At 38.5% G+C, this 72,089-nt stretch overlaps 2 protein-coding genes, 1 non-coding gene and 1 pseudogene across 3 annotated transcripts; 1 reads left to right on the top strand and 3 right to left on the bottom strand.

Annotated features, from left to right (window-relative positions):
- The first annotated feature begins 16,323 nt into the window (after positions 1-16,323).
- Positions 16,324-16,476, top strand: LOC116810009 (U2 spliceosomal RNA; annotated as a pseudogene).
- A 787-nt stretch (positions 16,477-17,263) lies between these two features.
- On the bottom strand, positions 17,264-17,368 carry LOC116809811 (U6 spliceosomal RNA). The gene has a single exon (XR_004369995.1). It is a non-coding gene; the product is annotated as a U6 spliceosomal RNA (small nuclear RNA).
- A 29,316-nt stretch (positions 17,369-46,684) lies between these two features.
- LOC116810272 (Bardet-Biedl syndrome 4 protein-like) lies at positions 46,685-47,581 on the bottom strand (the record flags this gene model as incomplete). The annotated part of the gene is made up of 1 exon (XM_032754450.1): positions 46,685-47,581. A coding segment is annotated over one exon (897 nt), but the record flags the coding sequence as incomplete, so codon positions are not given.
- On the bottom strand, positions 47,575-47,999 carry LOC116810812 (Bardet-Biedl syndrome 4 protein-like). The gene is made up of 2 exons (XM_032755738.2): positions 47,909-47,999; positions 47,575-47,862 (listed from the first exon to the last, which is right to left on the bottom strand). Exons 1-2 carry the CDS (start codon positions 47,982-47,984, stop codon positions 47,594-47,596), a joined length of 345 nt encoding a protein of 114 aa, XP_032611629.1. The 5' UTR covers positions 47,985-47,999; the 3' UTR covers positions 47,575-47,593.
- Between the last annotated feature and the right edge of the window lie 24,090 nt (positions 48,000-72,089).

Raw genomic sequence — 72,089 nt, 5'->3', positions numbered from 1 at the left:
TGAACATAATTGCTCAAGATTATTAGATGCTACACAATGGCTTATTAAGGACCAAAAAGAGATCATCATATTGATAGGGCAATGGTGACTTTGCTGGAGGAATTTCAGTGGAACAGTAAGAGATGAAATTTTGATTACTGTGGTATTCAAAGGATGAAACATAAACCTCTTGAGGACAGAGATTTTTTATCTGTTCACTGTTCTTAGGACTTCACTATATTCCTGCCACAGAGAGGTAATCAATAAATATTGTTGAAAGTTAAACAGATGAAGTGGTGGCAGTGACCATTAATAACAGCTTTTCTTTGTTGTTCTATTTTCAGGCTCCATACCTACCTAACATCTATCTTCCCAAGAACTCTGCCAGGGAAGGAGTAGTTTCTGTGTTTCATAAACAGACTGAGACTCAAAGAGGCTAAGTAAACTACTTGAAGCCATATAGCAACACACAATAACGGATGTGAGATTCAAACTTGGATTTGTCTGGCTCCAAAATTTCTAGGTTTTTTTTTTTTTTTTTCCACTACAACAAAACTAAGGAGAAGAGACAGAGGTGAATAGCTGTCTCTCAGTGGTTATTCTATTTTCCCTTATCTGCATGTTTTCCTCCTTTCACTCTCTCTTGGTTTGTTCTTATCCTTCAGAGGTAAAGAGGAGCCTTCAGAGAGCTATAAAGGTTGATCAAAGTACCAGATTATGAGATTATTCGGAGGCTAATATGTAATCCTTGGGGTTTCCTTTCTCATCTCACTCTTGCAGCTGCCTGCATTAACACTTTCTGATTAACATATGGTCTCCTTTTTATTCTAGAAAACACTAGATCTGAATAACAAAGGATGCAAACTAAGGCATATATAGTTATCACTAATGCTCAACCTGGAAAGATATTGGATTGCAGTCTGCTTTTTCTGTAAAGACAATAGTAGTATAAAACCAAAAGAGAGAACAGGGAATATTTCCCACTCAACTAAGCATATCTAAAAGCACATTTGAAGTTTGGAGACAATATTCTGTGTTATTTTAAGAAAAGATTCTATAGCATTATTACCTGGTGGTAAGAAAATAACATGTAAAAAAAAGGTAATAAGAATAAAAAAAATAAGTAAAAGTATGTGAACATACTAGACCTGGTTATACAACTCAACTGTTGAGAATACATTTTTGAAGTTGCCTGCATGGTTGCTGCAAGAGTTCTTCCGTATTTAGTATATGAAGACAGGCATATGCTCTGGCCATTTCCAGAAAATTCAAGGCTCTCCTGTATGTTCTAACCATCCGTTGTTAGGTGAAATGCATGAAAGGTACAGAGTAATGTTATGGAGAGTGAATGTTACATGCCTCTGAGATACAATAGAAAAGAAGCCCTTGATTTAATATTTTGGTTCTTAGTCTGACTGTGACTCATAGGGAGTGATACTGCCCTGGGCCTTTCTGTCTCCTTTGTATCAGGAAATGATTTGGTTTAGAGAAAAGCAGGCAAAGGTTTTAGTGGGACTCCCACCAGGATAATGGCCTTCTTTGTTCCTAGCTACTTCTTGAGGTGACTATGCCTATCCTTTAGGCCCCAAGCATGTGGACAGAGTCGAGAACAGGGTTAAGGAGAAGGCTTAAGCAAAATCTCTTTAGCCACTAAGCAAGAAGCACCTATAAGTTGCATTTTGTAAACTCAGAGGATTTGGTCTGTGGTGATCTAGCTACATAAGAACTGGAAATGCCTAGGTTTAAAATCGGGGTATAAAGCAACCCAGAGCTTGTTAGATATGCAAGATCTCTGGCCCTATCCCCAAACTACTGTTCCAGAATATGTATTTTAACAAGATTGCTAGTGACTCATATGCTCAATAATGTTTGAAAAGCCCTGCTCCAGACTCTTGAATAAGATTGGGCAGGAGGTGGGAAAAGGGATGGTAGCAGTGGTGCTTGCAATGTACATAGCCCCAGATATATAGAATCAGAATCTATAAGATTGGGGTCTTAGGAATCTATGTTTTAACAAGCTCCTCAGGGAATTTTTTATAAACACTGGAATTTGAAGATCACAGGTAAGAAATAAAAACAGTTCAGGGGAGAAGTGCAATATACACTATGAACACCAGCTGTCAGTACTCTACAATTTAAAAATGACCTTGATAGTTAATAGTGAAAAGAATTATTACAAGGACATTTTCTAAATTTGAAATGTAAAGATCTAGGGAACATGAGCTCTAAGTTAAACAGATTTGAATTATCCTGTGATTTTCTTAAAGATCTCTAGACGTATAAATAGTTTACAGAGAGTAGTGGTTGGAGATTTAGAGATTTTGGGTACGTGTGAGTAAGTCCATGTCAGAATAATGTCTTACTATACTTGGGGAAATAAAGTGAATGCTTTTGTGGTTTTAAAACCCAACTGGACTCTACAGTATGAAAGTATGTAAGGCAGGTCAATGACTCTTTCTGAGAATATCTTTTCATTTTCTTGGCATTATGTCATGATGTTACTGGGTTTTTCAGATACTTAATTTTCATGTGTAGCTTGTGCAGTATTCACAGGAACTTTTTTGGTATTCGTAGACACTGCACCATACTGGGAGACTTGGATTCGAATTCTGACTTTTCCTTATAGCTTCATGCAGATTACAATGACAATTCCTTAACATCTCTGAGTCTTTAAGTGTGCATAAAAATACCCACGTAAGGGTTGTCATGAGGAGGATCCAGATAATATAATAAGTATGAAATGCTCTACCAATTATGAAACATTAAATAAATGCAAAGTAGTACTTGAATGCTTGCGGCATTGGGCCTTCACTTTTATATTTGATGTTTGGAACTCCACTATAGCACCCATTTCCATAAAAATGACTCAGGTTTCACTAGGAGCCTAGTTACTTTTCCTAGTTAGGTCTTTTTTTTCCCCCATCCCGAATAGCGTTGCCTGAGAAAATACTGGACAGCTAGGTAAGTTTGATATAAAGTTTGATTTCATGTAAACAATGATTTCTTTTTAATTCTTCAGCTAAGACAGCGGAAGAGATGATTTGTTGTATGGTTGTTACGCTCAGCTGCAAGTAAACACAGAAATAGTCCAGAATATCACAGGTCCAGGGCAAAGGACCAAAATGGGCAGTTTTGGTTATGAGCAACTTGGGTCTTAGAGGTGACTGGCGATCAGAGGGTGATGAAGTTCTAGATCATGAGATAAGCTCTGGACAGTAGCACGCAGTCCTACAACTTGTACCAGCATCCCCAGCATCTAGCATTCCATGTTTCTGCTCCTGTGGCCTCCATGGTGCAAGAAGCTAGTGGTTTACTTGGACATCTGACTCATCTTTCTTCTTTTGCACTTCAACCTGCGCATTCGCTTCTTCCTCCACTTGGCTCTTATGGCACAGAGGTTTTCAAGAAAATGGTGCTAAGGCCGAGAGGACAATGAATAATTTTTTAGTATGACTATGTCCCATGTATTGCACAGCAAACTGGAAAATCTAACTCCAAGACCAAATGCTATCTACGTTCATGCATCTTCTACTCACCAATCTCATCTGATTGCTTACATCTTCTATTTTGCCTGTATGGAAAAAGTCTGACTCGAAGACAGTAATGTAGATCCAAAAATGGTCTTGAGAGAAATTATTGCTATCTGAAAGCTCACATCTTCAAAAATTTTTACACTTCCTTTCTAGAAACAGCTCCAGCTTATCTTTAAAGATTGCTTGGAATAAAATAGAGTCACTTAAATACTTACTCCTTGGGATTATTTTTTATTTTTTTATATTCTGTTATTCTATTGCCTTTTGATTATTCATTAACATCTCTTCCTCTGTCTCATGGTGTGGTTGTGGGAGTAGAAGGAGGGAAGAGGTGACTCTCCAAAATGAAATAATTCGAAAGCCACTTACATGTTGCTATTATGAACAATTCTGAGGCATTTTTGGTACAGCTTTCTCTTTTCAATTATATTTGGTGTAGCAAATAATGCTATTAAAATATATAATAGACTTTGTATAAAGAAAGACCACATCTTGATACTGAAGGAGAGGAGGAAGAAGGAAAGGTGGGAGTTTGCTGTGTGCTCAGTAGAAAGAAGGGTCGTCCTGGGGAACACTTTGCAGTTTCAAAGTACTTGAGAAGGGTAGGCCACAAAATGGGAGTTTAACTGTACTAAAGTAAATTCTTAATGACACTTTCACGTGGATGCCCTGAAGTAGAGTGAGGAATCACACCAGGAAACCTGATGTGGGAGAGAGCCATGTCCCACAGTTTGACCGAAGAAAAATGTTGCCTTTGGGCTCACCTAACTCTGGACACTAGGTGTCAGGATACAGCAATGTAACGATTTTAGGATGCGGGGTTGACGTGCTGAATTAGTGGGGGAAGAGTTGTGAGATGATGTTTCGTTTCCTGCTGTTAACACAGGTCCTCGATTTATGGTAGAAGGTTCTTTCAGCTGTGATCTTATGAATCATCAATAAAGACAGGAACTGTGTCAGAGTCACCTCTGGGGGTTTCCTTCATATTTTCTTTTTCTTTTCTCACCAGCTAGGACTGATTACTTCTTCACACCTCTGCAAAGTACTTAATTAGTCTCATCAGGCAGCCAAACTTGATACCTTCGTCCAATTTTAGATACAGAGATGATGAAGGTGTTTCATTGGCAGCTGGGGCCATTAGAGGGACCCCGCAGGGCAGAGCGACATTGCACTGAGGTGATCTGAGCTGAGCACAGGGGTAAGGATGTATTCCTGGACTGTGTGCTGCTGTCACTGGGAACATTTGCAAATCTGCTGACATATTACAGTGGGAATATCCCCTGGATGCATGGAAGGCCCAGTGCCCTGTCATTTGAGCAGTGCAGGCATGTCACCAGCCCATGGGGATGTCAGTATTCATGCTGCTCTTTGATATAAAGTTCGCATTTTCTATATGGTTTGATGATGTTTAGTGGGATCAGTGATGCCTGTTTGTTAATTGCTTACAGAAGATTTGGGCTTAAAAATAAGATCTTGGATCAGGTAACATTCTCTGTTTTAAATTTTATTGATATTTCTGAATTCCAATGAAATTATATACATATCAGATTATCTTTGAAACCTTATTTTTTTCTATTATTTTTAGTATTCTCTGCACTCTCTCTTATATTTCTGCCCTTTCTCCTGCATAAGTAAAACAGAATGATTTAGTTAGAATTTGAGGACGAAAATTATCAAGCCTGTATATTCTCAACAACAATCTGGGATTTGAGTTAATTTTAATGTCCAACTTTTGTCCCTCTTGCCCCCTTTACATGTGTGACTTTATTTTCAGCTATCTTTTAATATTATTCACTCTTAGTCACACCAACTATGCTTATCCCTGCCTTAGTCTTTCTCATCTTGTTATCACCAGCTGGTAAATTCTTCCTGCTTCCTTTACTTACATAAATGTGGCTGCTTTTTCAATATTCAGCTCCAAGCCATCTCCTCCATGAAGCTATCTGGGTAATTCACAGTAATCTGCTTTCCTGAATCATAGAGCATTGCTCAGTTTAGCTCATGATTATAACCTTGTCTCAGTTGCTTTTTAGTTTGCACACGTGTACATATACACACACATGCACACACACACACACGACCAACTAGGTTACAGGCTTTTCAAAAGTAGGGGCTGTACCCCAGTGACATCTAGTAATGTGGTGAGTATTATATATACATTTTCAATAGATAGCCATTTTTTGTTTATCTCTTTGATTGCGGAGGCTAAAACAAAATAGGTATTTAATAAATGTTGAGAGATCTGAGGAATTGATGACAACTACTCTGCTGAAGTACTAGATCTTTGATAATATTAGATTGTGACATTTGGTGTGACAAACCTGGTAGTCATTAGCATATACCTTTGCAAGAGCTAGCTCAAGTCTTATACCTTCCATGACAACTTCTCTAGGCTAATACAGTCCTCATTGCTCCTCCTGGTCCTGAATTTCTCCTTCTCCTGTTTCTGAACTCCTAAAGCATCTTATATCTACATTGGGCAAGTGCCTTAGGACTGTATCTGTAGAATGGGTTTAATAATAGTGCCTATCTAATTGGAACTATGATAATTAAATGACTTAATATATATAAATTATTTAGAACATTTCTGGCATATTATAAGTAATCAGTAGGTGTTTTAGTCATGGTTTTCCAGAGAGGCAGAACTGATGAGATATATGAATTAGCTCAGTTGATTATGGAGGCTGAGAAGTCCCATGATAGGCATCTGCAAGCTAGAGAACCAGGGCAACTGATAGCATGGCTCACTGCGAAGTGTGAAGGCTTCAGAACCAAGGAAGCCAATAGCATAACTCTCAGTCCAAGGCCAAAAACCTGGGAGCCTGGGGGTTGCTGGTGTGTTTCCCAGAGTCCAAAAGCTGAGAAGGGGAGTTGTAACATTCAAGAGCAGCAGGAGGGTATCCTAGCTTTAGAAGACACAGCAAGATTTTGCCCTTTCTCCACCCTTTTATTCCATCTGGGCCCCCAGCCAATTGGAAGGTGTCTGCCCACATTGAGGGTGGATCTTCCCCACTCAGTTCATAGACTCAAATTCTAATCTCTTCACAGAACATTCTCAGAGATATACCTATGGTGGCCTAATAATTTTAATCAAATGCCAAATCACCTGGAGTTTCCTTTCAGCGGAAGAGCGAAGGACTTTAATTTAATCACAGTCTAGCAGGTGAGATTGTGGAGAAAAGGGAAAACTTATACACTGCTGGGGGGAATGTAAATTAGTTCAGCCATTGTAGAAAGCAGTTTGGCAATTTCTCAAAGAACTTAAAACAGAATTAAGATTTTATCCAGCAATTCCATTATTGGGTATATACTAAAAGGAATATGAATCATTCTACCCTGAAGACACATGCACGCATAAGTTCATCGCAGCACTATTCACAATAGTAAAGAGATGGAATCAACTTAAATGCCCATCAATGGTAGACTAGATAAAGAAAATGTGGTACATATACACCACTGAATACTATGCAGCCATAAAAAAGTACGAGATCATGTCCTTTGCAGCAACATGAATGAAGCTGGAGGCCGTTACCCAAACAGAAAACCAAATACTGCATGTTCTCACTTATAAGTGGGAGCTAAATATTGGGTATGGGCACAAATAAGGGAACAACAGACACCAGGGTCTATTTGAGGGTGGAGGATGGGAGGAGGGTGAAGATCCAAAAACTACCTATCAGGCATTCTGCTTATTACCTGGATGATGAAATAATCTGTACACCAAACCCTGTGACATGCAATTTACCTAAGTAACAAACCTGCAAGTGTACCTAAAACCTAAAGTTTTTTAAAAAGTCACATATTGAGGTAAAAAAAATACAAATAATTTTCATTAGAAAAAACTTATCCCAATCTACTTTATACCTCTTCACATGTAGTATAAGAATCTCACAACAGGGTGCTTCCATCTCTTTATCCTGATGGCTGCTGTTCTCATGTATTTTACTTCCACGTTTGCTGTGGATCCCATACTACACTGCTCTCATTTTTGCTTTAAACAGTCGATTATATTTTGATGATATTTTGTAAAATGAGAAAATTGTTTTTTTACATTCCCCTACATACTTACCATTTCTGGCTTTCTTTAATCCATTGTGTAGATGTAATTTTCCACCTGGTGTTATTTTAGCTCTGCCTAAAGAACTTCCTTTAGCATTGTTGGAGTGCAATTCTTTTGGTGATGAATTCTCTTCATTTTGTTCTTCCAGAAATGTACATTCATTCTTCACATTGGAAATATGTCTTTCTTGATAAAGAAATGTAGGTAGACAATATTTCCCCTCTCAATACATCTGGCTTGCATAGTTTATGATGAAGTCTGCTATCATTCTTCTCTTTATTGCTTTGTTTGCAGTGTGTCACAATGTATCTTATTTTTATGGCTGATCTTAAGATTTTCTTTTTATCATTAGTTTTTGGCAATTTAATTATATAGTGCTTTGGAATCTAATACCATTCTCAAGCTTTTACTCAATACCTTATATATTTGGTTTTTGGTTTTTAAAATTTTGTTGTTGTTGTTATTGTTTCATCTTGGCTGGTGGGAACATGAACAATTCCTAGCCCTCTGTGAGCTGCAGGAATATTTCTGACTACTCCTTTCTTGTGGTTCTTTCCCAAGCTTGAGTCATTTCCTCTCATGCATGCACAGATCAGTACTTAGGCAAAGCCTCCTCCAGACCCCACTGTAGATCTCCAGAGTTCCTTTTTTGTGCATCTCCTTCGTCTGTGCTACCATGCCCCACGAACTCCACCTTTCGTAATATCCCTGAATTCTAATCTCTCTTTCTTCAGCTTAAAAAGACTGCCTAACTCTGTGCTGTTGCCTGGAAACTGCCTACAGGAAGTAAGATGGTGCAGGTTAACATCTCATCATCTGGTTTCTCTCAAGGATCACCGTCTTATAATGCCTCTTTTCAAATGCCTCTAAACCAGTGTTTCCTATGTTTTGTCTGATTTTTTCTGGTTGCTTACAGCGTGTGATGGGGTTCCTTTTAACTCTATTTTGACTTGAAACGTAAGTGTCCATGGAGATGGAGCCAGTTTCTTACTTCATGACATCCTATTCCTAAAGACTAATAGAATACTCCAGAGTTTGTGATACAAGAGAATAGCCATTAAATTAATAATACGATCAGTGCATATATGAATACTCCAGTAATTCCCAGGTAATAATAAATAAAACAATCACAAAGAGCTGCAGAATTAGAAAGCTATTTGAACTTTGAATCAACTATGCTGAAGCAACATCATGAAATACAGAGTCTTCTAGAGACTCTGTAAAGTCATAGAGTTTTAGAAAGTATTGTTCTCATTATTTCTGATGCAGTAGTTAAAGTTCAAAGAGGTAATTACATTGCTTTCTGGCAGACAGTTGACCAGAAAGGCCGAAGTAGAGCTCATAAGCCTTAATGGTTTGGGTAGTGGTATAGGTAAATGAAAAGGCAACTTTAATCTTCTGACTTCAAATTAAGAGATTATATATTTAATTTCCTAATAGATAAATACATTATTGTCTTTCAATTCATTTTTGTTTAAAAGCAGCTTCTTCTAGAATTCTGCTTTGGTGTATTGCTTTAGCGTGGGCACAAATTCCCAAAGATTCCATGAAGAATTTAGTATATAATTTCCCTTAGAAAAAGTACAGCACTTTTATGAGCAGAATAATAATATTCAGAAATGATATAAAGGTACACACAGGAATATGTGTGTAGCTTCAATCTCTATAAGGGATTATAATTTTAACATTTTATTGGTCTTTTAAGGTGTTTTGAGTTTTCAAATAAAATTACTCTCTATTATTGTGCACTTAGAGATACTTTTCTAGGCAATAATATGTAAATTCATTGCCTTTTCAGGCTGTGCTATGGTTTCCCATTGTGGCCTGGAATAATATATTGGGAAGATTTTTCTGTTTTATGGCAGTTTTAACTATCTTTTAAAAATGGTTAAAATTTCCAGTTGCAGTATCTTAGCATTAAATTATTTAAAAACTGTTATGAAGAAATATATCTCAGGATTAATAGAAAAAATTTCTTATTTTTGGCAATTGCAAATTTAACCACAATTCTTAATACGTTTCTCTTTGACATGAATTTATAAATACCAATTATAATGAGTATGGTTCTCTAAATCAAAGAACCTGTTAAAACCAAATGATCCAATTACATGTTTATATTAAAAATGAATGAATAAGGAAAGCTTTTTAGCTCTTTAAGTGCTATCATTCCTTTTACAGAATGTCAAGATTTACAGAATATCAGGAAAGTAATCAATCTTCCTTTGATTAGGCTTGTATCTTCTCTTTCTCTCAAATTTCTGCAGACTTTTCATTTGCTAAGGGGAAAAATGGAAAGCTATGAGACAGTGAAAGATAACAGTTAAGAATTTCCAAAGGATTCAAGGATGTAGAAACAGAAATGACTCAAATGGTCATCGCACTTCAAATTCCATCATAAAGGCTGAGACACTGTAGTCCTATCCTGAACTGGTCCTAATGATTTAGTGCTCGATTCTAGGCTTGCACATAGGTAAACGTGGCGACATTATAGTATGTCAAATTAAAACAAACGCTCACGAATGGAAAGAACAGTGAGATTTTCAATGGTTTTTGTACTGACTTGTTTCCCTCTATTTACTTTACTTGACTGCCCCCAAGAATAGTCAGATGACATAATTTGAGTCAATAGATACGTAACGGAGACAAACCAGATGGCCAATTCCTGTGGATTTATGGGACAATTCTGCATATCTTAAGCAAATAATTTGTTCTTTTCAATTATATTCAAAGCTTACATTCTCTTATGCTGTATATTTTATTAGAGAATAGTTTTTCTGTCAAGATAATACCATTAGCTGAGTTGCAAAAAATAATTCTAAATTTTAATATGTACTTTCAAACTATTTTTTTCATTCCAAAACTACTTCTGAGGAAACTCTTACATAAAATTAAGGTTAAATATTTTTATATTTTCTGACTTTCAATTTATTACCTATCTTCAAATCAACAATTAACTGATTGATTTACCATGTGTTATAGACAACAGAAGTAAAGGGAAAGTGTGAGCATTTATAAAGCCAATTGAAAGAGACATTTAACTGGAAAATATTTTGAGCATTGTGTTTTATCTTACTGCTCTGGAGGATGAGGATTTAACTCTTTTCAACTTCTTTCTTCTATCACATTTGGTCCACTTCAGGTCCCACCTACCTCCCAAGATAGCTATATGATAATTTGATTAGACTAGTAATCAGGGTTTATATTTCTATGACTATGTAATTGCTCATAAATGAGCTAGGTAGCATACCATGGTCTTTTTTTCTCTTGACAATATTTTGTTCTCCTTGAAGTTAATGAGGTCCTGGTTTTACTGTCATTTCTTCCTTTAGTTTTCTATAATCATATCATTTTCTTTGACCAAACTCTTTCTCAATTCTGGAAACATCTTCTCAAAACTTTTGGACACATTAGGTATTTTGTCACATTCACTGTCTTGAAGAAATCTCTCCTGAGACTTTTGACTTGCTCCAAACTTAGATTAGTTGTTTTCTGGGTCTGGTGTGCAGTTGTGGGATCTTTCTTCATGAGGTTTCTCTTTCCTATATCATATGCTTGTTTCCCAAATTTCATATCTTCCTTCTTCTTACTCTTGTGTTGGAGAAGCACACTCTCCACTAGCTTCTTGAGAAGGCTTGCATAAGAAGTAAAATTTTTGACATTTATGTACTTCTGAAAATGTCCATATTCTACCTTCACATATGATTTTAATTTTTACTGCATATAGAATTCTAGGTTGCAAATAATTTTCCATAAAAATTTTGAAAGCATATTTCTATTGTTCTCTGATTTCAGATTGGAATTAGAGAAATCTCTGCCATTGTGATTCTTGAAACTTTGTTTGAAATTCCTTCCCTTTAAACTTCTTTCTGGACTCTTAAATTTTATTATTTTAATTATCATTAATAATTTTTTTTAGAGATGGGGTCTCCCTTTGTTGCCCCAAACTGGTCTCAAACTGCTGGGCTCAAGCAGTCTTCCCATCTTGGCCTCCCAAAGTGCTGGGATTACAGGTGTGAGCCACCATGCCTGGCCTCTCTGGACTCTTACTGGATTGTCTAGTTCCTACTCACCCTCCCCCTGACCAAGTGTTTTACAATTTCGTGGTGATGGCATTTGGTGTAGGCCTAATTTCCTTCATTATGCTTAGTACTCACTGGATCCTTTCAATCTGGAAACTCATGTCTGTCAACTCTATAAAATTTTCATGGATTCTTTCTTTGATGATTTTCTTCTCTCCATTTGTATTTGTCTCTGAACTCCTATTATTCAAATAGGAGTTGTATTGTTATTCTAATGTTTTTCTTTCCTGTTTTCCATATTTTGACTTTTTGTCTTATTTTTGGAATATGTGCTCAATTTTTTATTACAGCCGTTCTATTAAGGTTTGCTTTGTTTTGTTTAGGTATGAAACGAATATCTATTTAGGCTAAGAAATTCCCACAAATTACAAATTTTAAAAAGGTGACAAATATTATAAACATCATTTTTTGCTATGCTTTTCAATAATTGTTGGTAATTTGAAATAACAAAGTAGATTTATAGGGATCATAAAGGCAAGTTAAGTATATTATTCTGCTATTGGCATTACTTGTGAAATCCAGCAGTCAATTGATTATCTCCTCTTACTCAGTTGTTCTGCAGCATTTGACAGTGGTGACCACTGCATACCTCTTTTGACACACTTTCTTCTTCAGCCTCAGTGACACCACAGTCTTCTGATTGTTTCTTCTACTTTACTGGTTGATCATGCTCAGTGTCTTTTGCTGGCTTATCTTCCTCTGCTGAACTTCTAGATAACAGGGAATTTAATAATGTGCCAAGAATTTAATCCTAGACCTCCTTCTCTTTTATTATTAACCCTGTAGGTGATTTTATTTTTTTAATAGAAACTTTATTGAGCTATAATTCACATACCATGAAATTCACCATTTTAAGTTGTATAATTCAATGTTTGTTGTACAATCATCATTACTATCTACTTCTATTTATTTATTTTTCTTCAAAAATATATTTTTATTTTTAAATATTATTTTTACTTGAAAAATCATAATTATATACATTTGTGGGCTATTATGTAATGTTTTGATATATGTATTCAATGTGAAATGACTAAATCAAGTTCATTGACCTAGCCATCACCTTACTTACCTATTGTTTTTTACAGTGAGATATTTGAAATTTACTGTTATTTTGAAATAAGCAATACATTTTTATTAACTGTAGTCACCTGCTGTGCAATAGATCTCAACATTTATTTCTCCTGTCTGTCTGAAACTTTGTACGCTTTGACCAGCAACTCCACATTCCCTTCTCTCAATCTCCCAATCTGTGGTAACCATCATTCTACTCTCTACTTCTATGAGTTCCACATTTTTAGGTTCCACATATCCACATGTCTGTCTATACCTGACTTATTTCACTTAGCATAATGTCCTCCAGGTTCATCTCTGTTGTCACAAATGATAGCATTTCCTTTTTTAAAAAAGGCTGAATAGTATTTCATTGTGTACCCATACCACATTTTCTTTACCTATTCATTACTAATGGATACTTAGGTCGATTTCATATCTTGGCTGTTGTGAGTAATGCTGGAATGAATGTGGGAGTGCAGAGATCCCTTCAACATGTTGATTTCAATTCCTTTGACTATATACCCAGGAAGTGAGGTTGCTGGAGTATATGGTAGTTCTAATTTTAGTTTTTTGAGGAACATCCATGCTGTTTTTTTGGTAATGTCTCTACTAATTCACATTCTCACCAGCAATGTAGAAGAGTTCTCTTTTTGCACATCCTTGCCAACACTTATCTTTCATCTTTTGAATAAAAGCTATTCTAACAGGTATGAGGTAATATCTCATTGTGGTCTTAATTTGCATTTCTCTAATGATTAGTGATACTAAGCATTTTTTCATGTACTTACTGGTCATTTGTATGACTCCTTTTGAAAAATATCTGTTCAGACCCTTTGCCCATATTAAAATCAGGTTATTTGTTTTATTGCTGTATTAGATCAATCTTGCATTGGTATAAAGAAATACCTGAGACTGGGTAATTTATAAAGAAAAAAGTTTAATTGGCTTATGGTTCTGCAGGCTGTATAGGAAGTGTGGTGCTGGCACTTGCTCAGCTTCTGGGGAGGCCTCAAGGAACTTTTACTCATGGTAGAAGGCAAAGTGGAAGCAGGCACGTCACATAGCAAAAGCAGGAGCAAGAGGGGTGGGGAGAGGTGTCACACACTTTTAAACGAACAGATCTCATGAGAACTCACTATTGTGAGGATAGCACCAAGCCTTGGGGATCCACTCCCATGATCCAGTCACCACTCACCAGGCCCCACCTCCATCATGGGGATTATATTTCAACATGAGATTTGGGTAGTGGTATGGTTTGGCTGTGTCCCCATCCAAATTTCAACTTGAATTGTATCTCTCAGAATTCCCACGTGTTGTGGGACGGATCCAGAGGGAGGTAATTGAATCATGGGGGCCGGTCTTTTCCATGCTATTCTTGTTATAGTTAATAAGTCTCATGAGATCTGATGGGTTTATCAGGAGTTTCAGCTTTTGCTCCTTCTCATTTTCTCTTGCCACTGCTATGTAAGAAGTGCCTTTCACCTCCTGCTATGTCTGAGGCCTCCCTAGCCATGTGGAACTGTAGGTTCAATTAAACTTCTTTTTCTTCCTAAAATTCTTTTTCTTCCCTCAGGTGTGTCTTTATCAGCAGCATGAAAACGGGCTAATACAGGCGGGGACAAATACTCAAACTATATCATCCTGCTCCTGGTCCCAAATTTTATGTCCTTCTCTAATTGCAAAATACAATTATACCTTCCCAATAGTTCTCCAGCATCTTAACTCATTCCAGGATTAACTCAAAAGTCCCAAGTCCAGGTTCAAAGTCTCATCTGAGACTCATTTGCTTCCACCTATGAACCTGAGCAATCAAAACAAGTTATTTACTTCCAAGATACAATGGGGGTACAGGCATTGGGTTATCATTCCTGTTCCAAAAGGGAGAAATCAGCCAGAAGAGAGGGGCTACAGGCCTCAAGCAACTCTGAAACCCAGGAGCACAGCCATTAAATTGTAAAGCTCCAAAATAATCTCTTTTGACACCATGTCCCATGTCCCATGTCCAGGGCACACTAACACAAGGGGTGGGAACTACAAAAGTGGAGCCCGTGGAGATAGAGAGTAGAATGGTGGTTATCAGAATCTGGGAGGAGAAGAGGAGGAGGATGAAGGGAAGTTTGTTAATGGCTACAAAAATACAGTTGGGTAGAAGGAATGAGTTATAAAAATCAATAGAGTAGTAGGGAAATTATAGCTATTAACAATTTACTGTCTATTTCAAAAGAAAAGCTAGAGGAGAAGAACTAAAATGTTCCAAACACAAGGAAAAGATAAATATTTGACATAATGGGTGTCCCAATTACCCTGATTTGATCATTACACATTGTATACATCTATCAAAATACCATATGTACCCTCAAAATACGTACAAGTATGATATATCAATTTTTAAAAAAGAAACCATTATCTAAGGTCATAAAGATTTGCTGCTATATTTTCTTCCAAGGGTTTTATAGTTTTTGCTCTTACATTTCAGTGTCTGATCCATTTTGAGTTAATTTTTGTGTATGGTGTGAGATAGGGATCAAACTTTATTCTTTTGCGTGAGGATATCCAGTTATCTCAGCACCATTTATAGAAAATGCTTTTTCCACATTAAATTGATTTCATATATGAAATTTTGATTATGTAATCACTTTTAAGTTTCAAGGACTCTGTTTTCCTTTCAGAATATTCCTATTTGGTAATATCCTGTTTGTTTTTCTCTTATTTTCTCTGAGAGTATTCTCTGAGGGTATTTTAATATGACTCTCTCTGCAGAAAATTTGTTTCCTTTTAAAAATCTCCCTCCTCTACTCTCTTTTTGGTCACATCTCCCATGTTACAATATTTCTTCAGCTATCTGGTAATCCTTGGTTGCTGGTTCTTGATTAATATTAGTGTCCTATTTGGGGTCTTGTGAGTATTGAGCTCAATTGTAGGGTGATTTGAGTGGGCTTTTTTTGGTGAAATGCTGATGCCAGTATATGTAAGTCTTTTTTCTTGGGTTGGTCAAGTTCTGCAGTGAATATTTCTCCATTCTCTTTCCAGGAGGGTGAAGGTCTGGCTGCCAGTATTCTGGAAGCTTTGTAGGGGAAGAAGTTAGGGGCCTCATTATTCCATCTCTAGTATGATTATTGTTACTTAAGTCTCCTGTGTGAGGTCTGGTACCACACATTCAACTATGCCCAGTCAATCCCCAGTCCAAGGACTTTATCTGTTACCCTCTTCCAGAGAATAAATTCCCAGTTTCCTTTCTGAGAAGTGATGGGTCAATTTCCAGCAACAGGAATGGGGAGGAGATCTAGGGTTCTAACTATTTATAAGCAACTTGTATAAAAATATTGGTACAAGTGTAAAACTATGCACATATAGTTTCACACATATAGTAACCTTGCATATATACTTCTGCTCTTGGTGCAGTGTAACCTTGCACATATAGTTTTGCACTTGTACAAATAACATTGCAATATTATTTATAATTCAGATACATTGGACACTATCTAGATTACTAGCAATAAGACATATACACATTCCATACAATAAGATATAGTATAAAAAAGATTAGGTAGAATGTATGTTAATATGGAAAAATGTTCATAAAATATTGCTAATATAAAACAGTTGGAATAACATGCTCATCGCTTCTCGGCCTTTTGGCTAAGATCAAGTGTGGAATAACATGCTCCAATTTATGTGAAATATAAATATATACACATATTCGTATTATTTGCATGCATAGAGAAGAGTCTGGAATAATATACACCAATATGTTAATGATAGTTGACTGTATGCCAGAATTAGGGGTGAGTATGGTTTTGTCCCCTTTATTTTTAGCTGTATTTCATGCTATTTTACAAGACAGATCAGTTACTGACAAAGAAATGATGCTTTTATAAAGTGCACTTCTCAGTTCACAGGTGTGAGCTCCTTTCTTAAGCAGGAACTATCATTTTTGAACTCGTGTATTGTAAGTAAACAGCACAGAGCCTGTACCTAAGTACTCAGAAAACGTATGTATAGGGAATTCATTCCATTTGCTTTCTTCCATGTTAATGATTTCTCCTACATTCAGTGAAATCTACTTTACCTTGATGTTCCTGTTTTCTTTTGTCCTCATCAGTGTGAATGCTAAGGGAATGTGTAAATGTAATTTGTTAAAATGGTCTGATGAAACTTATGACAAAATTGATACAAGATTGTTTTCAAAAGATATAACAATGTGTTAAACTTATAAATAAGACTTTTGAAATGACTTTTGACTTAAAATTGAAAAGCTATCAACTCTGAGTTACTGTTTAGAGGTCTATGTGAAGAAGTTGCTGCCTCCTAGCCCACAAAAGAAGAAATGATAAAATCATTTTACATTGTCCATTGGCAGACATATAGAGTGGAGGCAGGAAGACAGGATTGCTTGCTGATTTTGGAAAGTGTTCCAAACATTTGATTTGGGGGTTCTGTCTCATAGGAATCACTGGAGGAAACAGTGGGAGTTGTGTTTGATAAATCACTTAAAAAATAAATTCTATTGTGTATATTTAAGGTATACAACATGATTTTATAAGATACATGGATAGTAAAAAAATAAATAGTGCGTTCACAGATTTGCATGTCATTCTTGCACATGGGCATGCTGATCTTCTCTGTATTGTTCCAATTTTAGAATATGTGTTGCCAAAGCAACAACTAAATCACTTTTACTTGTTTATTTTCCTACTAGTTAAAAGACTTGATAGGGAGAAGGAAGGAAGAGGAGGAGAAGAGCTATGCTCACATCCTTCATTGGCTCAGCATTTGAGCTGCTCTTTAATAGGCCTCATGCTGCCCTTGAAACCCCAGGATGAGAAGTACCTTACTTTTCCAGATTATCCTGTGCATTAGTCAGGGTCCAGCCAGAAAAATAAGTCACTCTAGTTCTTTCAGTAAATGAAATTTAGTCCAGGAAATAGATTTCTCAGATGATGGAGAGGGAGTTTAGGGACCAGAAATAGGGCTTTTGGATGGGAACCAGAACTGTGGACAGAAAGATAACCTGGAAGGAGGTGCAGCTTCTGGAGACATCAAAGGAGACAGAGAGAGAAGGGAGAAAATTTGTTTGTCGTGCCCTTCCTTGTGCCCTTCATCTTCTAGCTGTGCCTGCCATATGCTGAAGCCAGAGGGCAAAAGAGCCTGGAAGAGTCGTTCCCTGAGATGGAGAGCAGAGCAGGGCAAGGCAGGGAAGAGCACAGACTGGCAGGGACAGGTGCATTGAGTACATTTTATAAAGTTGAGATTGTATGAATTAACTTACTGCCCCTGCACCTTTGACATGTTCTTACATGCCCACACGCACCCAGGCATTTTCAGTGTGCATATGTACCTGTGTTTGTGTATGCATATCTCTGAGATCTTGGTAGGAGAAAAGTGCAAGTGCTCATTCTAAGACTGTATGCAAAATGACAGCGAACACTCCTGTTTTCAATTGGCACTTAGCATTTACATAATGCTGAAACATCTGGTCTTTCCCATCCACCCAGGCATGAAGTTAGTCCAGTTGATTGCTTGGCATTATGTACAGACAACAGCTGGCTGGTTAACTGGAGTTTTGATTATGGCTGAATTGGCTGGATGTTTGGTGTCACATAGACTGATGTTATGACTGGCTAATGATGGAACAGAGCCAGTTACAGGGAAGATCAATGACAAATTTGTGAAATCAAACTTTTGTATGGAATTTCACCGGAAAAGATATTATTTATTTCCAAGACTGAGTTTCAGAAACTCACTGGAATTTCACTGGAAAAGATAATTATTTGTTTCCAAGACAGATTCAGAAACACTGAGACCTGGCTGAGTTTATCTCTGGTGTCTTTTCATTCCCATTTCATCTCCTTTCACCCAAGTGTCCCCTGCCCATGTACCCAATATCCTCAGGTGCCCTTGGCCATTCACCCTTAAGGCACCTGGCTCCTGGGCTCATCACCCTGGGAATGACCTCCAGATTCTGAATTTTTTAGCCTTTATGACTCTTTCCCCCTTGTCCCTTTCATCAAATCACATTTGTCCTATCATTCAGAGATCTGCTGTCTATTGCAGGATCAGCTGATCTCAGAATCTAATTTTCATGAAGATGTTTGTAGATGGTACTGTGCTAGTATTTATCTTTTCATCTTTCCATATGTGGAAGTGGTCTCAACTGAGACTGAAATTCAGGCATACTTGGCACATTTTTATCTTGTGCTTGCCAGAAACATGTTTGCACAAACACTGAGGAATGTCCTGGGAGAAGAAGGAGCCAGGTTGGATAAGCTCTCAGCATAGGGCCTTGCCTGTCAGGGGGTGCTGAGCCAGCATATGCCATGGTTTCAGGCACCTAGAGCTGTCTCCCTGCCCTAATGGAACATATCTGAGTTTTGTGGAGAGCAGAGGACCTCTAAAATTTTAAGGGAGGTTAGGGGTGAGAAGAGAGAGAGATAGAGAACTCTGTAAAGTACTGGGACCTAAGTGACCATGCTTGAGAATCTCTCCAAAGCAAAATGGAAGTAAGATTTCTTTCTTGTGGCATAGTTCTTGCATAGATTTGATTTCTGGAGAGCCCTATGAGGAACTGGGGTACTTGCAGGAATGATGGCTAAGCCAAGCTGAGGTCATCACAGGAGCCAACAGGAATGGGATTATTTAGCAGCCTGTTTCAGACTCAGAAATATTGGAAAAAAGTTTTTGAAGGAATCAGGGTGAGTAGTGGGGTGGGGAAGGCTGAAGGCCTGAAGGCCTGTCAAACACAAATGGTTATACAGACTACAAACATTTAAATTATTCCACTAAATAAAACTTCATTTTAACTGACATTTTTAAGGTCTAAGGAAATTCAGATGGTACCTATAACATATTTGCCTTTTACCAGAACCTTTGAATGTTTTGCGTCCAACACATGATTGATGGTGGCAATTTCAGATCATTCAATGGTAAATTGGTGAAGGAAAAATACTTTTAGGCAATCATTTAAGTATTCTTCAAATAATACTTCATAAATTTGCTTCTTAGCCCCCTGGTTTTATTTGTTAGCTTAAGACATGAGGACTTGAAATGTCACTATATGATTATTGACAGAGACTTGGCTGCTACTGGGGAGAAGAGTGTGAATGAAATCCAAACACATTTTTAAAATCTGAGTAGATCTTTATTAGCTCATAACTAGCAATATTACAATGGAAGTTATTTTAGTTTATACAAATAATTAAGGTAAAACTTCAGTTTTAATGATAGGTTTGCTGATTGGTTTTCCTCTATTAATTCATTTAACAGACATTTGCTTGGTGCCTATTATGTATTAAACACTTTGCTGGGCTCAGGGTAAACTTTGGTGAATTCAGCAGATTTAAAATCTAATATAGCTAAATCAGGCTTAACTTCCTTTGTTGTCTAGCTGAGATACCAACTGAAAAGATTAAGGTATCAAAACAACACATTTTCCCTAAGAAAGATTATGCTTTATATCATCAGAAAGTATGTTCCCTGTCCCAAGATCTGGACATATGAATATATATCAATGTTTAGTGTGTGTGTGTGTGTGTGTGTGTGTGTGTGTGTGTGTTTGGGTGCGTGTGTGTGCGCGCGCGCATTGTGTTCATATCACCAGAACCTTGTATGGCGAAAGAAAAATTACAGAAATTTAAACATCAAACATATAAGTTTCATCTGTAGAAAAAAAATCCATATTTTATTTAAACCACCAAAATTGCAGTCAGCTGCTGAGAGAAACATAAAGGCAAAGATCCTGTTTACAAGGCACCTAGAGTTCAGCCATCAGATGGTTTTGGTTAAGATGTAGTTTCTCTTCATGCTGATGTTTCTGTAAGACATTTTTGTGAGTCAGTCATCACCCCGCTTCCTAGTGTCTTTCTTTCCCTTGTGTGTGTGTGTGGTTTCTTTTTTTTTTTACAATACCTTTGTAGCGCTGCTTTTAATTTTTGACATTTACTGAAAACTTACTCCTTTTGCGACTTTTATGCGATTTGTAGAATTGCATTCTATAATAGGCAAAATTCTGATGTGTGTGTGTGTGTGTGTGTGTGTGTGGTGGGGGTAGCGGGGGTTCCTTTTGTTTCTTTGTGGCTCTTTCTGTCCATCTTTAACTTCTGCTGGCAAGACGCTGGTATTAAATCTTTACCCCACTAAGTTATTAAGTATTTAAGCTTATAATAGACTTGTCCTCTCTACCTTGTCTATGCATTCCTGGAATGAGAGTACATTAGAAGGTTTACTGGTTGTGACTACCCCAACATGCCTAGAATAACTAGGTGATAAGCCATCTCATGCCAAGCTAATATTCTGCCCTATGGGAAGTTTGCTGTAGGTAGTAGGGTGTGCCCCACTACACCAAAGGTGAGGGAGTTAAACTGTCTGTTTGCAAGAGGGTCACAGCTTTCCCATATACTTGTGCCAGGATTTGCTGACAGGGAATCTGTCTTGATGAGCTGCACTGCATTCTCAATGCCTCCAGTGCCAAAGCATTCAATGAAAATCTTTTTGATTGACTTCTCCCACTATGGCAGTTTTGATTCCGCAGTGGGTTTGGATTTAAAACTATTGTCCTTATTGTCTGATAATGGGAACCCCTACCTGCTCATTGCCATAAAAGGAACCCAGTAGACACACCTGCGAATTATGTTTTGCACATTTTCTACCAACTGGTAAAGCCATTTAAAATATTTAGATTCATTTGTTTTAGATATAGGAAAAAATCTATGTGTCTACAATTGCATGTCTACTATATGTGTATTTGTTTTTAACCATTCTTTCTGAAATGGAAACTGATCATTCTGGATCATAGCTGAAGAAGTACTTACCCCCTTTTCAGCTGGAAAAAATATGTACCTGAATTATGGGAGAATAAAAAGAAACCTTCAGTTCACCATTCTTCTTGGCTCCTTTCGTTTGGTAGAGAGGTAGGGGAGAAAGGAAGAAAAAACACACACACATACCAAAACCTCATGGACTATTCCCTTAACTTCTTTCCCTGGAGTCATTGACTACTAACTGAAATAAACCTATCTATTCATTAAAGAAAATTATATTTGCCTATTTAAAAAGGCCTATTTTTCTGTATCTCTTATTTTTCTTTAATTCTGAAGAGTATTGAATGGAAAATATGCATTTTCTTTTTTTTTTACATAGTTTGTGAACAATTTAAACTGTGTAAAACATTATTATGCTTTAGCTTGTGACTTTGTACAGATCTGAGTGTTGTGTGTTCTTCATGATGTATTGTGTGAATGATTAGCTACAATCACAGCCTACTCTTTTGGCTCTGACGGCAGATATTTTTGTTAGATTTGAATTGGGCAACAAATAGAATGCTAACTCTTAACAAGTATTTTTGCTATAAGTGTTTTTTGTTTTTTTGGTTTCTTTTTGAGATGAAGTCTTGCTCTTGTCACCCAGGCTGGAGTACAATGGCATAATCTCAGCTCACTGCAACCTCCACCTCCCAGGTTCAAGCGATTCTCCTGCCTCAGCCTCCCGAGTAACTGGGATTACAGGCACCTGCCACCATGCCCAGCTAATTTTTCTATTTTTAGTAGACACAGCATTTCACCATGTTGGCCAGGCTGGTCTCAAACTCCTGACCTCCAGGTGATCCGCCTACCTCGGCCTCCCAAAGTTCTGGGATTACAGGCGTGAACCACCATGCTTGGCCGCTATAAGTGTTTTCTAATATTTGTAATAAGACATTTTATTTATACAACACTTTATAAAACTTCATTGTCTTCTTTGAGTCTCAGCTCCCTAAAACAGGTGCCACTGTCTCCAAATTGGGAGCCAGAAAGTATTCATGACTTGTTTGAGGTCACAAGTTAGGTTAGTGACAGAGCCAGAACCTAAATTGAAATTCTTTCTACAAAGGCTGGACACGTTGACCAAGTATATCAGTTTAGCTAGAGCTTTGGCATAGCTAGAGCTTGTCTGTTGTTCAAAATGCAGTTTTTCTCTCTTCTCTGCTTCTATATGAAGACAGCAGTCTTATCTATCTTGTTCCCAATTTCAGCCCCAGCAGCTTGCACAGAACTCTGAATGGAATAGTTAATACATGTATGTGAATACATATATGTGACTGAATGAAGTACAGAAGATGCTGAGGGTTTACTTTGAGTAACAATGCAGTATGCCTCCCATCCCCTTTCTGCATGCTTCTCTTATTACGCTAGAACAATATTTGAAGTTTGAAATAATGGAGTTAGACGCTGCCTTATTATTTAAGGATTTGATATGGTAGTCAGGCAAAAATAATTTCATTTAAATTCCCTATTTCTTGACTTACTCTGCTATCTTAGAAAATTAAATTAATCTCTCTGCTGGGTCTTGAGATCCACCTAGAACTTGGCTATAACCTGAGAATGTTTTGTGTTCTCATTTTTTTCTTCACTGTTGGAGTCTGCTTGAGAAGGCTGGAAATGTATTTTCATTCCATTTTTCAGTATAACACATTGTGAGTCTTCACTGAATTAGATTCTTCCCCCTGAAAAAGCTACCCCTGGAAAGATGTTCGGCACTTTTGGATATTGCTCTTTTGTTATTTTTGGACCCCCAGGGAACCATTTAGTGAAAATGAGCCGTTATACTCGAATTCCCATTCAGCCACTAGAAGAACCATTGCCCATGACTTCCCATTCACAAAAGCCATGCTCCAGCCTAAGTTTCTGTCTGAAGTGCTTTCTAGTTCCAATCCCATGTCTTTGGAATATTTCAGGCATGCAGGAGATCTTTTCTGGAGGTTTTACTGGAATGATTAGTTTGTGTTTGAAACAGGAGAAGCAGCTAAGGACGAGGCCTGCTGGGACTCTAGATGCCATGGAGACAAGCAGATATTAGTTATGATTTCCATCATTTTTTTCACTACCCCTCTGAAAGTAGTAGATATTGTGATAATACCTCTCAAGGAAGGGAGGACAATTGTCCTCTTTCTCCCCTACCTCACCTTTCCACCCTATAAAAGTGTGGCAGACTCAAACCAAACTTGTTGGCTGGAAGCCTAAAGGGATTCCTCCTCATGTGGCAGGCTGTCGTAGCATTTTTATGATAGCTAGTGTTTCTTTTGGTCTGAAACTCTGGTATGTGAAATATAGGTCAGGGGTTGGAAATTAATGCCTGCTTTTCATGTGAGAAGGAATAATTGGCATGAAATGTAGTAAAGAATGCCCGCAAGCCTGGTGGTGTTGGGTTGTTTTTTTTTTGTTATTGGTTTTGGCTGCTATTCCCAGAAAAATAATGGGCAGGTTCACATTTCTTAGAACATATCTTTATCAACTCTGACAACTTACTGTGTCTTGGACCCCCAAGAGACAGTCAGCCTGGAAGTCTTTGCTTGTGCCATTTCTGTGCTGGATCCTTGGCTGTACACACCATGACAAATTAATACAGGTGGAATAATGAATTTCTCTTATCCCTGAGACCAGACCTGCTGGCGAAAACATCTATATCCTTTGAGAGATTTGAAATTAGTATAACAAGTCCTATACGGAGATGATCATGTTGAATAAAGGTTTTATTTTACTCTTACATGTACAGTCATCACTGGAGTATGCACATATTACAGGGAAGCTTAGTCTACAAGTGGGTTGGGTTCTAACCATTAATTTTGGAATGTTGCAGACATTTTCCTTTATGAAGAATGTTATAGGTCTATCTGACTTAAAAATCAATAGGGGAGTAAAAGTACAGTGCATTTTCAATGAAAAACAATAGAAAACACATAGTTTTAATACTATTAATTAGGCAAAACAGAGGAACAACACAATCGAAGAAGAAATAGTTTTTGCTGTTCTCAAATGTGGGTGCTTGCAGTTTGATTAGGGGCAGATGAATCAATGCCTTTTGGTGTTTTAAAGTGGCTTTGAAAACATTCAAGGACTTGAAGAGTTGAAGGCCAATCTTTTTCTATTAAGTCTGCGACCATTATAGTTAAAAAAACAAGCTCATTAGAAAAAAAAAACCTGAAGCAACTTTTTTTTTTTTCTCATTGTCTCTTTAACACATTGGGTTGAATAGCTTTTTTCCTGATTCTTGGATGAAATTTTGAGCAGATCTCAGAGTTTTAAAAATTACTCTCTATTTTCTAGCAATTAATAATCTTCCAGTTACTTTAAAGCTTTAAGCAGTTCAGTTCGGTATAATAATAGAAACCCATTGTCCTCTTTAAATTTTCTCCCATTTCCCAGCCAGAGCCTGACTAAGAATTGGAAGCCTAGTGTGTGTGTGGTGTTTGTGTGTGTGCATGTGTATGAATGCATGTGAATGTGTGTATAAATGCGTGTGTATGCGAGTGTATGTATATGAATGTAAAGTGTGTGTGTGTGTGTGTGTGTGTGTGCGTGTGTGTATGAGACGTGGCATCTCCTCTTCCATCATTAACTATGGCTTCTAGTGCCTTCAGCACTGGAGGGGGATGAGGGAGAAGAGTTAAGGGGACAGCAAAGAGCTTAGTGATATGATTTGGATTTGCCATCATAGAGGCTCAAACCTGAGTGATTTTGCCTGTGGGGGCCTCAACTGCAACTATAATTACTGTAAGATAGGTGAAACCTCATGCAGTTTGTTACTTTTGACACTGTCCTCGATTCCTGGCAGTTTGCTATGTCTTTCCAGGCAGTCCTTCCAAGAACTCTAGGTTTGTTCCCTCCTGTGTGGCACACAGCTGGTGTGCAGCAAGTTTGATTCCTGCCTTGTTCTCTGCATTGCTCCTTCAGGCTGGTCTAGCCACAATGTCTTATACCTGCACTAACATTTTTTTAAAACTCTGGGAGATATTTATCAAACTCTTCAAGTGTCTCCTCCCCTTGAAGTTCCTCTCATTTGGCTTAAAGCAAAGAAGTAGGTTTTCTCGCTTTGGGGAGCCATACTGCCAGTAACTCTCTCAACAGGATTCTTCTCCAGTTCTTCGAACTCTAGAGGTTTTTTTCTTTCTTTCTTTCTTTTTTTTTAATTGGTTAGGGTTCATTGATGCTGATAAAAACGGGTTTACAATCATCTTAGCAGTTCTGCACAGGGCTGTGTTCTTACCTCACTGTCATATGATATCTAGGCCTTAGGAGCCTAGAAAAAGCTGAAGTAGAAATAATTTTATTTATTATTTTGTTGAATGTCCAATTTTACTTCAATACATGAAGTCTTCTTGGCTTTTGCTATTGAGTATTATTAATACTGCTCCAATCAGCCTGAATTCAGGTTTTTTTATGCTCACAAGTACCAATATGAGAAAAACGAAAAGAAAGGTATTGGTAAAAAAGACATTGTTTACTCTGAGATAAATCTGACAGTGATATATGACAGGAAGAAATGCAAATGGCAAAGAAATGCTAAAGACATAGTCTAGCGTGAACTTGAATGTGGAAAAATGGTGGTGGGGAAAGGAAGTTTCTACTAGGGGACAAGGTCAAATGGAGGACGTCTTGGCGCATATTTAGGGTAGACCCTGAAGGGGAGAGGAGGAGCAGAAATGGTGTACAAATGGCACCATTCAATTTGCCTATTACCAACCTGGAAATTATCATTATTCATAGAGAAAACTATTATTCAAATTAATCACTTGATTCTCCTTGTTCTAATGCAATTTCATATCCTATTCTATACCACTAACCCATCATATGCCCAGGCTACTGCCAGTGTTACCCAGATGAATCATTTATTCAGCAAAACAGATATTTAGGAGGCACCGGTTAAGTACAAGGGCCTGTACCTGGTGTGTTGAGGATACACTATGTTATGGCATAGCCGACTCTCAAGGAGATTTCAGTTGAGGTGGGAATGCATGATTGTATGAAGGATGACATAGAATCATAGGCCTGTTAGCATTAGAACGTTATTTCATGTGCTCCTGTTATTGTATAGATGAGAAAACTGAGATCCAGAAAGATTCAGTGGCCTTAGAATCAACTAGTTATGGAATGACAGAATGAGGGCTAGAACTTGGTTCTTTTTACTTTTGCTCAGTGCTGCTTCTACAACCTCTTTTAAAAAATACAATACCTTGATACAATCTTAAAAAGTTATGGGCCATTTGTTCCTAAAAAACAATTGTGTGCTGGAGCCAGCTTTCACCAGCTCTCACCAGCAGATTGTGAGCACCTTTTTAACTCTAAGTGGAAACTGGCCATGGTAAGAGAATGTACACCACAGAAATGGACAAACACCACAAACCTGGGATCCTCTTCCTTCCAGGGAGAGCCAGTTATTAAACATTTGCCAGCATACCACTGCTTATAAATAACAAATGTGATAAGCTCAGACACTCCTTCATGAAATTGTTGTCACGTGAATGGATTTTATGGAGAAATGAATTTAGACAGGGAAAGGGGAAATGACGGAGGCTATTTGAGACTGGAATTATGGAGTGAACTTAATTCTGGGATATCAAATAGAGAAATTTGGCGGGGTGGGGGAACATAGGACGGGAGTCCCTAAATCACATGCCTGCAAAGACCAGGCTGAAAAAAATAAAAGTGTAAATCAGGGTGGAGTTATGAATATTAGGGCATGAGGAGTCTGTGGTAAAGTGAAAAGTAAAAGCCTCCCTAAAGGTATTAAAAAAAAAAACAACTTGCTGTATTCTACCCACTTTGAATTTCCCATGAAGAACTAACAAGAGTAAGCCTAGACAGCAGTTCACATCAAATAGGGCCCTGAGAAGGGATTATCATTTTCCTTCTTAAATGATCATTAGTTTCCTTGATACAGTGAAGGCAACATTTAGCATCCTAATTTATTTCTCTTTTCTTTCTTACTTCCATGTTTTCACTGGGAAATGTCTGTAAATTATTGCTTTTTGGTATGTGTAAAAAGTCATTCAACCAGCGTTTTCCTTTGTTAGTGTGGGTTATTTATAGTTGAGTTTATGGTACTATTCTCAGCTTTATCATCCTGTTTCAAGGGTAATGATACTCCCAAAGAAATAAAGACTCAGTTATGTTTCTAAGGATGTTCATTCATATCTCTATGTATCTGAAAAAAATGTCACTATACAAAATGGAAAGTTCGTATATTTTAAGGAGGGATCTAGAAACACATTATTTAATTGATTTTTCCTTTCAAAATGTCCCCAAGTTAATTTCAAATAGCCTTTTAAACATGTTTCTTTTTCACATTAATCTGTAAGGATAACTCCACATTGATCAACAGCCATTTTTTAAAAATGAGAATTGCCTTCTGCAGAGATATCTTTATTCTAACACATTAAATCCACGGGGATTTATAAAAAATGAAAAAATCAATAAAATGAATGATATGACTCCAAGTGAAAAGTTGTTCTGTATAAACCAAATACTGTAACTTTTGTCTGAAAAAGTCCTAAATTCTTAAAATTCCCTAATTATAATTGCAACTGCAAGAGGCCTAACAACAAAAAATATTGCTCTTTGAAAATGTTCTGCAAGCCCCTCTAATGACAGTGACTACCATTGTGTTTGACAAGGATCCCACTGATGTTTGCTGCCAGGGGTACATGTTGTCTCCAGCCTCGAAGATGGACTTAACTGAGGCACCCCCTGGGATGAGCTGGTCAGAAAAAGAGCAAGGGTGGGATGGACACGGATTTTGGCATTCAGTAGTCAGAAAATAAGAGACAATCTAACCATCACGATCTAGTCTACAACTTTAGCCTCCTTAGCACAGATGGACTAACTGGCAGAGCATGTCAGAGGAGTTTTTGGGATCCTGGCCTGCTTGCCCCTATAACTCTGCTAGAGATATAAATGAGAAAAAAGTAGATGCTTAATAATTGTTTGCTGAAGGAGTCAGTAACTGAGAGGTCAGGTGTTGCAAGTTCTCTCACCATTTTCAGTCTACTTCAGCCTAGACTCTGGGCCTCAGCCCATAGCCACAGGTTTCTCTCTGGATCTCTGCTGCAGAGGAGGATGGCACCCAACCAATTCTGTGCAGAAGGCCAGGAGAGTGCAGAAAATGTCAGGCTCATGAGCAAAGTTCTGGGTACAAAGGAGTTGTGGAGTCTGGAAATACCTGAATTTTCCTTGGAGAGGAAAGATTAGGCCTGAGTAGGTGTTCCAAATTGGACCCCTCCTTCTAAAGTGTGTCTGAAAAGTGTGTCTGAGTTAGGCTTGTTATGTATGGCCTTTATCATGTTGATGTATGTTCTTTCTAATCCAGTTTGTTGAGAGTTTTTATCATGAAGGGATGCTGAATTTTATTGAATGCTTTTTCAGCATCTATTGAAATTATCATATAGATTTTGTCCTTGATTCTGTTGATCATGTATCATGTCTATTGATTTGCATGTATTGAACCATTATTGCATGGACATGCTTTGAGAAGTACTGCATGTTCAACAATAGCCAGTCAGATTAAAAGGTGTGCCCATAGGCCCAGAGCTGCCCATGTGCCATGGGAGAAGGACCAATAGCACCATGAGCTTTCTGCTAGGGCACATCAAAATGAAAGTTTTGGTGTGAGATGTGTACCACACCCTCCAAGCCAAAATTCTGGCTTTCTTCTGGGCTGCCAACTTTTTCATTTCACAAAAATTTCAGCCTTTCACTTCCCTTGCTCAGATTCTTTTTACCCTGGGATTTACTCTGAGATTTTTTATCCTGTAAAAAAACTACCCTGTAATTTTTTTCACCCTGAAATATTACCCTGTAATATTTTTACCCTGGGATTTACCCTGTCACAATCCATAACTTGGTTTTAGCTCCTGTTCTTCTGGTTTCATTTAGTCCTCAGTGCCCTGAAGCACATGCCATCAATGTCCCCTTTCTCCCTTTCTGTCATCATCCAGTGGGCTTTTCCCTGACTTCCAACTCCCAGTATTTTCATCTCAGTATCTCATTTCTTTTTCAGCAGAAGCACAGAAAACAGCTTTGCCTATGATCCATGATCAGTGAGCCAGAAGTGCCTAGGAATTAACAAACCATAGGAGCAGCTTTCAACAATGACCTCAGGACATCTCCTGAGATATAAATACCCCAGCTCCCCTGCCTCTTGGATGCAATAATTTGAAGGGGTATGTTCCCTGGCTCTCAGAGTTTCCTCAGTGAGATTAAACTCAAGTTGCATAAAATACTAGTGGGACTGGTGAGGCACCCTTTTTCTTTTTTTGTATTCCTTCCCTTCTTCTTTACCCTTACACCCAGCATTTCCTAAAATTGCTATTTGCACTCAAATCCTTGTCTCAGGTTGCTCTGGAACAATACAAACTCCAGCACATGTCTAACATTAGGGGCTCTACCTCTACTCCCTTGCCATTTCTGTCTTTTTAAAAAACCTCTTGCTGAATCATCTAGATTCTGTTTCTACAAAAGGATGTGCAATGGTTTAGAGATAAAAAAGGAAATTATATAAATGTCTAAATAATTTATACTTATGCTAGATATTCAGTGCTTTTAATCATTAGAAACCAAGGTTGTTGGCTTACCACATCAAGTGAAAGAATTCAGTGAAACCAGGTAGAAAAGGGTGCCAATATTTTTTAGGAATGGTAATAGCTAATCATTTATCGAACACTTATGTGCTAGTGACAATGTTTAAACTATATGTGTGTTAATTAAGTTTATATTATTATATCTATGATATTATATATATATAATATAATTATTTTATCCGTATAATAAACCTAAGAGGTAGATATACTTATTCCATTTTTACTGATGATGAATATGAATGGACCAAAGTAATTTGCCTTAAATCAGTCAGCTCATAATGGGCAAAATCCACATTTAAATATCTCACTCATGTCAAAGTCCATTCTCTTAATTAGTCTACAGTCTTCCTTATAAATTTTCTTTGAAGTAGACAGGAGATGTATAATCAATCCTACTTACTGATTCTGAAATGCAATTGATCAAATTATCATTCTGAAGGTGTAAGATTATAGCTTTTCTTTAAAAAGGATTGAGCTGGCTATAAATTGCAGAATAAATTCAGATTTATTCTGTTTCATCGTTTAATTCTTGGAAAAGACTATTCATAAAAATTCTCTCATAGCATTATTGGTACTATGCATTAAGAGCTAGAAAAATAGGTCAACGTTTTAGACGTATTTCTGGTGGCGCATTTTGCTATTAGTCTACAAGAATTATAGCAGATCGCTATCTTTAAATGACATTGCAACTTGAGGCTCAAATTTGATGATCCTGGGAAAGTTGAAATTTAGTGCCCTGTTTTGAGGTTAAACTATGGCTGCAAGTGATTTCTAGAAAACTGACATCCTGATAGACTTGAAAAAGAAAAAAAAAAGAGGAAACAAATTAAAATTGTTCTATCAGGCTTTGCCAGGGTCTAGAAATCCTAATTTATAATGAAATTGGAGGTGAGCTAAGATAGGAATAGAATGAGAAGATAGGAAAGGGAAGAAATTGACCAGGAACAGTGAATATACTGCTTACATTATCTTACATCAGAATTCAGGAGTCTCCAACATTCATTAACTAAATTCTCTCTTTTGTGTTTACTCTGATAGTTTTGTAGTTGTGATAATATTATAGATACAGTCTAGTTGTTGACATTTGGAGGTAAGAGTATCTCCAACCTGAGTCAGGTAGCAGTTTAGTAAAATATTTTCTCATCATTAAGATGAGAGGTGTTACCAAATGGAATAAGTATTTGACTTTTCGGTGTGACCACATGATATAGGTGTTAAATAGGTTTGTCTTCAGGTGCAAACATCAGAAAACCTGATTAAAATCCCTCAGGATTGATGGAGTTTACTTTTTCTAAATAGTACTAAGTCTGAAGGTAGATGGCTCTGAGCATTTAGGGGTTTAGACATGTGAACTCTCCTTCCTGGTTGCAAGTAGCAATCCTGGCTTAATCAAGTTTATACTCAAGGCAGAAAGAAGAGGGAATGGATGACAAAAGCTTCCCCAGAACCCACATGTGGAGTTTTCCTATGTCTCATTAGCCAGAACTGGGTTATGTTGGCAAGCCCTTGCTGAAACAGAGACCAGGAAAGTGAAGATTTAGTTTTTCTGCTCGTATTGTGGAAGGTGAAAGGAATGGAGGTTAGGGAGGGTATAGAATTAGCAAGCCAAGAGTTCCTATGTAATGCCAATGTGTAAGTAGGATCTATAAATATTAAATCTAAGAAAACAAACTTTAGTAGAACGTACCAAGAAGGACTAACTAATCATCACGGCTGCCCAGAACTGAAACGGGCTCCCCAGTAGGTAATTCATTCCCTATCAGAGCATATGTTTAAGCACTGGGTGAATGAGCATTTGACCGATTTACTGTGGAGAAGATTTAAACATTAGATAGATAAGTGGTTGAACTTTATGTCTTCAAAGTTGTCTTCAAATCCTCAGGATTTCATGATACTCTGTAAGCATTCCAATTGCTTGCAATTTGAAAATTGTTTTTTCTTTGTGGTTCACTTTTCTGTCATGTCCACCAGCACAAATATGCTTTACTTTTATCTTAACATTAATATTCAACAGTGAGCTATCTAGTCTCTACAAAGAAAATGTATTTATCTCTGACTGTGTTCATATCTTAAATAAAAACCTTTTACCTCCTTCCAGAAATGTTGACAGAATAGATGCTGAAAGAATTTTTTTCTAATGGGTATGGTTTTTAATTTGATGCATTTTAAACTTTCAAAGGCTTCATTAAAGCTCACACACATTGTCTTTAAGATGCCCAGTAGGACCGTACATTTCTGTAGCAATCTCGAAGCACTTCCCCTATTTTTGTATAAACTTATGAGATAATCTCTGTTTGGATTTGAGTCTATGTTCATGAAAGTCAGAAGTTGTTTAAAGAGAAAAATCATGTAAGTAGTGAGTTGAAATTTTGAACTAGGTAATACTGAAAGTTTTGAATTTTTGCCAAATACAGGCCAAACTAAAATGTACCCTAATCCCAGTACTTTATGTGAAATAAGATTGATTTCTGCTTTGTATGAGAAAAAGCTAAACCAAAGATGTTAGAAAAAATGCTGGAATTAATAGTCTACCCAAGAGCACTGAATTATATTTGCCAATCCCTGGAATCAAATGAATATTTAAAATATACCTGTAAGTCTCAAGACAGAAAACTTTTATTATTTTCCTTTTCACAAATAGTATCAGGAAAGACTAGTTAAACAAGGATGTGGAGAATACAGGATTAACTTAAAAAGAAAAATCCCCAACTTTGATTTGTTAAAAATAATCCAAATTGAATAAAAGTTGAGATATGTTCTTCTCTGGTCAGGCATTATTAAAATAATTGATAGCACTCAGTGATGGTAAGGGTATAGGGAAACAGGCCTTGTCATTTATTTCTGGTGGGAACGTAAATTGACTCGAGTGATTTGGAAGGTAATTTTTAAAGTATCTGTAAAAAGCCCTAAAAATGTAATGATCATTGACTCAGAAATTTCACCTTTAGCAATTTATCCTTAGGAAATTCTTACATGAGTTCCAAAATATAACCAAATAATATTGTTGTGGTATTATTTGTAATAGTGAAAAATTGCATATAACCTAAATAAATCATCATTGATACAGTGGTGGTTGAGAAACCTATGGGACATTTGTAGAGTGGCAAATTATGTGGATTTAAAAATATAATAAAGCCTGAAAATGAAAATATCTATAATATATTGAAAAAAGAAAAATTTAGAATTTTTCTAAATTGAGTGAGAGCACAATCTCACTTTGATTTTAAAAATTGTATGACTGTATCCATCTTATAAAAAGTTTTGAAGGATATATCATTAACTGTTTAATAGTAGTCACATTTTGGGGCTGGACTTCAGCATGATTTTACAAAACAATGTCTTAAAAGTTGAACTCAGCTTGAGCAACATGGCAAAACCACTTCTCTACAAAAAATACAAAAATTGCGCCACTGCATTCCAGCCTGGGCAACACAGGGAGACCTTGTCTCAAAAAAAAAAAAAAACAACGAAAAAAACAACTCAATTTGGGAACCATCTATCCAGTAAAGGCTCTGTTAAGTGTATTTCTTTCATGTTAGGTATCTTAAAAGTATTCATGTGGTCCTAGGAATAGCAAGTCTTACAGCCAGGATGTGTTGAGAAGAAATTGCCTGAGAAATTAGTAAAAAAGGCAATTGGAGATAAATTTACTTCTAGTTCTGGTCTTTACACAGGCTATTTATAATTTGGGCCGCATCAACTAAAATTCAGTGCTACAGTTTGTCTATCTTGGAAAATGGGAAGCTTAAAGATGAACTGAAACCGAGTAATTCCAAGTGCATCTGTATATAAATGTCGAGCAATATTTATTTACCTCTTTGTTTTCTTCTTTGTGAGTTTTTTTTTTAAGATGGGTATCTTTAAGATTAAGTTATTCTAAGCACACTATCTCTGCATTATTAAATCCATGGAATGATTTCTTCTTATTAAATTTCTTCTTATTTGAAGCTTGTCTTGGAGAAAAATAATTTTCTCCTTTTCTGAATATCCTGTCACAACTATAAGTTCCTTAGGGGAGGGTAGGAAAATTATGCAGAACAATTTTCCTAATGCAGCTAATTCTCTTTTTCAGTCTTTATCAACTCCCTCTCTTGCATGCTTTCTGTCTTTTTGCAGGTTTCTATTTCCTTTGCCCAAATGGGATCATCTTGGGATTGTAGGTCCTTTGGACTCAATGATATTTAATAGAGGTCTTACTGTATATTCCAGATCAGAGGGACAGTTCTTTTCTATGGTTAAAAAGTTTTTTTTTTTTTTAATAATTCTTACTATTCAATGCAATGGATGGAATAAGTGACCATGGAGGGTTGGCTGGTGAACTGAATTTTGTTGTTGTTGTTGTTTTACACTTGGCCTTTTCATCTCTCATTTTTTCCCTTAGTTTCATTATGAGAATTTTCTCTTTTTTTTGTATACCACAATTATAGTGGTTGCTCATTTTAAAAATACCTCTCACATATGTAGGTGGTTGGTCATACATCATACATTGTATTACATACATAATGAAAGCTGGGTTTAAGAATAGATCACAAGTACTAGGATCAAATCTGCTTTCCAAATATCTTGTATTCTATTTCATGATGCGGTTTTGAAGAAAGTGCTATGACATTTGCCAAACACATCTATCAATGCATGGAATATAATGTATCACTTGCTGTCTATTGTGCTCAGTGAAGCTCCAAGCTGAGGAGGTCGCCTCTAGACAAGAACAGCATTAGAGCATTTCTGGTTCAGTATCATTTGGCATGATAGAGAGCCATTAATGCAGGTGTCTAAAGGGCTTTGAAAGCACTTGGCAGGTCAGTGCCTTTTAAACATGATTAATAGCCATTAATTAGTTTTATTTAATTTACTATTATATTATAGTCAATTCTAGATGTAAGATAACACACAAATTTTAAATAACCCAGTAAGAAAGAATACATTAGAATTAAATAACCAAGACTAACCCAAATCATTAAGAATAAAAATCTTCAAAAAACTTCTGAACATCTAGATCAAAGTTGTCCAGTAGAAATATAATGCAAGCCACATTCATAATTTAAAATTTTCCAGTCACCACATTAAAAATAAATGGCATTAATTTTAATAATATATTTAATTTTACTCAATATAATAAAAATATTATCATCTCAACATGCAATCAGTTTTAAAAATTAGAGGTGTTTTATATTCTTTTTTAATAATAACTTTTTGAAATCTGATGTGTATTTTATGCTTACAGCATCTCTGAATTCAGATTAGTCATATTTCAAGTGCTCAATGGCCATATGCAGAGGCTACCATATTGGACAGTGCAGGTCTAGGTTTTTAAAGTTGAAGCTGGAGCACAAGTTCCTTTTTATTTTATCTTAATGAAAGAAATAGAATGGCTAGTAGGTTATAATTAGAGTAACTAATAAATGCTTAAATGACAACCAAGTCTAAGGACATACAGCAAACCACCACTTCATCTTAATAAAGGAAGTGCAATGGATCCATTGCTGATTCAATGCCAAGGTGTAAAGAAACATAGAAGCTGCTAGTGGCTTCTATTATGCAACAAATAAAACTGTAACCCACAAATCCAAAGGGAAAAGTAAAACTAATGAGCTTTGGTTGGAATGAGACCAATGGTGGAACCAGTTTGACCACACAAGCATTTCCTTTAGGCTCTTGGGGAGATGGATTTAAGGGCCACACTCTAGGCCTGAGGGCAGATAGCCAAAGGGCAAAAGTGAGATCTTACAAATACAAGCTTTTATATGTTGCCCATCTGTTAGTCTCCTAATGAAGCTTGGTGAACTGACAGGCAGACTGACTGGTGGATGTATGGTGGGCTGTTTTAGTATCATATTCCAGTTAATAGTAGGAATAATTTGTATTTATGTAGCATTCAGTCTTTTAAAGAGCATTTCCATTTATTCTTTTGCAACTTTTTAAAGCAAGTTTTACTAATTATGGCACACTAAGCAAACTAAGGCCCAAAAATTTCATTTTAACAAATGATATTGAGCAATTAATAAGTTTTTTTATGCTCAGCTTCCAGAGATAATGGTAATTGTTATTTGAGAACATAGATATATAAGATCTCACATAGCTAGGTCCCAAATATGACCATTTGAATCATTTGATTTCAAGGTAATATGTTCAGGTCTCCTTCGGGCAAATGCCCAAATCTTGCTGTGTAGCTAGTCTATATACTTCTTTATCCTGGTGAACTGGATTTGCTATGCATAAGCCTCAAGGAATCCTTTTCTCGGACTGAGGTAGAACCACCAAAACTCTTTCTTTTGTTCTTTTTATGGGTTCTTTTTAGCCTTTCCATCAGCTTTCCAAGGGGAAGATAAAAGATAATTAAGAATGAGTTGCTTTTGGACTCTTCATTTTTCCAGCCAAAGCTGTACTTAATCTTTAAGACTCTTGGACCTATGTCAGAGCTCTGCTTGCAAGAAGTACACATATTCTATGTGGATTATGGTGACAATGTTTGTGAAAATATGGGTATCACCTCAAATTCTCCCTAGAGGTTAACATGAGATAGAACAGAGTATGTGACTAAAGCATTCCCAATCTTGTATTTTTCTTCCCTTAAATCAATTGACTTAACTTTCAAATCCAATGAACCAGAGATGTTGCTACCTCTTTCAAGAGAGATGAGTGGAGGTTTTTTGTCAGTTTGGTGTGTGTGTGTGACTTCTGCAGTCCTTGACATTGCTTCTATTTATCTTGAAAAAAATATGATAAGCATTTTTATCCATATGGGTATTTATAAGTGTGCTACTTTTATTGCCCCCAGAAACCACTAAAATATATGATGTGGTTACTTAAATTGGCAGCAAATTCATTCTAAAGCCATATTATAAAATGGGCAAGAATTTCAACTTAATTATTCTCTCAAATTGTTCCTAGCTATTGTTGAACCAAATTTACAAGCTCGATCTATACAGTTATGTGTCACTTAACAATGGGGATATGTTCTGAGAAATATAACCTTAGGTGATTTCATTGTTTGAACATCACAGAGTGTACTTCACAAACCTAGATTATACAGCCTACTACACACCTAGGCTATACGGTACAGCCTATTGCTCCTAGAATACAAACCTATAGAGTATGCTACTGTATTGAACATTGTAGGCAATTATAACATGGTGGTAAATATTTGTATATCTAAACACATTTAAACATGGAAAAGGTACAGTACAAATATGGCATAAAAGATTTTTTTTTAAAGTACAACTGTACAGTGCACTTACCATGAATGAAGCTTGCAGGACTGGAAGTTGCTCTGGGTGTCAGTGAGTGAGTGGTGAGTGAATGTGAAAGCCTAGGACACTACTGTGTAATACTGTAGACATTACAAATGCTACACTTAGGCTACACTAAATTTATTAAAAATATATTTATTTCTTTCATAATAAATTAACCTTGGCTTTTTGTAACCTTTTTACTTTATAAACTTTTTAATTATTTTTTGCTTTTTGACTGTTTTGTAAAAACTCAGTTTAAAGCATGAACACATTGTACAGCTATACAAAAATATTTTCTTTATATCCTTATTCTATAAGTGTTTTTTCTATTTTGAACATTTTATTTTATTTTATTTTATTTTACTTATAAAGGTCTTTGTTAAAAAATGAAGACACAAGCACACAATGAGCCCAGGCCTACACAGGGTCAGGATCATCAATATCACTGTCTTCCACCTCCACATTTTATCCCATCGGATGGTCTTCAAGGGCAATAACAAGCATGGAGCTGTCATCTCCTATGATAACAATGCCTTCTTTTGGAATAGTTCCTGAAGGACCTGCCTGAGGCTGTTTTACAGTTAACTATTTTATATAAGTAGAAGGCGTACACTGTAAAACAACGATTAAAAGTATAGTGCAGTGAATACATAAACTAGTAACGTAGTCATTTATTATCAAGTATTACATACTATACATAATTGTATATGTTATGCATGTATACAACTGGCAACGCAGTACAATTGTTTACACCAGCATCACCACAAACACATGAGTGATACATTGTGCTATGACACTAGATAGCTATGACATCACTAGGCAATATGAATTTTTCAGCTCCATTTCAATCTTAGGGAACCACCATAGTACATGAGGTCTGTCCTTCAAAATGTTATGAGGTGCACGACTATGTATTTTGTGCCAGACTTATTACAAGTTTAAACAAATAATACAGTATTAGTAGTATAAAGGTGCCTGAAATTTGTTCTATCATCTTTTACATATGTATTTAATATTAAAAGAATTTGTCATCTTTTCAGTGAATTGTTTGTTCTTATATAATATGCGAAAGTCCCTCCTTTGGTATAAAAAATACTGGATTTCCCCTCTGACTCTAATGGGAACGAGATCCCTCTTCTGGGGCCTGACTAGAGTTTCTGGAACAGGTTATTTCTCTTTGCCTTTTTCTACTTGCCAAAGTTATTAGGGACAATCAGGAATCACTGCAGCAATCCTGGCCCCCAAAAGACCTTATTATCCAAGAAGTTTGTTGTTGAAAGGTAGGAAACTGATATGGTTTGGCTGTGTCCCCCACCCAAATCTCATCTTGAACTGTAGCTCTCACAATTCCCACGTGTTGTGGGAGGGACCAGGTGGGAGGTAATTGAATCATCAGGGTGGGTCTTCCCCGTACTATTCTCGTGGTAGTGAATAAGTCTCACAAGATCTGACGGTGTTATAATCACCTGCTTCCTCTTTTGCTTAGCTCTCTTCCTCTCTCTTGCCTGCTGTGATGTAAGACATGTCTTTCGCCTTCTGCCATGATTGTGAAGCTTCCTCAGCCATATGGAACTGTAAGTCCATTAAACCTCTTTTTCTTTATAAGTTATCCAGTCTCAGGTATGTCTTTATCACCAGCATGAAAACAGACTAATGCAGAAATCAATGGAGGGTTACCTCTAGGGTTAACAAGGCTCTTGGAAGGTCCTTTTGTTTTGGAAGGTCTTCTGTTTTTGTTTTTATGGTGAGAGAGACTTCACATGGTTGTGATCAGAAAGAAAAGTCCACTGAGAAGAGGAGATGGTTTTATCAGTGTTATCTTCAGTAACCCAGGTGAGAATGATGGTGAGGTTGTGATGATAGAGATGTTTCCTGATCAAAAATCAAAGTGATAGCAGAGAAAAAGAAAAAGATGATAGAGCTTATATCACACTCTCATAATCTATGTTAGGTAAAAGACATGGTTATAGTTAAGAGTGGGTTTGAGGCCAGGCACTGTGGCTCACGCCTGTAATCCCTGCACTTTGGGAGGCTGAGGCGGGTGGATCACGAGGTCAGGAGATAGAGACTATCCTGGCTAACGGGGTGAAAACCCCGTCTTTACTAAAAATACAAAAAATTAGCCAGGCATGGTGGGATGTGCCTGTAGTCCCAGCTACTTGGAAGTCTGAGGCAGGAGAATTGCTTGAACCTGGGAGGCAGAGGTTGCAGTGAACCGAGATTGTGCCACTGCACTCTAGGCTGGGCAACAGAGCAAGACTCCACCTTAAAAAAAAAAAAAAAACTAAAAAAAAAAAATAAAAGGGAGTTTGGAGAAGTAGTTTTGAAACAAATGGAGAAAATAGAGAGCCTCTCTGTTTTGGAGTATTGGCAGTGGTTTTGAACTCTGGCAATCACCTGTGACCTTTTAAAAACACCAGATGTCAGGACCCCACCTTGGACTAAATGAACTGGGAGGTGGGACTAAGGCCTGGTGTTTTTTAGAAGCTTCAGAAGTTTCTAATGTGCAGCCAGGGTTGAGAATCTACTAATGTGGTATTGCCATGGTACGTACTGGCAAAAACTGTAATTACTTTTGCACCAACCTAATACTAAGGTGGTAGTTTCCCATTCAAGACCAGTTAAATTAGAAGTTTGGAGTGTGGGGTCAGGATCAGTGTTTTTCAAAAGCTTTCCAGGTGGTTCCAATGAGTAGCTCTGAGAATCACTGCACTGGAGAACCTGGGTGAAAGAATACAAAAGCAGGAAGGGTGGGGGATGGAGGGATTTGCCTCTAAAACTCAGGATGCTCCTTTATATTTTCCAGGAGTTTCTCTTACTTGATCTCTACTTCCTTGGTGTTGATGTTTAACCTCTATTGTGGATTTCCATCATATTCACCCATATTTGGACCCAGAACAAATATATTGCTATTGTAGCACATCTATTGATGTAAGCATGCCCCACATAGTTTCATTTCCAAGTCTGCCTTAAAACTTAAGACGGCCCGGTGCAGTGGCTCACGCCTGTAATCCCAACACTTTGGGAGGCCGAAGCAGGTGGATCATCTGAGGTCAGGAGTTTGAGACCAGCCTGGCCAATATGGTGAAATCCTGTCTCTATTAAAAATACGGAATTAGCTGGGTGTGGTTGGCAGGTGCATACCTGTAATCCTGGTTACTCAGAAGGCTGAGGCAGGAGAATTGCTTGAACCCGGGAGGCAGAGGTTGCAGTAAGCCGAGATTGTGCCATTGCACTCCAGCCTGGGCGACAGAGCAAAACTCCATCTCAAAAAGAACAAACTTCAGACTAAACCAGGCTTTGTTCCCCTTGGTCTCCCACAAACCTGGGAAGGGAGATTAAACCATTACTATCTGTATCCTAGGTTTTTAAGAGTTTATTCCATGGACTCACGCTAAAGAGAGAAGCCTCAATTTACTTTGACTAAGACTTGACCGGTGATTCCAATTTACTCTCAGTGTAAAAGGAGACTAGACACTGTAAAGGAACCACAGGCACTTCAACACCAGTATCCTCAACTAATCTGTTTTCTTACTCATTTGAATCTGCCTGCTATGCTATATTCCTTATCTAAGTAAATGGCATCGCTATTCCACCTTATGCTGAAGTTTAGACCTTCCAGTTTCATCCTAAGATTATGAAAGTTGTTGTTAAAAAGACATAGAACATAGTTACTTAAACTGAAAATAAATTCACTAGTCATGTGTAATTTTTAACTCTTTGGAGTTTCTCTTGATGATTAGAAAACCATTATATCTCCAGCTTTGTTCTTTTGGCTTAGGATTGACTTGGCAATGCGGGCTCTTTTTTGGTTCCATATGAACTTTAAAGTAGTTTTTTCCAATTCTGTGAAGAAAGTCGTTGGTAGCTTGATGGGGATGGCATTGAATCTATAAATTACTTTGGGCAGTATGGCCATTTTCACGATATTGATTCTTCCAACCCATGAGCATGGAATGTTCTTCCATTTGTTTGTATCCTCTTTGATTTCATTGAGCAGTGGTTTGTAGTTCTCCTTGAAGAGGTCCTTCACATCCCTTGTAAGTTGGATTCCTAGGTATTTTATTCTCTTTGAAGCAATTGTGAATGGGAGTTCACTCATGATTTGGCTCTCTGTTTGTCTGTGATTGGTGTACAAGAATGCTTGTGATTTTTGTACATTGATTTTGTATCCTGAGACTTTGCTGAAGTTGCTTATCAGCTTAAGGAGATTTTGGGCTGAGACAATTGGGTTTTCTAGATATACAATCATATTATCTGCAAACAGGAATAATTTGACTTCCTCTTTTCCTAATTGAATACCCTTTATTTCCTTCTGCTGCCTGATTGCCCTGGCCAGAACTTCCAGCACTATGTTGAATAGGAGTGGTGAGAGAGGGCATCCCTATCTTGTGCCAGTTTTCAAAGAGAATGCTTCCATTTTTTGCCCATTTGGTATGATACTGGCTGTGGGTTTGTCAGAGATAGCTGTTATGATTTTGAGATACGTCCCATCAATACCTAATTTATTGAGAGTTTTTAGCATGAAGGGTTGTTGAATTTTGTCAAAGGCCTTTTCTGCATCTATTGAGATAATCATGTGGTTTTTGTCTTTGGTTCTGTTTATATGCTGGATTACATTTCTTGATTTGTGTATGTTGAACCAGCCTTGCATCCCAGGGATGAAGCCCACTTGATCATGGTGGATAAGCTTTTTGATGTGCTGCCAGCTTCGGTTTGCCAGTATTTTATTGAGGATTTTTGCATCAATGTTCATCAAGGATATTGGTCTGAAATTCTCTTTTTTTGGTTGTGTCTATGCCAGGCTTTGGTATCAGGATGATGCTGGCCTCATAAAATGTGTTATGGAGGATTCCCTCTTTTTCTGTCAATTGGAATAGTTTCAGAAGGAATGGTACCAGTTCCTCCTTGTACCTCTGGTAGAATTCGGCTGTGAATCCATCAGGTCCTGGACTCTTTTTGGTTGGTAAGCTATTGATTATTGCTACAATTTCAGAACCTGTTATTGGTCTATTTAGAGATTCAACTTCTTCCTGTTTTAGTCTTGGGAGGGTGTATGTGTCCAGGAATTTATCCATTTCTTCTAGATTTTCTAGTTTATTTGCGTAGAGGTGTTTGTAGTATTCTCTGATGGTGGATTGTATTTCTGTGGGATTGGTGGTGATATCCCCTGTATCATTTTGTATTGCATCTATTTGATTCTTGTCTCTTTTCTTCTTTATTAGTCTTGCTAGCAGTCTATCAATTTTGTTGATCTTTTCAAAAAACCATCTCCTGGGTTCATTAATTTTTTGAAGGGTTTTTTGTGTCTGTATTTCCTTCAGTTCTGCTCTGATTTTAGTTGTTTCTAGCCTTCTGCTAGCTTTTGAGTGTGTTTGCTCTTGCTTTTCTAGTTCTTTTAATTGTGATGTTAGGGTGTCAATTTTGGATCTTTCCTGCTTTCTCTTGTGGGCATTTAGTGCTATAAATTTCCCTCTGCATACTGCTTTGAATGTGTCCCAGAGATTCTGGTATGTTGTGTCTTTGTTCTCGTTGGTGTCAAAGAACATTTTTATTTCTGCCTTTATTTCGTTATGTACCCAGTAGTCATTCAGGAGCAGGCTGTTGAGTTTCCATGTAGTTGAGCGATTTTGAGTGAGTTTCTTGATCCTGAGTTCTAGTTGGATTGCACTGTGGTCTGAGAGACAGTTTGTTATAATTTCTGTTCTTTTACATTTGCTGAGGAGAGCTTTACTTCCAACTATGTGGTCAATTTTGGGATAGGTGTGGTGTGGTGCTGAAAAGAATGTATATTCTGTTGATTTGGGGTGGAGAGTTCTGTAGATGTCTATTAGGTCTGCTTGGTGCAGAGCTGAGTTCAATTCCTGGATATCCTTGTTAACTTTCTGTCTGGTTGATCTGTCTAATGTTGACAGTGGGGTGTTAAAATCTCCCATTATTATTGTGTGGGAGTTTAAGTCTCTTTGTAGGTCACTCAGGACTTGCTTTTTGAATCTGGGTGCTCCTGTGTTGGGTGCATATGTATTTAGGATAGTTAGCTCTTCTTGTTGAATTGATCCCTTTACCATTATGTAATGGCCTTCTTTGTCTCTTTTGATCTTTGTTGGTTTGAAGTCTGTTTTATCAGAGACTAGGATTGCAACCCCTGCCATTTTTTGTTTTCCATTTGCTTGGTAGATCTTCCTCCATCCCTTTATTTTGAGTCTATGTGTGTCCCTGCACATGAGATGGGTTTCCTGAATACAGCACACTGATAGGTCTTGACTCTTTATCCAATTTGCCCGTCTGTGTCTTTTAATTGGAGCATTTAGCCCATTTACATTTAAAGTTAATATTGTTATGTGTGAATTTGATCCTGTCATTATGATGTTAGTTGGTTATTTTGCTCGTTAGTTGATGCAGTTTCTTCCTAGCCTCGATGGTCTTTACAATTTGGCATGTTTTTTCAGTGGCTGCTTCCGGTTGTTCCTTTCCATATTTAGTGCTTCCTTCAGGAGCTCTTTTAGGGCAGGCCTGCTGGTGACAAAATCACTCAGCATTTGCTTGTCTGTAAAGGATTTTATTTCTCCTTCACTTATGAAGCTTAGTTTGGCTGGATATGAGATTCTGGGCTGAAAATTCTTTTCTTTAAGAATGTTGAATATTGGCCCCCACTCTCTTCTGGCTTGTAGAGTTTCTGCCGAGAGATCAGCTGTTAGTCGGATGGGCTTCCCTTTGTGGGTAACCCGACCTTTCTCTCTGGCCGCCCTTAACATTTTTTCCTTCATTTCAACTTTGATGAATCTGACAATTATGTGTCTTGGAGTTGCTCTTCTGGAGGAGTATCTTTGTGATGTTCTCTGTATTTCCTGAATCTGAATGTTGGCCTGCCTTGCTAGATTGGGGAAGTTCTCCTGGATAATATCTTGCAGAGTGTTTTCCAACTTGGTTCCATTCTCCCTGTCACTTTCAGGTACACCAATCAGACGTAGGTTTGGTCTTTTCACATAGTCCCATATTTCTTGGAGGCTTTGTTCATTTCTTTTTATCCTTTTTTCTCTAAGCTTCTCTTCTCGCTTCATTTCATTCATTTCATCTTCCATCACATACTGTTTCTTCCAGTTGATTGCGTTGGCTACCGAGCCTTCTGCAATCTTCATGTAGTTCTTGAAACTTGGCTTTCAGCTCCATCGGCTCCTTTAAGCCCTTCTCTGCATTGGTTATCTTAGTTATACATTCACCTATTTTTTTTTCAAAGTTTTTAACTTCTTTGCCATTGGTTTGAATTTCCTCCCGTAGCTCGGAGTAGCTTGATCGTCTGAAGCCTTCTTCTCTCATCTCATGAAAGTCATTCTCCGTCCAGCTTTGTTCCGTTGCTGGTGAGGAACTGCATTACTTTGGAGGAGGAGAGGTGCTCTGCTTTTTAGAATTTCCAGTTTTTCTGCTCTGTTTTTTCCCCATCTTTGTGGTTTTATCTACTTTTGGTCTTTGATGATGGTGATGTACAGATGGGTTTTTGGTGTGGGTGTCCTTTCTGTTTGTTAGTTTTCCTTCTACCAGGCAGGACCCTCAGCTGCAGGTCTATTGGAGTTTACTAGAGGTCCACTCCAGACCCTGTTTTGCTGGGTGTCAGCAGCGGTGGCTGCAGAACAGCGGATTTTAGTGGACCGCAAATTCAGCTGTCTGATCGTTCCTCTGGAAGTTTTGTCTCAGAGAAGTACCTGGCCAAGTGAGGTGTCAGCTTGTCCCTATTGGGGGGTGCCTCCCAGTTAGGCTACTCGGGGTTCAGGGACCCACTTTAGGAGGCAGTCTGTCCGTTCTCAGATCTCCAGCTGCATGCTGGGAGAACCACTACTCTCTTCAAAGGTGTCAGACAGGGACATTTGAGACTGCAGAGGTTCTTGCTGTCTTTTCGTTTGTCTGTGCCCTGCCCCCAGAGGTGGAGCCTACAGAGGCAGGCAGGCCTCCTTGAGCTGTGGTGGGCTCCACCCAGTTCGAGCTTCCTGGCTGCTTTGTTTACCTAAGCAAGCCTGGGCAATGGCGGACGCCCCTCCCCCAGCCTTGCTGCTGCCTTGCAGTTTGATCTCAGACTGCTGTGCTAGCAATCAGCGAGACTCCATGGGCATAGGACCCTCCGAGCCAGGTGCGGGACACAATCTCCTGGTGTGCCGTTTTCCAAGACCATTGGAAAAGTGCAGTATTAGGGTGGGAGTGACTCGATTTTCCAGGTGCCCTCTGTTACCCCTTTCATTGACTAGGAAAGGGAACTCTCTGACCCCTTGCGCTTCCCGAGTGAGGCAATGCCTTGCCCTGCTTCAGCTGGCGCACGGTGCGCTGCACCGACTGTCCTGCACCCACTGTTTGGTACTCCCTAGTGAGATGAACCCGGTACCTCAGATGGAAATGCAGAAATCACCCATCTTCTGTGTCACTCATGCTGGGAGCTGTAGACCGGAGCTGTTCCTATTTGGCCATCTTGGCTCCACCCCCAGGGGCATTGTCTAGAGTATCAATTTTCGATCTTTCCTGCTTTCTCTTGTGGGCATTTATTTATTTATTTATTTTTTGATGATACGTAATCTTTATTCTAAAAAGACACATAGTGTATTCATAGCATCTGGTCAGTGGTTATCACTGACTACCTTCAATAACAATTACTCATCTAAGAAACTCTTCCTTTTTTCTTTAAAATCATTGAGGCTGATCCAGACAAGCCTTGGGCTGCTCCTCCTCATACTGATAGGATCTAGCTCCTAAACTGACCCCTCTCAAGAACAAAATACAGGGAGAGACTTGTTCTGGATTCCCTTTAGGCAAATGCAGCTGCAATACTCAGCAGGCTGGGCCTCAACTTACAGGGCTTTTGTTTTTTTTTTCTTTTAAATGTATACTATTAAAGTTGGATTATTAATCTAATATTTGTGTTTGCCTTGGGGACGAATAAAACCTCACAACCTGAGGATCACCTCAGTTAAACCAAGGCTTTGTCATCACAGGGCTACTCAGCAGAGGTCTGTCTCAGCTGTTCCTTGAACTAAGGAAGGAGTCAGTCAGCTAGGAGAGAAAAGTCCTTTTGAAAGCAGACAGCATCATGTACCTTGCTGACTCAGCTACATACACAGATCCTCAAGCTTTGCTGCCAGTTCTTAAAGAACTGTGTTGTCTTTTCACTTTTCCTGGCTTATGGGGCAATAGAGGGTTTCCGACCTCAAATGCCAATACCAGGTAGTCAGAAGGACCTTAGGCTCAACTGCTGGCTCTTCGTAATCGTAACACACACTGTATTCTGTGGTGGGTGCCACTCTGCCTGTGTCATGTTGCCTTTCCTAATCCAGCATATCCTTGCCCAAGAAAACCCTATTTTGGGGTCATTCATTCTATTCTTATTTCTCTCTTATTTGTTCTGATGTTTCAGTTGGAATTGATTCCACCACAGGCTCTGGCTCCAGAGGAAGAGATGGGGGCTTTGTGAACTGGGATGTTCCTCCAGCACTTGAGGGGAGCATCCTATATGCAACTGCTGAAGACATTGCCTGTCCTAGAGCTTGATTAGAGCCCAGAGGCTGCTGGAAACTGGCAGGTTTGCTGGTTGAAGTGGTCTGGTGCTTTGATTTGGGATCTTTAACTGGTTTAGTCCAGACCAGTGCCTCCCCAACCTGGAGAGCAGCTCCCAAATTCTGAGCCATCTCCACCATCTCAGAGTCAAATTCCAGAGAGCTATTGTCCTTGAGTAGGTTGACTTTCTTCTCCATCTCCTGATATCGGGCCAGGGCGTTCTTCTTCTTGCCCTGGTTGTACAGCAGCACAGCACAGTTCAGGTTTACTAAAGGGTTACACTTATCCAGGTGGACTCCTTCTGTGTAGGCCCTCTTGGCATTCTCTATATCTTCCAGATTGGTCAGAGCCACTGCCAAGAGCATGTAGAGCTCCCCCATCTTTGGCTGGAAGTTGATGGCCGCACTGAGAAAATGAAAAGCTGATGCATACTGCTGCATGGTCAAATGGACAAGGCCCAAATTATACAGAATCTTCCAATCGATGGGTGCCAAGTAGTTGGCTTGTTTCAGGCAGCTGATGGCCTCCACATATTTCTTCTTGCCAAAGAAACACATTCCAATGTTATTCCAGAGTGGAGGACTTTCTGGAACAGCACAAGCCACAACTCTGTATTTGGTGAGGGCAACATCAAAGTCCCTGTAGGTCTGCATCATGCTGCCTGCTGCCAAGATGGCCCAATCTTTCTGGTTGAGTTTAGCTGCTTCATTATATACTTCAATGGCAGCTTTATGTTTTCACAAAAGAAATAAAGATCTGGCCACCTGCTTGAGGTTATCTGCACTCTGAGGGCTAAGAACTGCACATGTCTGGAAGAGTTCTAGGGATTCTTGGATGTTTCCTTCCAGGCGAAATATCAATGCTTGGACATAGATAGCATATTCACACAATCCCTGAGTCTCCTGAAGCTGTTCTTTGATAACAGCCTTGCAGGCTTCATAATCTTTCTGGATATAATGAAGATGAATCAACCAGTTCTGCTTCTCTAAAATAGGAAACTCTGGAGCTTGATGATGGGTAAGATCTTCAGCTGAAAGCCAGAAGAAAGTCACCTTTCTTCTGCCGGGGTTTTTGAGACTCAGTAGATACAGGAAATACAGTTCTCGTAGCGACTTTCTCCTCAGCCATTTTGGCTCAGCCCACTGCTGCACCATGGGCATTTAGTGCTATAAATTTCCCTCTACACACTGCTGTGAATGTGTCCCAGAGATTCTGGTATGTTGTGTCTTTGTTCTCGTTGGTGTCAAAGAACATTTTTATTTCTGCCTTCATTTCTTTATGTACCCAGTAGTCATTCAGGAGCAGGCTGTTGAGCTTCCATGTAGTTGAGCGATTTTGAGTGAGTTTCTTGATCCTGAGTTCTAGTTGGATTGCACTGTGGTCTGAGAGACAGTTTGTTATAATTTCTGTTCTTTTACATTTGCTGAGGAGAGCTTTACTTCCAACTATGTGGTCAATTTTGGAATAGGTGTGGTGTAGTGCTGAGAAGAATGTATATTCTGTTGATTTGGGGTGGAGAGTTCTGTAGATGTCTATTAGGTCTGCTTGGTGCAGAGCTGAGTTCAATTCCTGGGTATCCTTGTTAACTTTCTGTCTCCTTGATCTGTCTAATGTTGATAGTGGGGTGTTAAAGTCTCCCATTATTATTGTGTGGGAGTCTAAGTCTCTTTGTAGGTCTCTAAGGACTTGCTTTATGAATCTGGGTGCCCCTGTATTGGGTGCATATGTATTTAGGATAGTTAGCTCTTCTTGTTGAATTGATCCCTTTACCATTATGTAATGGCCTTCTTTGTCTCTTTTGATCTTCATTGGTTTAAAGTCTGTTTTATCAGAGACTAGGATTGCAACCCCTGCCTTTTTTTGTTTTCCATTTGCTTGGTAGATCTTCCTCCATCCTTTTGTTTTGAGCCTATGTGTATCTCTGCACATGAGATGGGTTTCCTGAGTACAGCACACTGATGGGTCTTGACTCTTTATCCAATTTGCCAGTCTGTGTCTTTTAATTGGAGCATTTAACCCATTTACATTTAAGGTTAATATTGTTATGTATGAATTTGATCCCATCATTATGATGGTAGCTGGTTATTTTGCTCATTAGTTGATGCAGTTTCTTCCTAGCATCAATGGTCTTTACAATTTGGTATGTTTTTGTAGTGGCTGGTACTGGTTGTTCCTTTCCATGTTTAGTGCTTCCTTCAGGAGCTCTTTTAGGGCAGGCCTGGTGGTGACAAAATCTCTCAGCATTTGCTTGTCTGTAAAGTATTTTATTTCTCCTTTACTTATGAAGCTTAGTTTGGCTGGATATGAAATTCTGGGTTGAAAAGTCTTTTCTCTAACAATGTTGAATATTGGCCCCCACTCTCTTCTAGCTTGTAGAGTTTCTGCCGAGAGATCAGCTGTTGGTCTGATGGGCTTCCCTTTGTGGGTAACCCGACCTTTCTCTCTGGCTGCCCTTAACATTTTTTCCTTCATTTCAACTTTGGTGAATCTGACAATTATGTGTCTTGGAGTTGCTCTTCTCAAGGAGTATCTTTGTGGCATTCCCTGTATTTCCTGAAGCTGAATGTTGGCCTGCCTTGCTAGATTGGGGAAGTTCTCTGGGATAATATCTTGCAGAGTGTTTTCCAACTTGGTTCCATTCTCCCCATCACTTTCAGTTACACCAATCAGACGTAGTTTTGGTCTTTTCACATAGTCCCATATTTCTTGGAGGCTTTGTTCATTTCTTTTCATTCTTTTTTCTCTAAACTTCTCTTCTCGCTTCATTTCATTCATTTGATCTTCCATCACTGATACCCTTTTTTCCCGTTGATTGCATTGGCTCCCGAGGCTTGTGCATTCGTCATGTAGTTCTCGTGCCGTGGTTTTCAGCTCCATCAGATCCTTTAACAACTTCTCTGCATTGGTTATTTTAGTTAGCCATTCATCTAATCTTTTTTCAATGTTTTTAACTTCTTTGCCATGGGTTCAAACTTCCTCCTTTAGCTCAGATTAGTTTGATCATCTGAAGCCTTCCTTTCTCAACTTGTCAAAGTCTTTCTCCATCCAGCTTTGTTCTGTTGCTGGTGAGGAGCTGCGTTCCTTTGGAGGAGGAGAGGCACTCTGAGTTTTAGAATTTTCAGTTTTTCTGCTCTGTTTTTTCCCCATCTTTGTGGTTTTATCTAACTTTGGTCTGATGATGGTGATGTACAGATGGGGTTTTAGTGTGGATGTCCTTTCTGTTTGTTAGTTTTCCTTCTAACAGTCAGGACCCTCAGCTGCAGGTCTGTTGGAGTTTTCTGGAGGTCCACTCCAGACCCTATTTGCCTGGGTATCAGCAGCAGAGGCTGCAGAACAGTGGATATTGGTGAACAGCAAATGTTGCTGCCTGATTGTTCCTCTGGAGGTTTTGTCTCAGAGGAGTACCAGGCCGTGTGAGGTGTCAGTCTGCCCCTAGTGGGGGGTGCCTCCCAGTTAGGCTACTCAGGGGTCAGGGACCCACTTGAGGAGGCAGTCTGTCTGTTCTCAGATCTCAAGCTGCGTGCTGGGAGAACCACTACTGTCTTCATAGCTGTCAGACAGGGACATTTAAGTCTGCAGGGGTTTCTGCTGCCTTTTGTTGGGCTATGCCCTGCCCCCAGAGGTGGAGTCTACAGAGGCTGGCAGGCCTCCTTGAGCTGCGGTGGGTGCCACCCAGTTCGAGCTTCCTGGTGGCTTTGTTTACCTACTCAAGCCTCGGCAATGGTGGGCGCCCCTCCCCCAGCCTTGCTGCTGCCTTGCAGTTTGATTTCAGACTGCTGTGCTAGCAATGAGTGAAGTTCCGTGGGCATAGGACCCTCCGAGCCAAGTGTGGGATGCAATCTCCTGGTGTGCCGTTTGCTAAGACCATTGGAAAAGTGCAGTATTAGGGTGGGAGTGACCTGATTTTCCAGGTGACATCTGTCACCCCTTTCCTTGGCTAGGAAAGGGAATTCCCTGACCCCTTGCCCTTCCCAGGTGAGGTGATGCCTTGCCCTGCTTTGGCTCATGCTCAGTACACTGCACCCACTGTCCTGCACCCACTGTCCGACAATCCTCAGTGCGATGAACCCGGTACCTCAGTTGGAAATGCAGAAATCATTCGTCTTCTGCATTGCTCACACTGGGAACTGTAGACTGGAGCTATTCCTATTTGGCCATCTCCATCTTCTTTCTTCCCTCACCATCACTTCTTTACTTCTTTTATTTCACTTCTAGCTTTCTGTCCTCCCAAGCTGAGGAAGACTGATTTGGTGGACATGTATTTATTCTGCTGAGTACCAGTTGATGTGGAAGTAGTTGTTTTATAGTCAACATGTTTTTAATGACTAATGATCTGTTTTATGACAATTTCACCTATAAGAGGAAATATACTTATGTCTAGGTGGACTCCAATGTGTCTATGTTTACTGATACTTATTTATTCATTATTTTCAAGTAAAATGTAGAAGTGAATAACTGAAGTTTTATGAGAGAAAAATACCCACTTTCTTTTTATTACTTTGTTCCTTTAGAGGTTCATGAATAATATATTGAACATGTGAGGAGTGAGGCCTGTCTAGCTCTTTTCCTAACATCTTCCACTCCTGTAGCCTCTTATTAGGTACCTTTCTCAGTGAAGATATACAATAAGAAATTTGCATGCTTATTGGGAATTTATCTGTGAAAAATCACTCAAATGTCATTAAGGCTTTTCTGATAAACCTTAATCATCCAACAACCAGAGTATTTCTTAAAATAGCTACTGCTCTAGAAGAATACCATAGAATGAAGTTGCTTCCTAGGATGGCAGTCAAGGATCCTGGTTCCAAGTATGAGCTTTGAAGAAGATAGACTATGTTCACCACTTACTATATCTGAATGTCCTTGGACAATTCATTTAAACTGCCCCTACTTTTCTTCCATCATCTGTAAAATGAATGTAATAATAGCTCTTAATGAGTATTAAATTAGATAATAAGGGCACTGGCATTTAGTAAGAACTTAATAAATGTTAGCTTTTATTATTTCACATTTTTCCTTGATCACTCCTACCAGAAATAAAATTCTGGGAGGGTATAAGTAAGTAGTGAAGTGCTAACTGGTCTGGTTAATTGTTAGAGTTCTGTTAAAAAAAAGTTAGTTGAAAAAAATATTTTGGAGCTAGGATCTAATTTATTAATATATCTAGATTTTCTTTTTCAATTTTGGTGTCCATTATTCACATAAGTAATTGTGGTTTTGCTATATTTTTTCCTGATGAAAAATTATGGCTGTACAACTAACTTTATTGTATATTGAATTTTGGAGTTTTTTAGGATTTGATGTTCTTACTGGGGAGAGGATTTTGAATTATTTAACCACTTTCCCTTTGAGCTTCTTATCCACAGATGGATCCACTTACAATAAATGAGGACTACACCAGCATGAAAAGGGCTAGAATAATGACACTTTTCATAAGAAACAAGCAATAACACTTGGTAGTTTTTTAATACTTTTCTTCCACATAGATTTGGGTTATCTTAGGCTATACTGTATTTGGTTGGAAGCTTAATAAATAACCACCACAGGACATTTGTATCTTTTCAGCATCCATTTTTTTCTTGGACCCAAGATTACCTATATAGCACTTAAGTTAAACTTCTGCTTTCTTTATGTGCATACTTAGACATTGAAGCATAGACCATTTATTCTTACAGGTCAAGACCCTGTAAAAATTAATGAGATGTGTCAGAATGGTGCCTTTGGGGTTGACAAAACTGGTGTGCAATTCCAGATGGAAGACAAAGCATGTTCTGCCAGTGGGGGGCATTACTGGCCTAGTTCAATAGGAAAAGTTTTTCAGTCCTGGAGATCCTCTGTTATGGCCTATCCATAAGGACAAACTCAGCATATTTTAAACTATAAGCTGGGATAGCTAAAAATAGAAGATTATGTTAAAAATATTTTCAGACCCCTTCTACATTGTTCCAAATCTCTTTCTAAGTGGGCTCTGCTTTTCAGAGTATCATCTACAAAATGTACATACAAAGAATGAGTGATTTGCTTTACCATAAGAGTGTTTATTCACTAGAATATTTTATGTAGGATTCTTTTAAATCAAGGCTCACAAACCCGAGTACTTATAGGGGTCAGGTAGAATATGTAAGTAAGTAAAGGGGGCTGGATGGAGAACTAGACAGTTCAATCCACTTGCTAGAACTAGTCTCATATGTTCATTCACCTGTCTCTAGCTGGCGTGGTAAAAATAACAATGGCCTCAGTTTACAGATTTGAGTTTTGGGTTGAGCTCTTTCACTTATTGGCTCTATAACTTTGGACTTCAGTGCTTCATCGACATGAAGACATGTTGAAATACATGCTCTCTAAGGTGACTTCCAGTTTTGAGTGATGGAAGTTTGTGGACACCAATCACCTCAGCCCTCTACCCTACAGATTTCTAAATCATAGAGGAAAATCACAAGGAGCCAAATGGAAATAAAATATCAGCTTTATTCAGAAGTCTTTGATGGTGGCCAGATAGAGGGCACTGAAGGGCTTTCTACTTCTCTCTCTGAATGGAGACCTCAAGAACCATCCCTTTAGACTTACTCCCTACTCCTGTGACTGCCCCAGAAAAAAAGCCAAAACAAGCTTTTTGATGAGGTGAGGAGGCCTTACATGAAAAGTATAAGTACAAAATCTGTAAAACTTGAATACAGACAGGTGGAAGAAAAATACAGAAAAAATAAATTATGCTGTACTTAAAGATGTGGTGGCTCACACCTGTAATCCCAGCACTTTGGGAGGCCAAGGCGGGTGGATCACGAGGTCAGGAGATTGAGACCATCCTGGCTAACACAGTAAAACCCTGTCTCTACTAAAAATACAAAAAAAAAAAAAAAAAAAAAATTAGCTGGGTGTGATGGCGGGCGCCTGTAGTCCCAGCTACTCCAGAGGCTGAGGCAGGAGAATGGTGTGAACCTGGGAGGCAGAGCTTGAGTGGGCCGAGATCGCCCACTGCACTCCAGCCTGGGTGACAGAGTGAGACTCCATCTCAAAAACAAAACAAAACAAAGAAGAATGATCTTTTCCTCCTAATCTCACCCAGAAGAGAAACACCAACCACCCAGTGCATGCTAAGCTCACACTGGCCTCAGAAAGTAGACATGATGGGGGCAATATTTTCCAAATTAAATTGAAGTATTTGACATTAGCCCGACATCATTCACACACACTCAGAAGGATTTTTAGCCACAGAAAATAGAATTTTTAGTCTAACTAGTTTAAGTACAAAGGATTTATTGAGTGTGAAGACAGCTTAAAGAATTTTGGGGAAGAGTGAAGCAGCTTCCAGGTATGATTTCAAAAGTCCCTAGACTGCCCAGGGAGCTGCTTCCCCTGCTTGATTAGGAAGTTGCCAGCTGCCAACTCTAGAACCTTCACCTCTTGTAATTTACCATCAAGAAGTTACCAAATCAGAGAGCTACTTCTACAACTGTCAGCTCTAGAACATACTTTCCTTTCCATGGTTCTTGCTGGAAAAATGAATGCCTTGCATTCTGCCTCTCTCCCCAGGCAGGTCAGTGTGAACCAAAGTTTTGTGTCAGCACATTTGATAGGCAGAGGCCAGATCTCATCCAGAACCTACCTACCTGCAAGGGTTCTGGGACATGTAGATTTTAGTTTTCCAACACCTAATGTTTTTAGACTGGAAGTTGAATGAATCACTTCATCATCCAGAAAGTCATGTTTCCTATCAGCATTTTTCCTCGGAAGGATACAGGAAGCTTAACATCACAAACAGGGCAGGAGGAGCTGGTACTTGATGTGTTTAGCAAAGCAATAGTCTTAAAGGATTAGAAGTTATTTAAAATTTTAGCATTAGTCAGGCACAGTCCCAGCTACTTGGGAAGCTGAGCAAGGAGGATTGCTTGAGCCCAGGAGTTCAGGGTTGTAGTACACTATGATCATACCTGTGAGTAGCCATTGCACTATAGTCTGGACAACATAGCAAGACCCAGTCTCCTAAAAGGGGGAAAAAAGGAGAGGAAACAGGGGAAGCAGCCAAAATAGCCAAATAGAAACAGCTCAAGTCTGTGGCTTCCACTGAAAAGAATGAAAATGGCAGGTGAATTCTGCATCTTCAACTGAGGTACCCATGTTCTGTCACTGGGCCTGACTAGGTGGTTGGCACTATCCATGGAGAACAAGCAAAAGCAGAGTGGAGTGAGGTCCCACTTGGGAGCTGCACAGGGCAAAGGGAGTTCCTTCCCCCAGCCAAGGGAGGCGGTGAGGGATTGTGCTACCCTACCCTGAAAACCATGCTTTTTCCAAGGATCTTTGCAACCTGTGTATCAGGAGGTCTCCTCGTGAGCCCACGCGACCAGGGCCTTGGGTCCCAAACACAGATCTTTGCAGACTCGCGGTGGCTATCAGGTAGGCAGTCACTGGGGCAGGCACTGAGACACAGGAGTTTTTGCATACTCTGACTCCAGGAGTTTTTGCATACTCTGGCTCCGGGAACTCCGGTGAGGCAGGAGATCCATCCAGTCCCTTGAGAAAGGGTCTGAAGCCAGGGAGCCAAGCAGCCTCTTTCATTGGGCCCCACTCTCATGGAACCCCACAAGTGAAAACCCAGTGGCTTGGAATCCCTGCCGGCCAGCACAACGGGCTGAACACTGCCTAGGAAGGCTGACTTCCAGCGGGAGGGGCGGCAGCCATCACTGCTGCTCCAGGTGGCTATTTTCCTCTGCCGCTGGTGCCAGCAAGACTGGGCAGTTTGGACCCGGAGCAATTCCCCACAGCGCAGCACAGTGGCTGTGACAGTTCATGGCTGGACTGCTTCCTTAAGCGGGACCCTGACCCATTCTTCCTCAGTGGGTGGGGCTTCCCTATGGGATTTTTAGCATTCTGAGACATAGGTTTGTGGACAAAACTCTGTTCTCCCTAAGAAGAGCCCCTAGGAGGAGGGGCGGTGGTAGTATCATGGATCAGCGGTCTTAGTCTTTTCTGCCTGCTGCCTCTGGAGAGTCAGGGGAGCCTACATGAGGGGGATTCCCTCCAGCGCAGCACACCTGCTCTGCTAAGGGGCAGCCAGACTACTTATTTGAGCCTCTCCTGACTGGGTGAGACCTCCCAGCAGGGGTCTCCAGACACCTCATACGGGAGAGTTCTGTCTGGCATCAAGTCGATGCCCTTCTGGTACAGAGCTCCCAGAGGAAGGAGCAGGCTGCCATCTTTGATGTTCTACACTGGTGATACCTCCAGGTGTGGGGGGTCCCAGGCAAATAGGGTCTGGAGTAGACCCCCAGCAAACTGCAGTGGCCCTGTGGAAGAAGGGCCTGACTGCTAAAAGAAAAACAAACAGAAAGAACATCAACAAAAAAGACCCCACAAAAAACCTATCCAAAGGTCAGCAGCCTCAATGATCAAAGATAAATAAACTCATGAAGATGAGAAAGAATCAATGCAAAAACACTGAAAACTCAAATAGCCAAAAGTCCAAATGATTGCAATATGTCTGCAGCAAGGGCACAGAACTGGGCTGTGGCTGAAATGGATGAATTGACAGAAATAGGCTTCAGAAGATGGGTAACAATGAGCTTTGCTGAGCTAAAGGAGTATGTTCTAACTGATTGCAAAGAAGTTAAGAACCATGATAAAACATTACAGGAGCTGTTAACCAGTTTAGAGAAGAACATATATGACGTGATGGAGCTGAAAAATACAACATGAGAACTTCACAATGCAAACACAAGTATTAATAGTCAATAGACCAAGTAGAAGAAAGGATATCAGAGCTTGAAGACTATCCTGCTGAAATAAGGCAAGCAGACAAGATTAGAGAAAAAGAATGAAAAGGAATGAACAAAACTTCCAAGAACTATGGGATTATGTGTAAACCAGCCAAACAAACAGAAAAACAGAAACTACAACTGACTGGGGTACCTGAAAGAGACAGGGAGGATGGAACCATGTCGGAAAACACACTTTAGGATATCATCCAGGAGAACTTCCCCAGCTTAGCAAGACAGGTCAACATTCAAACTCAGGAAATCTAGAGAACCCCAGTAAGAAAGTCTATGAGAAGATTAACTCCAAGTCACACAATCTTCAGATTCTCCAATGTTGAAATGAAAAAGAAAATGTTACGGGCAGCCTGAGAGAAAGGCCAGGTCACCTATAAAGAGAAGCCCATCAGACTAACAGCAGACCTCTCAGTGGAAACCCTACAAGCCAGAAGAGATTGGGGGCCAATACTCAACACTCTAAAGAAAAGAATTTCCCACCTAGAATTTCATATCTGGCCAAACTAAGCTTCATAAGCAAAGGAGAAATAAAATCTTTTTCAGTGAAGCAAATGCTGAGGGAATTCATTGCCACCAAGCCTGCCTTGCAAAAGCTCCTGAAGGAAGCATTAAATATGAACAAGAAAAATCATTACTAGCCACTAGAAAAACTCATCGAAGTACACAGACCAATGATACTATGAAGGAACTACATAAACAAGTCTGCAAAATAATGAGCTAGCATCATGATGACAGGATCAAATTCACACATACCAATATTAACCTTAAGTGTAAATGGGCTAATTGCCCCAATTAAAAGACACAGAATGGCAAGCTGGATAAAAAGTCAAGATCCATCAGTGTGCTGTATTCCAGAGACCCGTCTCATATGCAGAGACACACGCAGACTCAAAATAAAGGGATAAAGGAAAATTAACCATGCATATGGAAAGCAGAAAAAAGCAGGGGTTGCAATCCTAGTTTCTGACAAAACAGACTGTAAACCAACAAAGATCAAAAAAGACAAAGAAGGGCATTACATAATGGTAAAGGGGTCAATTCAACAAGAAGAGCTAACTATCCTAAATTTATGTGCACCCAATACAGGAGCACCCAGATTCATAAAAGAAGTTTTTAGAGACCTGAGAAGAGACCTGGACTCCCACACAATAATAGTGGGAGACTTTAACACCCACTGTCAATATTAGTTTGTTGAGACAGAAAATTAACAAATGTATTCAGGACTTGAACTCAGCTCTGGATCAAGTGGACCTGATAGATATCTACAGAACTCTCCACCCCAAAATAACAGAATATACTTTCTTCTCAGTGCCACGTGACACTTTAAAATTCATCACATAATTGGAAGTAAGTCACTCCTCAGCAAATGCAAAAGAAGTGAAATCATAACAGTCTCTCAGACCACAGCATAATCAAATTAGAACTCGAGATTAAGAAACTCATTCAAAACCACACAACTATGTGGAAATTGAACAACCTGCTTCTAAATGACTCCTGGGGAAATGATGAAATTATGGCAGAAATCCAGAAGTTTTTTAAAACTAATGAAAATGGAGAGGCAATGTACCAGAATCTCTGGGATGCAGCTGAAGCAGTGTTAAGAGAAATTTATAGCACTAAATGCCCACGTCAAAAAGCTAGAAACATCTCAAGTCAATATCCTGACATCACAACCAAAAGAACAAGAGAGAACCAAGAGCAAACGAACCCCAAAGACCTCTTCAAGCAGAACTACAAATCACTGTGGAAGGATATCAGAGAGGACACAAATAAATGGAAAAACTTTCCAAAGCTAGCAGAAGACAAGAAATAACCAAGATCAGAGCAGAACTGAAGGAGCTAGAGACAGGAAAAACCCTTCAAAAAATCAATGAATCCAGGTGCTCGTTCTTTGAAAAAATTAATAAAATAGATAAACCTCTAGCTAGACTAATAAGAAAGAAGAAACAAATAGACACAGTAGAAACTAATAAAGGGGTTATCACCACTGACCCCACAGTAATACAAACAACCATCAGGGAATACTATAAACACCTCTATGCAAATAAACTAGAAAATCTAGAAGAAATGGATAAATTCCTGGATACATACACCCTCCCAAGATAGAACCAGGAAGAGGCTGAATCCCTGAATATGTCAATAACAAGTTCTGAAACTGAGGCAGTAATAAATAGCCTACCAACAAAAAAAGCCCAGGACCAGACAGATTTACAGCTGAATTCTACCAGAGGTACAAGGAGGAGCTGATACCCTTTCTTCTGAAACTATTCCTAACAATTGAAAAGGAAGGACTCCTCCCTAACTCATTTTAAGAGGCCAGCGTCATCCTGATACCAAAACCTGGCAGAGATACAAGAACAACAACAAAAACTTCAGACCCATTGTAGAAGGCAGATATAATGGAAGGACAGGGAGAGAGGAATGAGTCACAGAGAGGTAGAGGAAAGTAGATGTCAGGATCATTTTTTTCCTTCACTGTTAGAACCAAAGAGGAGAAATCCTGGGATTCAACTTCCTAGCAGGTTCCTCTCACCCAATAAACTCAATGGGGCAGCATGGATAAGCTGAGGGACTGCTGGAATACAGCTTTCCTAAGACATTGCATTTCTGTGTATTGTGTGGTTGTGCAAACCAGATTCCTGTGTGGCCCTGAGCGGAGAGGATATGAAAGGCAGGTAAGTTGAATATCAGCAGACACACTAACCAGAGTCACAAGGAGTGAGTCACCCTTCAGCAGAGCTGAGAGCTGACAACCTAGGCCTTGGAACTGGATGGAAACTGTGGAGACATTTAGAGGGATGTGTAGTGTCATGGAAAGCTGAGATGAGGCTGAATCAGAGATGAGGCTGAGTAGCTGGTGTCAAACCACTTGGCGGAGAAAAACCAGCTCTTCACCAGAGCCTCCCATTATCTGTGAATTCCAGCAAGACGAATAGCAACTGAGAAGACAAGCAACATTGCTGAAGAGACCAGGGGACATAGAGGGCACTGTATGAATATGAGGACTTCTTTATCCCTAAGGCTCTAAAGCTTTAGATAGCAATCTTGGTGTGAAACTGGGGTAGGAGATTAGGAATCTAATCAACTGAGTGCTTTCTACCTAAAGAGGCTGTACTTTATTTTTAAAAAGTGCTTAAAATATCATAAAGTTATTGGATTGAACTAAATGTTAACTTCTTCCTGTTACTAACAGGCTTTAAGAAGAAGATCCAGGCAGTTGTAACCCAAATAATGATATAGATTTTTTTTTGTACTTGTGGGTTTTAGAGTGAGTAATTTTGTGACACTGACAGATATCTCTCTTTTTCTGACAGAAACATCTTCCCTATCACTTCACTAGGAAGTAGAAGTATTGCTTCCCTGACTTAAAGCAGGGATGTTGCCAGAGTGGGAGATGGGTCTACATCCCCACACTTAGAATCGGTGCATTTATTGAGATAAGCTTTACTCTGTGCATTGCAAAGGGTTAAACCAAAGAAAACACCACCACCACCACCACCACCACCAAAAACAACAACAATAAACAAACCCTAGAATACCTTTTTTACTAGTAAAGCAGATGTCAGGAAACTACAGCCTGTGGGCCAAATCTGTTTTGTCACCTAAAGTTTTATTGGAACACAAACATTCTCATTCATTTACATATTATCTATAGCTGCTTTGTCAAACTTGAGTAGTTGGAACAGAGATTGTATGTCCCACAAAGCTTAAAATGTTTACTATCTGGCCCTTTATGGAAAAGACAAAGCTTGCCAATGTCTTCCATAAAGTATAAAAAATAAGTACATGCTAGTGAAATGCATTTTATACTAAAGGAACACAGAATTGGAGGTGAATCATCATGGGATAGTGTTCGCCAAAAATGATTTTCTGGAAGAGCAGGATACATCTGGCTGGGCTTGTAAGAGAAGGCAGGATGGCGTTCATTTTTCCTTCAACAGGGGCTGGATGAAAAGTGTCCCAAAGCCAAGCCCTAAGATGTCATCATGGCTTAGCTACTTTATAGTTGAGTGGCGTGGGAATGAAGTGACTGGGTAGTTACTTTAATAATAAATTGAATAATTGGCTAATAGCTGTCATGCTCTAAAGCAGAGACAGCTGTCTCCCAAAGTTGTTCTCACTCATAGAACATTCTTGCCCACTCCCTCTTGGTCATCTGCAGACAAGCATGACAAGCTTGGGCCAAAGGTGAAGACGATGGAGCCACAAGATGGGTGGAGCCTATGATGCTAAGTCACTGCTTAGAGGAGAGGCTCCTGCTGATAAAGAATACTGATTTTGGACTTCCTGTGAGAGAAAAGAAAACTTTTAATATGTGTGAGCCATTGTATACTTTTAGGTTTGTTGGTTATGTCAATTGATACTATTTTAATGCCTGAAATTGTTATTGGAAGTGGAGTGCTGCAAAACAAAACCAAAATAAACTAAACTAAAATGTATTTGAGCAGTGGGGATGGTGAAAGAATTGATATCAAGCCTGGAAAATGAAGATCCACATTATGTATCTTCAAAACATTTGGAAAATCTGTTCCTTTCCATAATCTGAAAATAAGACCCCATCAAATCTACTGAGCCTATAACTTGGAGTGATGATAAATGCCAGAATAATAGTGTATATTAAGTTTTAGTTTTTATGTTTAGTATTGTATTGTGAGATATAGATGAATTCAGGAGAAAATTGGCAAATCTCCAGTATAAATAAAGGGAATAAAGAATATCTAGAAATTTGAGGTCTTGAAAAATTGAGAATGCCAACTACAAGCAGCTACTGGGTTCCTATCAAATTCAAGTATTAACCACATGTCAGGCACTGGCTTGTGGCTGACTGTCAGGATTCTAATTCTAGCCCTACCACTCATTGTTTGTGTGACAGTAGGTATGTTATTTAACTTTCCCAATGGAGAGAGGTCAGAGGTGAAGTGGCCCTGAAGGTTAAAGCAGGTCTTTAAGAAGCTGAGACTATGAGGAAGCAGAAACTATCAGTGAGCAGGAATACGAGGCAGAGAGAAAACCTGTACATTTGTGGTGAGGACTTCAGTGTGTGTGGTTTGGAGAATGGAGCAGATGGGTACTTGTGGGACAGCCAAATCCCTTCAATGGTAGATAAGAACTTTGTGGACTTTCCCTGCTAAAGTTTTGAGAAATGCTGTTGCTCTAGAACTCCAGTCTCTATGAGGCCTCATGCTAGTACACTCATGCTAAGTCTGCCTGCGGACTCTGGCTGAGCGACAGGTGAAAGAAGTACACAGACACAGTTATTTTGCCTGAGAGTGTGGCTAGGGGACTGCATGGCCTAGCACTGCTGACGAGAGTGCAGCCCCAATAAGCCGGAGCCGTTTATATTTATTTAGTACAAATTTAATGACAAAGGCCTGAAGCCAACACAACCTATGGATAATTAACATTGTCGTCCCCCCTTGCAGGGAACAGTCTTGCATGCAGATGATCAAAGGTTGGTTTCCACACAATGTAAGTAAATAAACTTTTCTAGATAAACTCCCTTACATTCCCTTGCACCTACTTCTCGCCCTCTGCTTCAGGGTAACAGAATTAATTGCCTTCAGCTTTTATTCTCTCCTGAAGCTTTGCAAAACCTCCCGGCCTTCCAAGAAGGTTTGCATTTTTCCTTACAACTTTTCCACCACCCTGACTGATCTCCTACACACTCTTCTTGTATTCTTTGAGATTGCCGTTCCTCATTTTTTCTTTTTATTCTAATATAACTCCACTTCTTACTTAAGATAAACTGAGTGAACCTAGCAAAAACACCTATGATTAAATAAGTATTTAACTTTTATGTATCTATATTGAGGTGGAGAATTTGGCTTCGGTAATGGAATAAATTGTCAGGCAAACCTATCAGCCTAGTCTGTAGAGATATTTTTGCAAAAATGAGATGCTTGTGCTCAGGTATTCAATTGTAACATGCTTCTTTCACTCCTCCCTAATTGCTAACTTCTTTGCCTGTTAAATTTGTGATTATGTTTTAACAAAAAAGTAAATAGTGAAATTAAAAACACATAGTAAACAAAATTATATTAGTCATATGGGAAATTTTCACTGTTTTTGAGTGAAGACATGTCAACGTGTCCCTAAAAAGAAAAATCCTGCTCCACAAAGTATCTGATGATCCCATTAAATCCACCATTTTGTCCTCATCATTTTTTTTTTCTAAAATTTGACCCCTTTAATTTTGGGATAACATTTGGTGTGGAAAGGTAGAAAAGGTCAATGAGAGCTTGTTAAAAAAAAAAATTCCACTGGGAGAGGGTTGTTGGTGCCAGGCCAACTCCCCTGTTCCTTACCAGCACTAGCCTTGAGTTGCAACTGCAGCAGCAGAATGGTCGCCAGGAGTTTCATGAGCATTGGCTTTTCCTACCTTCCCCTCTTCTGCCCTAGTAAAATTAACTTTCTGTGAGTCCAGGTACTTCAGCTACAGCTTTTTAATGTTAGCTGAATCACCCAGGGTCTGAAAGGAAGAACATTTATTACGTACCCGCTCAGTTCCAGATGCTTTTAAATACACTCTCTCAGCTAATGCACGTTGTTATAATCTCTATTTTACAGATAAGGAAGTTGAGAAAGACTTACTGGTTTGTGCAAGATCATCAGTTTTTCAAGTGTCAAGATTTTCTGATTCCAAAGCTCATTTTTCTTCCACTTGCTCGTTACTTCTTGAGCAAATTCTTTAGGAGGCAGGAATATTATTGGGAAAGTTACAGGAGGCAGTTCTTTCTATGGCCTCATGATACACAGGATATAACAACTTATTCCACTAGACCAGAGTGCATCCTATATGTAACAAACCTGCACATTGTGCACATGTACCCTAAAACCTAAAGTATAATAATAATAAAAAAAGACATTATACATGTAACTAGAAATCTTTTAGATAGCAGGGATGTTTAGTTCAGAAGGGGAAACAGGGAGGAGGGTTGCAATCTCTTTGTTCTGTGCATTTTGACTTTATTTCATTTCTCTTCATGCTCCTTGGCATGCTTTGTTCAAAAGAAGCTCCTAACCACATTTGACTGTAGTATGCCTCATAATAGCTAGGGCCCCAGCAAGCCCAGAATGCTCAGAGTTGAGGCTAAGGTGCTGATGACAATGTTCATTTTGTAAGCAGCCACCAGAGCCTCATCGGCCACGCATCATCAGGTCTGCATCAGTCCTGGCTTCGTAGCAATTTAGCTGTGCCAGTTCCTGCTTGCTCTTCCTCCACTCCAATAACTTACAAAAATAAAAACATTCTTCTGTTTTAAAATTGCATTTTTATAATCATGGAAAGAAGACAAAGGAACAGGGATTTTTCCATTCAGAATAACTGGGGGACATACTGGACCACAAGTGAGATTTCTAACTTGAACTCTTCCAGTAGAACTCTTCTACCTTGCTCTATACAAGGAAGTTGCTGAATAGATTATTCATTGGTGCCTCAGCTGATTTTATAATTCTATGACTATGGGCTAGTGAGAGCCCACAGATCTCTCAGTCATGGGCTAACATCATAATGTGAAGTAGCACCACCAAATGCACCATGTTATTCTTTGAATAACTCATTCATTTGTTCACCAAATACTTGTTGAATGCCAGTTGCATGCCAGGTACTGTTGTAGGCACTTGAATTACAGGAGAAAGCAAGCTAGCCAACCTCCCTTCCTTCATTGAGCTTTTTTTCCCTACTGGGGAAGGAGAAAATAGACAAGTAGGGACATACAGGGAATAATTTATGATAGTAATGACTGTTCTGAAAGCTATAACACTAGCAATGTGATAGAGATGGGAAATAGATAGGGAGGATAGGGTGACAAAGGGGTATAGAGGTCTCACTGAAATCTAAGGAGTAAGATTTGACCTGAGACCTGAGTGTCATGAAGGGGTCTTCTCTCTGGCCAGCATCATCTCCCACCTGGATTGCTATGACACCATCTTCATGGCCAGCCTGCCTCCAGTCTTCCCCACCTCCAACCCACCTCACTCACTGCTGTCAGATTGTCTGCTAAAATTCTATGTGACAACATCACAGCCTGACGTTAGCCTTTTCAGAATTCTCCTGGACCTGGGGGATAATGTGAAAACCTTATGGCAGAATTTATGTGAGCCTTTATGATCTGTCCTCTAGGCGTTTTTTAGCCTAATTTTTAGTCAATAGAGATAAAGCAGACATTCAGCCAATCTTTGGCCATGCCCTGAACCTGGCTGTTTCTGGCTGGGTTGTGCCATTACCTCTGCCTTGGCTCTCTAACCATACTTAGCTCCTGCTGCATTCCTACCCATTCCTTATCTTTTGAAATCCCAGGTCACACAGCCCCTCCTCCATGAATTCTTTTTGAATCACCTCTTTCACCATTATCACCTGGCACTTCAGATAGAAATATTTTCTGTCAAGTTCCTGTAGCCTATTGTGCACATTTCTTTTTTTTCTTTTCTTTTTTTTTTTTTGAGACAGAGTCTCGCTCTGTTGCCCAGGCTGGAGTGCAGTGGCGCAATCTCGGCTCACTGCAAGCTCCGCCTCCTGGGTTCACGCCATTCTCCTGCCTCAGCCTCTCCGAGTAGCTGGGACTACAGGCGCCCGCCACCACGCCCGGCTAATTTTTTGTGTTTTTTAGTAGAGACGGGGTTTCACCGTGGTCTCGATCTCCTGACCTCGTGATCTGCCCGCCTCGGCCTCCCAAAGTGCTGGGATTACAAGCGTGAGCCACCGTGCCCGGCCTATTGTGCACATTTCTGTGATACCACATCACATGACATTGTGGTGATTTGTTTGCATGTGGGTCTTTTCCAATAGATTATGAACTCTCCAATAGGTAGGGCTTTAAATACCAATATTCCTAGTGCTCTGCACATTTGCTTGCACATACTAAGGGTGCAAATAACATTCGTTTAATGCATTAAGATATATTCTTCATCCTATTTGCTGAAGTCAAGGTGTTGGTAGAGATGTATGTGCAGTTAAGTTTGGCCTAATTGTGCCACGATTCATATTGTGTAATACTTTCAGGGGAAGATATGAGGTATGAAATTTCAATATAGGCACAGAATCTTGTACCATAGATGCAGAACCAGGAAGTAAGGCGAGGGAATGGAGAGAATAGGAACTTGAAGGGGCAGGAAAAAAAAAGAATGAAATTTCTGTAGAAAGTGACACTTTTTTCTGTTCTTCTGACCACCTCAAATATTTTCAAAAGTGAGAAATAAAATTATCTTTTTTTTAATTTATTTTTTATTTTTAGACTTTTGCTGTGTCGCCCAGGCTGGAATGCAGTGGTGCAATCTTGGCTCACTGCAACCTCCGCCTCCTGGATTCAAGTGATTCTCCTGCCTCAGCCTCTCGAGTAGCACACACCACCATGCCCAGCAATTTTTGCATTTTCATTAGAGACGGGATGTCACCATGTTGGCCAGGCTGGTCTTGAATTCCTGACCTCAAGTGATCTGCCCACCTTGGCCTCCCAAAGTTCTGGGATTACAGGCATGAACCACGGCACCCAGTCTATCTTTTTTGTTTTCTATTTTAAATTGTGTAAATTGTATAATTAATACATAAATGCATTCCAATTATTCAACTCCAGCACTATTCAAGAGAGCTAAAGTCCTCTGTGGTATGCTAAATAATGGCCTCCCTAAAGATGTTCATATCCTAATCCCTGGGTCTTGTGGATGTTACTTTACATGATAAAGGGAGTTAATGATTTTGAGATGAAGAAATACTCTTGGATTATCCAGGCAGGTTCAAGGTAATGACAAGTGTCCTTCTGAAAAGAGGCGGGAGGATCTAAGTCAGCAGTGGAAGATGTGACCATGGAAGCAGGTGGTGGGAGTGAAGCAAGGAAGGGGCTGCAAGGTAGCCTCTAGAAGCTGAAAAAGGCAAAGAAATAGATTCTGACTTAGAGCCCCAGAAAGAACCATCTCTGCCAACACCTTGACTTTAGCTAAGTGAGACTGATTTTGGATTTCTATCCTCTAGAAGTGTAAGATAATCAATTCATGTTTTGTTTTGATTTTTCGTTTTCAACTTTTATTTTAGAATCAGTGGGTATCACATGGGTGCAGGTTTGTTACATGAGTGTACTGTGTGATTCTCAGGTTTGGGATATGACTGAACCCACCTACGTAGTGAGCACGGTACCCAGTAGGTAGTTTTTCTGCATTCACCCTCTTACCTCTCTCTCTTTCTAGTAGTCCCCAGTATCTATTGTTCTTGTCTTTATGTCCATGTGTACACAATATTTAGCTTCTACTTATAAGTGAGAACATGCAGTATTTTGTTTTCTGTTTCTGCATTAGTTTGCTTAGGATTATGGCCTCCAGCGGCATCTGTGTTGCTGCAAAGGACATGATTTCATTCTTTTTTATGGCTGTGTAGTATTCCAAATTCATTTTTTTTTAAAGCCACTAAGTTTGTGGCAAATTACAACAGTGGCAATTGGAAACTAATATAGTCTCTCAATTTCACTCCCTCTACCAAATATAACCCCAAATTATTAATGTGGCATGTATCCTTCCAGGCTTTTAAAAATATATGTATCAATATATATAACTGTGCATGTGTAAATAGTTTGGTTTTTGAATGATTTTTTAAAAAATTTTGCTGCAAATGTATTCTGTAATTTTCTTTTTCACTTACCACTGTTTCTTGGGTATTTTAAAAATCAGTATATTGTAACCTATTTAATTCCTTTCAACTACATTTTGATTCTTCCATTCTGTGGATCTTCCATAATTTATATTACATTTCAGTAATTATTTTATATAATTACTGAATTATAATAAATTATTGAGATTTACCTTTCTGGTTGAAAAGCATAGTCAGGTTTTTGTTCAGGATATTAAATAAAAACCCAAATTTAACTGTACATGATCATCATTGGAAATACTATGTTTCTCTCAAATGAATGGTTACATCTGAATGCGCCTTGGAGAAAGCAATGTTAACAAATCCTCCCTGATCCAAGATTTTCATTTATGATTTTTTTTTAAATCTTGAAGTTTTATGAACAGCTGTGTATTTCATTCACAGATAGATTATATATAGCTTTAACAGATTAAAAATAATAGTAAAAAAAATCCCACCCTACAATACAGTCTTTTTTTGAGGCAGACTTGTCAGAGCAGGTTGCAACACATAATGAGATGTCATAGACTGGTGAGATATGCAAAGCAGGTTCAAAAAAACTGTCAATACTGCATAGTGACTTTAATACTGAGGATAGTAAATGTGGGGAAAAAGAAATCCGTTGGCTGCCATTCTATTTAAATGACTGGAAATATGTAGTTATCAAAGCTCTGATAAATGTTCCCTGTAGGTCAAGTTCTTTCTTTTAAAAAAAGGACTACAGTTTTATAGAATCGTTTTGGAAACTGAATGCACTTTGCTACCCGAGCCCTACTCAAAGCACTTGCTGTCAATCAGTGGAAAAGATTTGGCCACCACCTTTGTGTTAAATATAAATGTAGTCGAAATGTTTAATGGATTAAAACGGTGCTGTTTAATTTGAAATGGAATTTCCCACCATCCTAGCTTAGGTAGTTAGGATTCTGTAAGTTTGCTTTTCATTCCAGCCTGGTTTATAGGCACAATAAAGAAAAGGCAAGCAATGGGTTTAGAATGCAAGTGTGTCAAATTGAGGAGACAGACCTCCTTTTGGTAGAAGGAGAGGGGGAAAATCACCCCATTAACTGCAACTTGTTAAAATTTACCAAGTTTCTATAGTTTATTAGCCCTTTTTTCCCTCTTCACACCAAAAGAGTAGATAAAAGGTAAGCAGCAACAAGGAGAGACATTATATGCAGAGGTGAACACTGATATGACAGAGTCTTCTTTTTAATAACAAACAGTGTTAGCTCTCTAGGAGGTAGACAGTATGAAGTGCAACAAAAACTGTAATTATGCTCTCAGCAGGGAACCTATATTTAGAGTGACAGTAAGAGTGTCTCTAAAAACCTTCTAGGTTAAGGCTGCTAATCTTAATTACATGTATTAGGAGTTTGTGTCTTTACTTTTTCCCTTTTAAAATTCAAAGAAGAAACCTAATTATAACTTGGACCCTAGTAAATTGGGCCATATTTAAACAATGAACATTTGGCAATCTCATCGTGCATCATGACACATCTGACTGGTACAGCTGCTATGGAAGCCAAACTGGCTCCCCTAAATAATTTGTTTTTGCTGCCTCCATGACAGAGGAACAACAAACAAATGCTAAACAAGGGAAATAATGAAATTATGCTTTTTTTCAGTCAGTGACATCCAAGCCTTCTGGAGGTGGGGATCATTCCTTGGGTAGATTCTTACATACAGAATTACAGGTTGTTCATATGTTGTTAACATGTATTTCAGCTAGATGATGGTTGGATAAATCTTCTTGGTTTGATTTTTGCTGCTATTTTGGTCCTAGATATAACAATACCTTACAACTGCTTCTAGTTGACTTTAATGGAAGTGTATGAAGCCCAAAATTTTAGGTTTTGCCTGGAGTGCAGCAGAATGTGTTATAGCTGAACAACACGTTTCAGAGTTATAAGGACCAGTCCTGGGCAATCATTATAAAGATGGCTCCTGAACATGGAGCTGACTACATTTGACTTTTCCATGTATGTCTTAACCTTCACTTGGTATATTCCATACTAGCTTCTTATGCTTGTGTACAATGTGCACTGGACTTCAAGAAAGAAGAGCTCAACCATTCTGTTAGGCTTAGATTATAATAATATGGATAAGTGTATGAATAAGGGAGATTATGACGCTTTCTTAGTGGGGTCACTTATCATTAAGGTGACACTTTGTAATTTTGCTAAGCACTCAATAAATATGTTCATTACTAATTTCTCATTGCACATATGTAGATTAAAAAAGCTGAGTATTACAAAGTTGTGGGATGAACTAAAAAAATTAATTTGTTGAGTTTAATAGGCAAAAGTTATGCTGATATGACTGAGCTAATGAATCAAGCTGTATAAAAGTGAATTTAATTTATTTTGATACTATTCTTTTCTATGGCTCTATTTCTGGAAGTTTGATGGGTTCTATGACTCACGTGATTTTAAGATAGTCTGCACAAAATTATGATGACTAAAACATTTTCTTCTCTTTGGAATTTATATATAGCTAAATTGAATTTCTATTATTTGCTTTCAAATAACTATCAAAGTAAAATAATAGTAGTTCTGAAAGGACTTAAATAAATGCTGCAAATTTGGAAACCATTTGCATATTTATTGGTGCCCCCATTGAAGTTTTATCTTGGGCAGCCCAACTTTCAATTTTACTGAAATACTAATTTAGTCTTCATTATTTTTGGCTTGAGGAAAGTAATCACTGGTTCTAAAGTTAATAATAGTTTTATAGTAGAGTCTTGTGGAATTTTACAGTGATAGGGATCTGTAGTCTAAATAATAGCATTTTTCTAATTAAGCAGCAATTGAACAAACAATAAAAATCAAGGATGAACTATTCATTTATTTTGATATGTTTAGTTCAATTTAGATTATACTTCGTAGAGTGTTATTTCTCTGTTGAATAATTTATAAAAGTAATGAGTAACATGAATCACTGGGACAGTTTTCTATATTTTATCAAAATTGTTAGTTAAAAAATGGAGCATTATAGAGGCCATTTGAAACATTATTGGATGTTACTAAGAATAAGCATTAGGTAGTGAGCGCAATAATCTTTCATATAATCCGGCCCTAAAGTGTGATCAGTTCAAGCAAGAAGTTAGTGAATATTGTCATTAAAAGATGACCAGTTGCCATAATAGTAGAAATGGTGGCAAAAATGCAAGAGAACAGGGTCCCATTGAATTAAGAATGACTTTTAAAAACATCACCAAAAATAGTTAGATTATTTGAGCATATTTTAGCCACGTAAAGTAGTAATTATCTTAAATGTTCCAAAATTGAGCCATGTAATATTGGAAGTGAACCCACAGATCTTTATAGCAGCTCTTCCCCTTTTTATAGAAAGCAAAATAGTAGAAAAGATAATCACTGGAAAACCTAAATAAATAATTTTCATGGTAGTATCAAGGAGGTCTTAGAATTGACATTCAATGCATTTGTTTCTCACTCCCTGTGTATGTCCATTATTGAAGATGGTGAATGACTAGACTTTCTATGGAATCTCAGAATATGTTACCATATGCTTCCAAACAAAAGGAAAACCTGAATGACCATCTCATCAATTTCACACCCTACAAGGAGATTCACATAAATTAGTTAATACTAATGAGATAGCACCCAATTTTAAATTTTCTCTAGCAAAGCTCTGCCTTCTGTAACCCCACTTTGAATGGGTTTAGCTAATCTCACAGTCTGGAAAATCTTCATAAATAACATCCATTTAAGTCAGACCCATTTTTTGGTTCTGTCCTCCACAGAAATAAACAATTGATTTAAGCACGTTCACCTGTGATTCTTGGCGTTCTTTTGACCATTTCAACATCTATATTCATTTAGGAGATTTTGTTTTACTCCCTCTGTTTTTTCCTTTCCCTTTCTATAAAAAGCATTAAATGTCATTCTGGCCTTTTATTTTTCTTTAAGTTAAACTCATTAATCTTAGGTGGGATTTGAGAATATTAGGATATTAGGAAAGTGTTTGAGAAAAATTGAGTGTTTGAGATGAATTTAGACCTTCTATGATGTTTCACACTTGAGCTTGGAAATGATTCTTTTATGTGTAGTAATACTTTGAATTCTTAAAAGTTGTCAGTTATACCTTATAATTTACCAATTTCTTAGTCATATACATTTGTTCTTTCCCAATATTTTCTACAACTGTGTAATACTACAGCCTGACCCTTGAACAACTCTAGGGACACCAACCCCAGTGTAGTGGAAAATCCATGCATAACTTTTGACTCCCCAAGAACATTAACTACTAATAGACTGTTGTTGAATGGAAGCCTTACCAATAACATAAGCAGTTAATTAACACATAGTTTATATGTAATATGTATTACATACTGTAGTCTTATAATAACATAAAGAGAGAAGAAAATGTTAAGAAAATCATAAGGAAGAGAAAATATATTTGCTATTTATTAAGTGGAAGTAGATCATCATAAAGGTCTTCATCCTTGTTATCTTCATGTTGAGTAGGCTGAGGAGGAGGAGGAGGAAGAAAAGGGGCTGGTCTTGCTGTCTCAGGGGTGCAGAGGCAGAATAAAATATATATGTAAGTAAATCTGTGCAGTTTAAACCCATGTTGTTCAAGAGTCAACTGGTCTACATATTATAATGTAAGTGGAATATATATTATTAATATGAATAAAAATAGAGTGATATTTATTTCTAAAGAACTGTCAGACTAAATGTATATGTAGATTCACTGATTCAAGTGATAAATGTAAGAATAGTGATCTTTAATATGTAAAAAAATTATATTTGACAGCAGTAAATACTCAGCATAATGTTATTTCATTTATTTATTTTTACTCAGTTTTAGAATCTAAATGATACCAAG

Source organism: Hylobates moloch, unplaced genomic scaffold (assembly GCF_009828535.3).
Source record: "Hylobates moloch isolate HMO894 unplaced genomic scaffold, HMol_V3 SCAFFOLD_1, whole genome shotgun sequence".
In the NCBI taxonomy this organism is placed as follows: Eukaryota; Metazoa; Chordata; class Mammalia; order Primates; family Hylobatidae; genus Hylobates; species Hylobates moloch.
The sequence above is the reverse complement of the archived record's forward strand: the minus strand, read 5'-3'. Positions and strand labels throughout refer to the sequence as shown.

Coding starts and splice junctions, on each gene's coding strand:
- LOC116810812 (XM_032755738.2), bottom strand. CDS start 47,984: ATGGCTGAGGAGAAAGTCGCTACGAGAACTGTATTTCCTGTATCTACT. Junction 47,863..47,908: donor AAAACCCCGGCAGAAGAAAG/GTGACTTTCTTC, acceptor CCCATCATCAAG/CTCCAGAGTTTCCTATTTTA.